The sequence below is a fragment of the Cryptomeria japonica genome, chromosome 10, assembly GCF_030272615.1.
Source record: "Cryptomeria japonica chromosome 10, Sugi_1.0, whole genome shotgun sequence".
Classification (NCBI taxonomy): Eukaryota; Viridiplantae; Streptophyta; class Pinopsida; order Cupressales; family Cupressaceae; genus Cryptomeria; species Cryptomeria japonica.
Genome location: NC_081414.1, coordinates 783,597,272 through 783,669,360, shown reverse-complemented (window position 1 = coordinate 783,669,360; position 72,089 = coordinate 783,597,272). Strand labels below are relative to the sequence as shown.

Genomic DNA, 72,089 nt, shown 5'->3' with positions numbered 1-72,089 from the left:
CAATATGTAATAAAATTATAGTCATTCGAAAGCTTTCTTCGAGGACTACCATACTACATTTTGGTTTGTCAAGATCGTTCCATTTGAGCATTCAACCAAAGGTTTGAAGGTCCAAAAATCTGCAACAAATTGTAGAAAGATTCAAAGAAGTGTAATAAAAGGGGTTCAAACGAAGGGGGTTCAAGTGAACCCCTCTTTTTAAGGGGGTTTGAATGAAGGGGGTTTCGAGCGAACCCCACCAATATAATGAAAAATCTACATAAACAAGAGTTAAAGGTGGTTCTCTCGAAAGAGGGGGTTCAACAAAAGTGGGGGGTTCGCTAGAACCCAAAGGGTAGTTCATTCGAACACCCCCACTTCACTTGAACCCCCTCCGAATTTTTTTTCCTGCCATCGCATTTTCCTTCGTGGATGAAAGTGGGAACCATTATTGTAAACTCACCTCTCTCTCTCTCTCTCTCTCTCTCTCTCTCTCTCTCTCTCTACCTATATATCTTTATCTCTATCTTTCCATATTTTCTTCCATCTCTCCCTCTATCTCTATCTTGTTATCTCTCCATATCTCTCTACACAATATCTCTCTCTTTCTCTACCTCTCTATATCTCACTTTCTACCTCTATCTTTCTCTTTTTATCTCTTGCTCTCTCATTATCTTTCTCTCTCTCTTTCTCTTTATATACTTATCTCTTCCATCTCTATCTATCCCCATCTCTTGCCTGTTTCTTTATCTCTCCTTATCTTTCTCTCAAATATCCCTCTCCCTCTTCATCTCTCCTCTCACTCTAACCCTTTATAAATAGACCAAAAATTTTCCCTAATTAAACTTCCACATGTCTTTGGTATACCCATTGCACACCAAGGTGTGATTGCTAGTATTAATATGTATAAATAATATAACTAATTTAATATATAAGTATATATTATAAATACAGGTATAATATATAATATATATTATTAATATTTTTTTAGTTTTTGTTGTACCATTCAAGTTCTACAAAATAAACAATGGAAAGAAGTTTTGATAGAAAAGGTATGCCCTTTTACTTTTCCACATGCATTTAACTCACATTTACCTATTGGGAAAAAAATCTTGTATTTTTAATATGAAGAGAGATGTTTGCCAAATAGAAAGAAAAAAAATGAGGGATGAACACAAAAATAGCAATAGCTAAAAAAACTTTTGATTGTATTGCATGTTTTTAAGTTGCTTTAGTTCAAATAGGAAATCTTTCGATGTAATTAAACATCTCTCAAACATTTATTTTTCATCCTTGAAAAAAAAAATATTCATACCTTCACAACTAACATAGCTATATTTAAAACAAGTTATGTAAAAGATGTGCAAATATATCAAGATGGAGGCAATTATTTTATTTGTATGTTTTTTAGTACGGTAAAAGCAGGTTTTGAAGGGACCTCGAAACCTTTTACAAAAGATCCTTAAGAAATTAGAGCATTAAGAAACAAGAAGGAACAAATAGCTAAAAAACCAGCATAGAAACGAGCAATATCCAGCAACATCTAGCCAAAACAGATAAAAGACAAAAAACAAACTACTTAATGTTTTTAAGGGCATTAGCCAGATTTCCGCTAACCCCATGTAATTCTTTAATATTATCTCTAAGTTTAGGGATTTCCTTAGAAGAGGCCACAATAGCTTTCTTCATGCTCACCCTTGTTCTCTTTGTCATGCCACCAGGAGCACTTTCCACAGTCCTTGTCTCAATAGAATCTTCATCAATATCAAGGTCCACAATGGGTTTGGGAGTGTTGGAGCCCTCAAGGACCTTAGAGATTACCTCTAAGTTCTTAGTAACAGCGGTAAGGATATCCAGAATCATTAACAAAAGGTTTTTCATAGCAGTTTTTCCTTCCTCCAGATTACCAATCTAAGCTTCCATCTTCTTTTCTTTTTCCTCCATATCCTTCTTCCACTGCTTCTGGTCCCTATCATCTTTCTTCCTTTTCTCTTCCCACTGCTTCCCATTTTTTTTCAGATTCTTGATTCCTTCATAAGCCCACCTGTCAAAACCCATTCTAGCCTTAGATAGGTTTTTGAGATTATACAGAATTAACCCTTCTCCAGCATACTCCTTATCCTTGCTCAGATTCTCCTTGTTCATCTCCTGCTCAAATTCCTTATTCTTCTCCTGCTCAATATCCATTTCTTTTTCCTCATTAATCTTATTATCCTACTCCTCCATTGGCTGGTTATTGATAGTGCATAAACTAACATTGTGGGTAGGACTATCTTGATCGGAAACATCCTCAGCTCCTCATTCCTCTTCCCCCACATCCTCTTCTTTCCATCTTTCCTCTCCTCCAGACTCATCAGTTTCCTTCTCACTACCATCTTTTCTGATATCCTCTGATACATTCTCTGTCTCCTTTTGATTATCCTTGTCCTCTTGAATTTTCAACCCAGTAGCATTTTTTCTCTTTTTGCTCTGAGTCGACTCTTCCTTGCTAGGCCCGCCTCTCTCCATCTTTCTCTTAGCTTTCCCTGAAGACACAGACAAACTCTTATTTTCCTGGATAGCAAGGATTTTGCAGTGCTCACAAATGAGCAAAATGAGGCCACAATAAAGCACCAGAGTCGAAGGGTTCTTGCTATGCTTATTAAGGGACTTCGATAGAGACCTGAAGAGGTAGTAGGGCAGGGAAATCCTCTTCTCATGGCTGAAATGATTTAACAGCACAAAATGGTATGTGTGGACCCTAGTAAAATGACCCTCCACAATAATGTATTCCATAATAGCATTCAACACACAGCCCCAAATTTTTTTAATATTGGAAGCATCATAATACCCCCCGTAGCTTTACCAATTTTTGCCCTCTCCTTCTCTTTGTGCGGAAAAAGATTAACATCGTTATTAGAAACTTTTAAGTCTCTAAAAAAATTAAGACCTGAGTGGGGAATATCTGTTACCATTGCTATGAGGTCTGCATCCAACTTAAACCTCAAACCATGAATTTTGAATGAACCGTTAATCCAGTTTTCAGTGACTTTGGTGATTGCTAGGTTAACTCTGCCTTTATCATAATTGACCAGCTTCTCCATGAAATTCATCATGAACCCTTTTTCCAGCTTAGTCCATACCTTTGGCATTTCCTTCCATCTGGAAATGTTATCTGGTTCCTCTCTCCTTAGATCCCCCCCCATTTTCAAGTTCGTTATCCCAAGTAGTCTTTTCTTCTGCAATTTCGAAGCTTCCTTCCAATTGACTCTCAAAATTTTGCAAATGCTAACCCACAAAGTGTGTGGGAGATTAATAGCTTTGATTAGGATTCTGCCATTCTATCGTGTCATCATTACCTTTCTATAAATATGATGATTACTCATTAAAACTTCATCATTAATTGTGCAATCCATCTTTCCCCATGAATATGTCCTTTCTTAAAAGATTTTTAATATTAAAATTAATATTTAATTTGTATGTTATTCCCTTAAAATACATTTTTTTTTCATGTATAATTCAAATTTTGTATTGATTCGAGAGGAGATTTATATTTTAAAGTATCATATCGTCACATTTGCATGTCGAGGGAAAATTTAGATTATCCCTTGCATACAAAAAACTAAAAATACAACCCCCTTCCCTGACTACGGTGTGGTATATAGATAGATACAAAAAACTAAAAATACAGTCCCCTTCCCCAACTACGCATGTGGTATATTGACAGATACAAAAAGCATCAAAAAAATACAGGGCAGATCCCGCCACCACTACCTTGCCTTTGTCGTTCTCTGCCACCATCATTGCTACATTCTAGTTCATAATCTTCGGGTCGACTTTGCAACCAGAAGGCCCCCTTGTAGCAGGACACAAACCATCCTCATCCTCCTCATACCTGCAGTTTGTCCTCGTTTACACCTTAGAGGAGCCAACTTTGCCTTTAATGCCCCCAACACTTAAAATACATTATTATTAATATTAATTTATTATTATTATATTTTATATTTTAATATTCTTTTTAAACCAAAAAAAACTATTAAGATTTAATTACTATTAGTATATTATATTGGCAATGAGTATTCTCCATACAAAAAGACCAAATTGTAAAAACACAAATTCATATAATATAGTTGTTTTTACAGATTTTTTTTTGTAAAACAACATTGAGAAGGCAGATTATGAGGGTTGGACCACTAGAAATCATGTAAAAATTCATTGTGATTTGCAAATTTTGTGTTTTTGATCAAGCAGTTATCTGTAAAAATAATAGATAGCTCCTATATTATATTTTATATTTATATTACATTTTTAGAAAAGTAAAAATCTATTAAGAATAAATTATTACTATTATATCCCCATGGTACCTTTATCTTTTCAATTATTATGCGAACCCAAAGGCATTGAACAAGTTAAAATATTCATATTACTAATATTATATGTCACAACATTACTAGGCCATTACAATTAGTACAAACAACTTTAGACCATAGTAGTACGAGTAGGTTATATAATACACCTCACAGGTATTCTTGAAGATAATCTCGAATGAAACAACATATCATAGAGATCAAGTTTGAAGGCGATTTGTTTTTTTTCTTTTAGTTTTATTAAGTAAAATAGTTTTTTGAACAACAACTCCTATATCCAAACTGCTATGTATAGATAAAATAGATTTTTGTTTTTAGTTATTTTTTGTTTTTTGTTTTATTCTTCTCATCGTCACTTTGAGAATTTCTGTCTATAAAAGATAGCCCATTAAATCTATTTTTATCAAGTTAATCAATTCTGTTTTTAATAACAATTTGCATATGTATTCAAGTTTTTCATAAGTAATTTATCTTTGCAGTCCTTCAGCAGAATATATGTTTTGTGAGTGTTTCTCAATTTTATCATAATCTTTCATTTGGTATCATAGTAGGTTGCCAGAGTTCTGATTGTGCAGGTTGTAGGTTAGAACAACAGTTATTTCCATATGGCTAATGGAAAAGATTTAGCATTTCAGCTTTCATTGTTTACAGGAGAAAACTATGATTATTGGAGTATCAAGATGAAGACCCTACTTTTATCCCATGATCTCTGGGGATTTGTGGAAGATACACAAAACCTGTTGATCAAAATACATTCAATACATGGACACCACAATAGAAAAATTAGTTGAAAGAAGATAGAAAGAAGGATAACAAAGCTCTTTTCACCATTCAATCTGCCTTGGATGTTTTAATTTTTCCTCAAATTGTCAGTCTAACAAAATCAAAGGATGCATGGGAGGCTCTACAAATTGCATACCAAGGTACAGATAAAATAAAATTGGTAAGACTTCAAAATTTTCAAAGAGAATTTGAAAATTTGAGGATGAAATAATCTAAGTCTATTCATGAATTTATTACAAGGACTCAAGGTATTGTCAATCAGCTTAGGACACAAGGTGAAACTATATCAGATCAGAAAATTGTAGATATTTTTTTGAAGTCTCTTCCTCCTAAATTTGATCCAGTAGTAATTTCTATTGAAGAAAGTAAATATCTAACTACTTTCAAAGTTGTAGAATTAATTGGTTCTTTGCAGTCTCATGAAGAGTGCATGCAACATTCTATGGAAACATTTGTGCAAGCTTTCCAATCCTCTACGAATATTAAGGAAAAACCCAAATCTCCTCCCTCGCATACTGTTAAATTTAAAGGTGAATCTTTTGGTAATAACAGAGGACGAGGAAATAATAGAGGAAGAGGACAAGGAAATAACAGAGGAAGAGGTAGAAGTTTTGTTGATAACAATATACAATGCAAATATTGTTAAAGATAAGGGCACTATGAATCTGAGTGCAAGAGAAGAAATATGACGTGAATAAGTTAAGAGCTAGTTATGCAGAGGAGTCTTCTGATGCAAAGAATTATACATTCTTTGCATGCAATTTGGCAAAAGAACCCCAAGAGGATGTATGGTTCTTGGATAGCGGTTGTTCAAATCACATGACAGGTAAATCTGATTTCTTTGTCAAATTAGATGATTCAATGAGGAGTAAAGTTAAATTTAGAGATGACAAGGAGGTTGATGTAATGGGCAAAAGTTCCCTTGTATTCAAGACTAAGCAACGAGACACTACACATATCCATAATACTTTCTTTGTGCCAAAATTACAGCATAGTCTTTTGAGTATAGGACAAATTCTAGAAAAGAACTATAAAGCTGTATTTGAAGATAGCTATTGCAAATTTTTTAATAAATCTAATAATCATCATCTTGTAGCAAAGACTTATATGACAGAGAATAGATTTTTTCCTCTCAAATTGGTTTCTAGTAAGTTGCATGCACTAAAATCAACCATAGATGATTCATGGCTATGGCATCAATGATATGGTCATCTGAATTTTCAAGGGCTAACTTTGCTGAATAAGAAGAATATGGTGAGAGGACTTCCTCCAATCAAGGCAAAACATGAAGTTTGTTTAGGGTGTGCACTTGGCAAGCATAATTGAGATAGTTTTCTAGTGGGAAAATCTTGGAGAGCCAAATCTCCTCTAGAGCTTGTGCGTGCTGACATCTGTGGTGACATGCAAGAACAATCATTGGGTAAGAATCTTTACTTTTTGACATTCATTGATGATTACTCTCGCCACACATGGGTTTATTTTTTGAAGCATAAATATGAAGCCTTTGCATACTTCAAGAATTTTAAAGCAATGGCTGAAAAACTGATGAGGAGGCAACAGACCGAAAGGATAACCTTGAACCAACCAACCTTCTAAGATTCACAAACTCAACCGAATCCCTACTTCCAAGGGATCCTTACACAACACCATGTCACTCAATGGTTCAAATGACACTAACAACACCTTGGAGGCCTCAAAGGCTTCAATATGTCCACTTGCAAATAACTAACACTTCTCAAGTTCTGTGTGACCACAGACACCCTTGCATACATGAGTGGGCTACTACTAGGCTTTAGGGGTTTGAAAGGCCCACTTGAACAATTTCATAAAAAAACCCTTGGAGGGGTGTTCTCACATTACCTTAACACAAATGAAATAGGATTTCATGGTTTAGACCCATCGGAAAACCAATTTTGACTCACTTGCCCACAAATAGAGCCGATTGCAATTATGCCTCCATTTGAAGGAATCGAGTGATAACTTTTGACACCCTAGGGAACTAGGAAAATAAATTATATTTGTAGATACCCTTTTGGGATTTCTCAACAATATCTTTGTTTCCGGTACTGGACCAACTTGCAGATATCCCAACCAATACTACACTAACAAACCTAATAGGGCTATTAGACCTATTTGACTGAATGCCTTACACAAACTGGTTTGGTTCTCCTAATGGGTGACCATCACAGACCATGAAATGTTGTGTAAACCTCCAAAGTACTCTTCTACCACATTCAAACCCCTTTCCAATGCTCTACCACTCAATTCTCACGCACTGCACTCATCAAACCGGTATGTCACATAGAGATGCTAGACATAGGGTTAGTTCTCCATCCTCTTTGCCTTGTTGTATCCTCTTAATGGCTTTTGGAACTGACATATGATGCAGTGTCCTATCATCTCCTATAACAATAGAGTGTTTAGTTAAGGATTGATAGGCTAAACCCATTATTATAATCAAACCCTAGAGGTTTAAGGGTTTTAGGCTATACAGTAGAGATTTGCTTGTAGAATGGGGTAGCGATCACTTCAAGACTTCACACCAAATTCAAAATAAAGGTAAAACAATCTAGTTTCAAGAACTATGCCATGAGCATTCTTACCAATCCACCTTCAATATGCAATCAACAAAAACTAGACAATTTTGCAAGTTTTCAACAGTTCTTGATGCTTCAATTTCCTTTCCAATTCAACCAACATACATACTTTGGTGGTTGGGGCCTTTAAAGGTATCTTCCAAACAACCACAACCTCCTCCAACTATTTTTCAAACTAATTTACCATTGGAGAATCACGGATTACAAAAAGTGCAACATTGTCATGACAACAAATTGACAATATGACAAATTTTGCATTATTCAACCAACTTAGACTCCTAACTATCATAGTCCCCCAAAATGATTACATTTTATTCTAAAACATAAAAAATGACTCAAATAGACTTGTGGTCACTTGATCCCTCAATTTAGACTACTGTGACCCTTATTGACTCAATTTACTCTACAAGACCCTAGATGACAATTTGACCCAAACATAGACAAACTTTTCACACTCATAGGACATTGAATTACAAAAAGTACCCATAGGGTCTTATTACATTCATGTTAGACTACTAGAAAATCATCTTGTTCTTGGTTCATTCCTTCATAGGTAGGTGCTTCTGCACCATACTCCCCAGATGAAATTTGTCTCAACTCCTCTTAGAGACCAACTGCTGCAAATCACCACCCTGCTTTTTGATATCTTCAACCAGCATCCATGTAGCTTCTGAGTCAGGAAGCTCTTGCCATTTAACTAAGTGCCCAAAATAGGTCTTGTGCCTTGTTTTCTTGGCTTCCCTCCTATCCAAAATTTACTCCATCTTAGGTGGATCCTTAGATGGTAAGTGTTTTATCCACTCCTCACTTTCCTGAATAGATTCACCTGCACCTTCTCCTGTAGTAGGAATCCTATATAATGTTAGATCTGACACATTAAATATAGGTGGAATAGAAATATCATTAGGGAGTTCAATTTTGTAAGCATTAGGACCATATTTATCCAAAATTTACAAGGTCCAATCCTTTTCATCGTCAACTTGCTATGGCTTCCCTTGGGAAACCTGTCCTTACTAAGATGAACCATGACCATGTCACCCACTTAGTACTGCACATCTCTCCTTCTCTGATCCACTCTAGCTTTAACTTTTTGACTGTCCAATTTTAAGCTATCTCTAACTTGTTGGTGCACCTCTTTCATAGCCTCTGCAAATTCATCAGCATGTCCACTCCTCTTGTCCAACCCCTGAACATCTCTTAATTCAAAAACACCTCCTGGATGACTACCATACACAATCTCAAAAGGACTTAGACCTGTACTTTTTTTTGTTGAATCATTATATGCATACTTTGCCTGAAGTATCACCACATCCCAACTACTTTCATGCTCCTTTGTCAAACGTCTAAGAATATTTCCCAATGATCTTATTCATAACCCCAGTTTCGCCATCAGTCTGGGGGTGATAGGTTGAGCTAAAAGACAAATTTGTACCCAATCTTTTCCACGAGATTGTCCAAAAATTCCCTAAAAACGTGTTGTCTTGGTCAGATACAATACTCAAAAGCAACCCATGGATTCTAAAAATCTCACTGAAAAACAATCCCGCAATATAGCTAGCATCATTTGTGATTTTACAAGGAATAAAGTGAGCCATCTTACTGAACCTATCTACCACAACAAACACACTGTCATGACATGTCTTTGTCTTGGGTAATCCCATCACAAAGTCCATACTCAAACTTTCCCATGGTCTACTTGGTATAGGAAAAGGTTGGTACATCCCTGCATTGGTTGAGACCCCATTTTCTCTCTGAGACACAGTACAACTCTCCAAAAACTTTTTGATATCAGTCTACATCTTTGGCAAAAATTAAAATCTCCTAACTAGGTCCAAAGTCTTATTAGGCCCAAAGTGACCTCCTAAATCACCACTATGTTTCTTCTTTACTACATTATCCCTTATTGAACACCTAGGGATACATAACTGACACCCCTTGAACAAAAGCCCATCCTGCAAGGTGTAGTCAGAAAAGTCTCCATGAAAAGCACTTGCAAACTCACTGCATACCTTAGATACCTCCTTGAAATATTGGTCCTATTCATACAATCCTTTGAGTGCTTTAACACCCATACTCTGCAACTGCACTTCTTGCACTATCAATACCCTCCTACTTAGATCATCTGCAACCTTATTGGCTACCCCTTTCTTACGCTTGATAATGAAGGTGTATGTCTAAATGCTTTCAACCCATTTCATATGCCTATGACTAAGATTCTCCTCTCCATTCAAAAAACTAAGAGCATGACTGTTAGTATACATAATAAATTCCTTAGGAAGCAAGTAATGCCTCCACTTTTTCAGAGCTTATACCATGACGTACAACTCTAAATCATATGAGGAATATTTACTTCCTCTTTGCTTCATTTATTTTTTCCCTCAGAAAGGCCACCGGTCTCCCCTCTTGGCTCAATACTACTCCTATAGCCAACCCACTTGCATCACATTCAATGGTGAATATCTTACTGAAATCGGGTAATACTATGACTGGCTACTTGGCAACTTTCTATTTTAAACACTCAAAACTCTTATCTGCTTCTTTGGTCCACACAAACTTCACCTTACCACCACCCTTGATGGTTTCTAACATAGGTGCACAAATATCACTATAATTTTTAATGAATTTCCTATAAAAAAGTTGCCAAACCATGAAAAATTCTTACCTCTCTGACTGTCTTAGGTGTAGGCCAGATCAAAATGGCCTCTACCTTGGAAGAATCCATCTTCAAGTCACCCTTAGAGATGACAAAGCCTAAGTACACCAATTCCTGCTTCATGAAGTCACACTTTTCTAAATCTATCATCAACTTCTGCTCCTACAACCACTTCAAGACTATCTCCAAGTGTTTCAAGTGCTCCTCCTTGCTCTTACTAAACACCAATATGTCATTAAGGTAGACTACCATAAACTTCCCTATAAACTCCTGCAACACTTCATTCATTAGTCTCATAAAGGTGCTAGGGGCATGTGAAAGACCAAAAGACATCACAAGCCACTCATACAACCCTTCATTGGTTTTAAATGCAATCTTCCATTCATCCCCCTCTCTTATCCTTATCTGATGGTACCCACTCTTTAGGTCAATCCTGGAGAAATAGGTAGCTCCCCCTAAATAATCCATTAGGTCCTATATCCAAGGAATAGGAAACCTATATTTGATGGTTATCCTAATGATAGCCCTTGAATCAGTGAAAAGCCTCCATTTCCCATCCTTGTTTAGGGCTAAAACAATAGGTATTGAACATGGGGTAAGGCTCTTTCTTACCAACCTTTTATCTAGGATCTGTTCAACTTGCCTAGCTATCTCTTCATTTTGATGTGGGGTCATTTTATATGTTGCCTTGTTAGGAAGTACTACTCCTAGTATGAGGTCAATCTGATGACTAATATCTCTGATAGGTGGCAAGGAATCAAGTATATATTCCGCAACCACTCCTTTGTATAAGTCTAGCAATTCCCTGACCTCCTTAGGTCCTACCTCACTCACACCCTTATTCCTTTCTTCCTTGGGCTTCACAATCAAAGAAAAACCTACTCCACCTTCCTCCTTTAGTGTATCAAGGAATTCTTTTTCTCCCTCCATCATCACACTAGATCTTACATGATGTGGATCTCCTTCTACCACTAACTATATCCTAAAGGTCACACCATCCTTTTGGAAAGACTAAGCATTCTTTTATCCATTATGATGAGCCTTTCTGTCAAACAGCCATGGTCTACCAAGAAAAAGATGGCAAGCATCCATTGGAAGGATGTCACATAAAATTTTATTCGTATACCCCACAATACTGTACTCTACCCATTCTTGTTCATTGATGAGTACGTGTTGCCCCTTGTTCAACCAACTGACCCTATATGGACAACTATGGGGTATTCTCTCCAAGTTCAACTTGTTTACTTCTTCCAAATATACAATGTTATCAATAGACCTTGAATCTATGACAACTTTACAAACCTTACCTTGAATCTTGCAGTTGACTCTAAACAAAGTCTTTATTTGGGGTGGCTCAGTCTTCACTGGTTCCTTTAGCAATGTCCTTTTGATCATCACGTTCTCTCCCATCTTTGATGTCAAATCACTTCAGGAGATGTCACACTCCTTGCATCTTCTTGAGTCAAAGTGGTTCTCCTCTCACCACCATGAGAAGTTGAGGCCTTCTCTGGACACTTGTAGGTCGGGTGCCCCATTTGATTGCAGTTATAGCATCTCACATTGGATCACTTGGATCCTCTCCCTGATCCATTTGTCCAACCTCTTCCATTAGGTCTTCTCCCATGGTAGCCTCCTCTGCTACTTGAGTCCCCAACTTTCTCTCCTTGCCTAGACTCACCACTAGACCTTTGGTTAGGACTTCTTCCTCCAAAACTGCCTCTACCTCTGAAACTTCTCCCTCCTTTACCTCTATTACCCTACTCAATTCTTCTCTTCAGTTTCTCTTCTTCCCTTAGGGCCAATTGAAAGCATTTGTTCACTATCTCTGGTGCCAAGGTGTCAATCTCATCTTGGATGTTCATTCTTAGGCCGTTCAAGTACTTGGCCACTTTCTCTGACTCCTCTTCTTGTCTCTTTGATCTGAGACCGATTTTATGAAACTCCTCCGTATATGCATTCACATCAAGATCTATCTGTCTGAGGTTCTACAATTTTCTATACATCTGCACTTCATAGTCAATGGGCATGAATTGTGCCTTGACCTTAGCTTTCATCCTTTCCCAGGAGGTTATCATGCTTTTTCCCTCCTTGATTCTCTCCCCGTGTACATAGTTCCACCATGTAAGAGCGGACCCCTTCAACCTTGCTTTTTCCAACTTAACCCTCTTATCTTCAGGTATTTCTTTGTACTCAAAATGACTAGTCAATGCCTCAATCTAGTCTATCACCTATTTTGCTTCCATACTTCCACTATATATAGGCAACCCATCAATGGTGTCCCTCTTGATTGACCTCAAGGCATCTACAAATTCCCTCTGATCTGTAGGTCTCTCCTCAACCCGTTTAGAGGATTCCCCATCTTCTTTATCCCCTTCTTCATCAGTGTCACTTCCATCTTCCTTATCCTTAGTCTTTTTCAATTCTTCAAGCTTGGACTCAAGCATCTCTTCAATCAACTTCTTCACCACATCTAGTGACATACTCTTAGGAGGCATTTTGTCAGCACCTATTTCAATCTCTTCCTATGACATACACTAAGACCACACCACCCAAGTGATCTTCAAAATCATGCTCTGATACCAATATGATGAGGAGGCAACAAACCAGAATGATAACCTTGAACCAACCAACCCTCTAAGATTCACAAACTCAACCAAATCCCTACTTCCGAGGGATCCTCACATAACACCAAGTCACTCAATGGTTCAAATGATACTAACAACACCTTGGAAGCATCAAAGGCTTCAATATGTCTCCTTGCAAATAACTAACACTTCTCAAGTTCTATGTGACCACACACACCCTTGCATACATGAGTGGGCTACTACTAGGCTTTAGGGTTTTGAAAAGCCCACTTGACCAATCCCATACAACAACCCTAAGAGGGGTTTTCTCACATTACCTTAACACAAATGAAATAGGATTTCATGGTTTAGACCCACGGAAACACCAATTTTGACTCACTTGCCCACAAACAGAACTGGTTGCAATTAGGCCTCCATTTGAATGAATCGGGTGATAACTTTTGACACCTTGAGGAACTAAGAAAACAAATTATATTTTTAGATACCCTTTTGGGAGTTCTCAACAATATCTTAGTATCCTGTATCGGATCAACTTGTAGATATCCCAACCAATACTGCACTAACAGACCTAATAGGGCTATTAGACCTATTTGACTGAATGCCTTCCACAAACTGGTTTGGTTTTCCTAATGGGTGACCATCACTGACCATGAAATGTTGTGTAAACCTCCAAAGTACTCTTTTATCACATTCAAACCCCTTTCTAGTGCTCTACTACTCAATTATCATGCACTGGACTCATCAAACCGGTCTGTCGGATAGAGATGCCAGACCTAGGGTTAGTTCTCCATCCACTTCGCCCTATTGTATCCTCTTTATGGCTTTTGGAACTGACATATGGTGTAGTGGCCTATCATCTCCTATAATGGCAAAGTGTTCAGTTAAGGATCGATAGGCCAAAACCCATTATTATAATCAAACCCTAGGGGTTTAAGGGTTTTAGGCTACCCAGTAGAGATTTGCTTATAGAATGGGGCAGCAATCACTTCAAGACTTCCCATCAAATGAAAAACAAAGGTAAAACAATCTAGTTTTAGGAACTATGCCATGAGAATTCTTACCAATCCACCTTCAATATTCAATCAACATATATTAGACGATTTTTTGAGTTTCCAACAGTTCTTGATGCTTCTATTTCCTTTCCAATTCGACCAACATACATCCTTCGGTGTTTGGGGCCTTTAATCACAACTTACAAAAAGTGCAACATTTTCATGATAACAAATTGACAATAGCACAACTTCTACATTATTCAACCAACTTAGACTCCTGACTATTATAGTCCCCCAAAATGATTACATTTGATTCTAAAACATCAAAAATGGCTCAAATAGACTTTTGGTCACTTGATCCCTCAATTTAGACCATTGTGACCCTTATTGACTCAATTTTCTCTAAAAGACCCTAGATGACAATTTGACCCAAACATGGACAAACTTGTCACACTCCTAGGACATTGAATTACAAAAAGGATCCATAGGATCTTATTACATTCATCTTAGACTACTAGAAAATCATCTGGTTCTTGGTTCATTCCTTCATAGGTAGGTGCTCCAGCACCAAAAACAGAGCGGGTATCTTATTAAAATACTTAGAACAGATAGAGGGGGAGATTTTACATCTAATGAGTTTATTGATTTTTGTATTAAGAATGGAATACAAAGACAACTTATTGCCACATATACACCTCAGCAGAATGGTATTGCTGAAAGAAAGAACCATACTATTATGGAAATGGCACGAAGCATGTTGCAGACCAAAAACATTCCAAATAGTTTTTGGGGAGAAGGAATTGACACTACAGTATATATTCTTAATCGTAGTCCGACACAAGCAGTTCAAAACCTCATTCCAAAGGAATCCTAGAGTGGTCACAAGCCTTTAGTGCCTCATCTTTGAGTCTTTGGATGCTTGGCATATGTGCATATTCCAGATCAAAAGCGGAAGAAGTTGGATGCCAAATCCCAACTTTGTATCTTTGTGGGCTACTCTACTGCTACTAAAGGCTACAAATTCTATAATCCTAAGATAAAGAAATGGATAGTTAGTTGGGATGTGATTTTTAATGAAGGGGGAGTATGGCAATGGAAAGATGATGTGTAGAAAAAATCCATCAATAATCATAGACATGGAAGATAATAGTGTTCCTCCTCCTCTCCCCACAAGCTTAAGTGGAAGTTCTAGCTCCAGTTCTAGTCCTCCAAGCTCACCTAGTTATTCAAGTAGCACAAACTTGGGTGAAGATTTACCTCCACCATCACCTCCAACATATGTTCCATGAAAGGTACGAAGTTTGGTTGATATTTATCAGAGGAGTACCAATATAAATCCAGTTGTTAATTTTGCTTTGTTTAGTACAATTAAAGCTAAACCCTCTGTGTATGAAGAAGTAGTGAAAGATCCCGTATGGGTTAATACTATAAATGATGAAATGAATTCCATTCATAAGAATAATACTTGGGAATTAGTTCCACTGCCCAAAGGTAAGAAAGTGATTGGTGTGAAATGGATATAAAAAGTCAAATATCATGCAGATGGTTCAGTACAACAACATAAGGCAAGACTAGTTGCCAAGGGGTTTGCTCAAACTCCTGGAGTGGATTATGTAGAAAGTTTTGCTCCAGTGGCTCGTCTTGATACAGTCAAGATTATATTGGCTATTGCAGCATAATATAAGTGGCCAATATTTCAGATGGATGTGAAATCAACATTCCTTAATGGTTACATAGATGAGGAAGTTTATGTGGAAAAACCTATGAGTTATGAAGTTCTAGAAAAATAACACTTAGTCTACAAGGTGAAGAAAGCCCGTTATGGGTTGAAGCAAGCTCCTCGTGCCTGGTATGCTAGAATTGATAGTTATTTCATGAAGAAAGGATTCAATAGAAACCACTGTGAGCCCACCTTGTATGCTCAATGTATTGGTAATGATATTCTCATAATTTGCCTCTAGGTTGATGATTTGTTTTATACAGGTAATAAAAAAGCTCTCATGGAGAAGTTTCAATCAGAAATGAAACGAGTTTGAAATGTCAGATATGGGACTTATGCACTATTTTCTTGGTGTGGAAGTACAACAAACATCAGAAGGTATATTTATTTCTTAGTCCAAATATGTAGCTGATTTATTGAAGAAGTTTAACATGGTGGCATGCAAAGCATTTGCAACTCCCATAGCCCTTGGTGAAAAAATAACCAACGAAGATGCTAGTTCAAAGGTTAGTAGGCTCATGTACCTCACAACCAGTAAACCTGATATTATGTATGTTGTGGGCCTCATCTCTCAATTCATGCAGGATCCACATGAGTCACATTTGCGGGCTACTAAAAGAATTGTGAGGTATGTGAGTGGTACACAAACTTTTGGCATTCAGTATTCTCCCACTGATAAATTTGAACTAGTTGGTTATATAGATTTAGATTGGGTAGGCTCAGTGGATGATAGGAAATCAGCATCTAGTTATGTGTTTTCATTTGGCTCTGGAGTTGTATCTTGGAGTAGGAAGAAACAGGCAACAATGGCTCTTTCTTCAATAGAAGCGGAATACATGGCAGCTTCATCGACAAGTTCTCAAGCAATATGGATAAAAAGGATATTGACAGATCAATATTTGGTTTTAGGTCATCCAACCACCATCTATTGTGATAACAGTAGCACTATTGCCATCACAAAGAATCCTTTTTTTCATGCCAGAACAAAACACATAGAGATTCATCATCATTACATTCATGACTTGGTTCAAGATGGACAAGTGGAGTTGCAGTTCTATCCTTCATCTGAACAAGTTGCTAATATTTTTACTAAAGCTCTTCCAACCAAAATTTTTATTGCCTTCAGAAATCAATTGGGACTCACCTCCATTGATCATTCAGGAGGAGATTGAAGATAAGCTCAAATGATACAACATATCATAAAGATCAAGTTTGAAGGGAATTTATTTTTTGCTTTTAGTTTTATTAAATAAAATAGTTTTTTGAACAACAACTCCTATATCCAAACTGCTACGTATAGATAAAACATATTTTTGTTTTTAGTCTTTTTAGTTTTTAGTTTTATTCTTCTCATCGTCACTTTGAGAAGTTATGTCTATAAAAGACAACCCGTTATGTATGTTTATTATCAAGTTAATCAATTCAGTTTTTAATAACAGTTTGCATACGTATTCAGGTTTTTCATAAGTAATTTATCATTGCAGTCTTTCAGCAGAATAAAAACTCACAAATACATCCTTTCTAATATCCTCCAGCTTTAAAAATGCCTCTGCCCTGTTAGAATAACAACTCACAAATATGCTCATGGATTCCTTGTTGTAAATTTCTATGCATTCAGAATAACATGTGATTGCTCCTTTCCAGTCGCCCTGTTGAAACCATTGGTTGTCGTTGGAGCACATATCAAGCAAATCTGCAACTGGGCTCTTCGCTTTTCTATGCAGCTCTTCAGAAAGATGAAGCCCTCTCAATGTTTTCTCTATTTCTCCTGCAGTGGTATCTATACTTGCATAGTTTTGCCACTGGTGAAGTAAAATAAAAAAATCTTTCTGACAGCAAACAACATATTGAAAACACAAGAAATGATTCAGGCAAATCAGAACTTAAAACTAAGCTAGCTTTGGTGTTAAGCAAAAGAGCATTCAACAAGCGCTAAAGAAAAGCGGACTGCTTGGACAACGGACAATCAGGAAACAAAAAGAAAGAAAGGAGCGGTGGGCATGGGACCCAAGTGCTTTTATTTATTTTTAATAAAGTATTTTCTCGTACATTAGGTACTGAATTTACATCATTAAATGATTTCACTTTATCTTGACAATTTATTAAATCTATGAATCCATGGTTTTAAACTATAGAATAAAACCTTGCCCTAACAACACTAACATATAATTATTAACTTTCTTACATTAATAAATTAATATAAGGAAATGGTTTCACTTTAAGTTGACTCTTTGTTGTTTTTAGAATAGTATTAAAACTAGCAGTTGCACGCTAGTGTGTGTGCAACGGGAAGCCGATAGGTAAAATGGTTTGGGGAACTGGTTTTGTTAATGAAGCAAAAACATGTGCAGTATTTTTTTAAAAGCGTGAATTTTCCAAATTTCCTTTATCTATGTTTTACCAAATTACCGCCAAAAAAATGCATCATAGCAGAAATGAAACTTTGTATAGAAAATATTAATATTTGAGTGACAAATTTGCACAAGGGTGAAGAGAAAGCAGCAAGTTATGCTCATTCATTGAATTCAGTTGTTAAACATAGTGGATTTCAGCAAAGGGGAACATTGAATGAAATGTAGCAATGATGGAAGAGAGTAACATAAGTAAGAAACCTTGAATGTTACAATGTCAATAAGTGTAAGCAGTCACTGTGGGAGTCTAGATCTTAACGACTCTTTAAAACATGATACGGTAACGGTGTCGTCATCTTGAACATGTTAATATTTGAGAAGATAGGGCTGTGAGATGTAAAATAGCAGGTTTGAAAGAATCAAATAATTTGAAAGCTGTTGAAAGCTGCAAGATGTGTAATGGCTGATGACGGATTGACCTGCAGTGCATGGGAATCAAGTAAGTACATTTGTCAGCAATAGAAAGTGTTACAGAGAACGAAATATGCAAGGTTTAAACCTAAATGAGAACAACTTACTTCTTGATGAGCAACAACATAAAGCCAATGTGATCAACTTGTTTTAAATTACAACGCCTGCTGAGTTTTAAAGCCTGCAAATTGTGGAATACGGTAAATTTTAAAGTTGTGTATCAAAGTGTTGGGCACATTTAAAAGTGAATTTTGTGTTTCAATGAATGAAGAGTTAAATATATTATTTATGTCATGTTTAGTAGTATGGAGTGAGGAAATGACCTGGTAAAGTAGAATAAATATACATTAAAATTGCAGTATAGAAAGAGTTTTAAAGCTTGTAACTTTGGAATTTTTCAAGTGTTACTTTTATTGAATAGTACAATGCTACAATTTATAAAATAATTTAATAAATACAAAAAAAATTTGGCATGTGAAAATGAGAGTAACAAGTAATACCTGACAAGAAAGGGGAACTGGCAATATATATTTTGCTTATCATGGTGAGGAAGGTCATGTATATCAAGCAAGTCAACCTTCATAGTTTTGTAAGAGACAATTTGTAACTATTGCAACTTGAATGAAGTGCAATCCTATAGAGAGAAGTATGTGAAAAAATTAGGCAAAGTGTCTCATATTCATAATTAGGCAGAAAACAATGATTTAATGTGAAAAAATTCTGTTTTCTGAATCACTAAATTAGAACAATGGGAAGTGGGCCTTGTATGACGAAGTCTAAACAAGTGAATAAAAATTCTAAGATGAGGATTGTTCTGAATCATTGAGCATACAAGCTGGAACTACGAGTGTTGTGTTGATGTCATTTAAAGAAATGAGTAGCACAAAGTAGAATGTCTAAAATTAAATATCATTAAAATTCTCAATGAGACATTATAACAAACTATGCAAAACGCTGCAAAACATTTTGACGTAAGTAAAATGTCGTAAAATAGAAAATTCGAATATAATAGAATCAAGAAGAGGCAAAGATTTGAAAACCGAGAAGAGTATAAAAGGAGATTGTTAATCAAGCATTTTGAAATATTTTAATATAGAAAAGCAATTTTCTTGCAATAAAATGGAACAGTGGGAAGTGGACATTGTATGACGAAGTCTAAACAAGTGAATAAAAATTCAAATATGAGAGTTGATCTAAATCATTGAAAATATAAGTTCGACCTGTGGAGTGTTGTGTGGATGCCATTTAAAAAAATGTGTAGCACAAAGTAGTATGTCCAAAATTAAATATCATTAAGATTGGCAATGATGCATTGTAGCAAAGTATGCATTTATAGAAATCAAACTTACAGAGAATGCTTCATTTATCTCATAATAGTCTATTTATTTCCCAGAGAGTGGTTTTCCAAATCCCCGGAGCAGTTTCAAAAAAGGAAGTTCCAGTGAAGATTATAAGTTACTGGAATAAAAAGTATATTCATTTAAAAGCGACTTTTATTAAATACAGTAACATTCTACTTGTATGCCTAGGCACAGCTACATCATGACCAAAACCAGAAGCAATTTCCTGAAGTGAAGATAAGCACCCATTGTGTATTTGAAAAAGAGGTTATCTATGAACAAAATATAATTAAATACTCTCGGTGCTCACCATCTCAAGTAGTTTGTTAGACTCTAATGTGGTAATAGAAATCATTTTTCCAAGCATACCGATTTATAAAATAATGAACTATTGAATTTATGAAACATATAATTCTAAGTGCCAACCAAGTTTTAATTGCTAATCAATGATAGGATCTCTTGTTTATTTATATCTTAAGGATTCTATCTAACCATACAGTATGCTGTCCTAAAATCATCTCTAAAGATGGAGGTATGTTCGTTACCATTTTAAATGATAGGTAGGTACATCACATTTGTAATGTGAATTTATATAGCCAGAGATGGAGCATTCTGAGAATATTTAAATAATTACAATGGAGATTGTTGAACAAATAATCCTTGAAACAAATAACATCTTATTAAAAAATTACAAGTAAAACTTATATGGGAGTTGGAATCCACTAAATGATGAACTCCACTAAAAAAAGAGAACACTAAAGTTAACACATGGGACTTAGGTTTGCACAGTACGATAATATCTTGACATAAGCAAAATGTCGTAAAATAGAAAATTTGAATATAATAGAATCGAGTAGAGGCAAAGATTTGAAAACCGAGAAGAGTATGTGGTGGTGGTCATTCACAAAAGAGAAAGGTTGAGAGTAATGTTATTTGTGAAACAAAATGACAATAATTAGTTATACTACTAATAAAGTGAGAAAGGAAGTAGTGAATTGAAATAGGGAACATCATTAGCAGAGCAGAATAGTTAAAAATGAGAAAGAAGAATGCAAAGAATCTTATTAATGCAAGGGAGAACGGCATACCAGTTGATTTTGGTCTCGGAGAGGGTGTTAAGCATCAATCTCGGGAATCTGTTGTACGAGATGAGCAGAACTTGTGACATCCACCTACAATTGTGTGTCAAAACATTCATTAGAAATCATGTATAAAGTGGAAATATAAACACGATTGAAATGTTGTACTGTTGATTAAACAGAAAAACAATTCTATTGTGAAATGCTTACATAAAGGCAGCCTCATATAACTAAAGAATGTCTGTTGACCACAACCCAAAAAGTGCCTTTACCATTATCTATAAAGTAACATCTCACTAATTATCCAACCTTTGCAAGTCTTATACAAAAGGAATATAACTTGAAATATGGGGAACAAAATGAACAGATATTGGTGAAATAAGAAAGCTGATTTAGTTTGGTTGGTCAAAGGTTTTGCTTGCATTGAAGGAAGCGACGTTAGAATGATTAATTTGGTAAAGTTGGAAAGCAGCTATAAAGTATAAATTGGGAAATGACCTGAAAATGTTTGTTTGTAATCGACATGGAGTGCAATCATGGGTATGTTGTTGTCTGGTAATATGTATCTCTACATCAAAAAGAAGAAATATGGTTAGTTTCTGAAATTCAACATATATACAATTCATGTGCCAAAAGAACTGAAGGGGCATGGCAAAGGGAAGTAATTGTCATACTTGGGTGAGCTGTTTATGTTGGAGCAGTGACTTTTGAATGGTACAGACACTTTTGTAATGAAAGTCACCAGAGGACAATACACAAGTGCTATAACAATGAGAATAATAAAAGCTGTTAGAAATGTTTGAGTTGTGTAAAGTTTAAAACTGATTAGAAATATATTCATGTTAGTGTTAAAAGTGGTAGAAAGTTAATTCTATGTCTATCTTTCTCTTGAGGGTTCAATCGAATGTATCCTATACTAACTTGTGCTTTGCAAAGTAGCATTTTGGTATGAAGTCACCTTCATATCTTTTTATGCTGGGCAGGAAAAGAATCTTTTATTATTCAAAAAGTACCAATGTACACTATGTAACGTAAAATCAAATAAAACAACGTATGAGAATCTTTTAATAATTACTTCATATCTTGATATGCGTCAGCGGGAAAAGAATCTTTTATCATTCAAAAAGTAGCAATGTACACTATGAAACATAAATTCTAATGAAATAACGTATGAGAAGCTTTTAATAATTAACAAGTTACAATAATGCATTTTCATTGCAAATAGAAAATTGGGCTATGGTTTTATATTATAAGCCGTTACCTGCCATGCTACAATCCTCAAAACTGGCATATGGAAATTGGAGGCTTTGAGATTGGCTCAAGTTGCCTGGTGTGTTGCAGGCCTTGGATCCTTCCTTTGAAATCACAGCTGGAAAGTATTTGTAAAACAGAAGTTTCATATGAGAGGGAAAGATGCAGTGATCCACAGGTTTTATGTTGTCTTCTATTTAACTGTGAAATTGTACAGTTAAATATTTCTGATACTGTGAGATGGAGCTTAATATTGGTGTACATTGAAAGAAATTTTTTGTAGCATATACAGAAACTTAGATAGTATTATTTCTTTCTTTTCTATCTATGCATATTAAGAAAAACAAAGAAAAAGAACAGACTAAGCATAGCATTGTTATGTCATACCTGGGTGAGTTGTTTATGTTGCAGGAGCGAGTTTTGAATGGAACAAATAGTTTTGTAACAAAAGTTATCAGAGGATAATACACAGATGCTCTAACAGTGAGATCAATAAAAGTTGTTAGAAATGTTTGAACAGTGTAAAGTTTAAAACTGATTAGAAATATATTTATTTTAGTGTTAAAAGAGTTAGAAAGTTGATGTTTTGCAAAGAAAAAGTACAGAGTAAGTATAGCATTTTTTTTTGTGTGTATAACTTTGTAACTGACCTGATTAGTGTCATAAATCTGGAATGCAGTGAAGTTTGAAAACACCCTAAATTTTTTTGTTTGTTGTCTGCAATTTTTGCAAGGGCAACATAGTGATAGATTTGAGATATTTAAATCTGTTTGCAATGAGGAGATAAAACATTAGAATAAAGAATGGGAGAAGTGGTCAATAGCTATAATGGTCAAATGTGAATTATTTTAAGAAACCAAAAGGAATATGACCTGAAATATGGGGAACAAAATGAATGGATATTGGTGAAATAGGAAAGGTGATTTAGTGTGGTCGGTCAAAGGTTTTGCCTGCATTGAAGAAAGGCATGTCAGAAGGTTTAATTTGGTAAAGTTGGAAAGCAGATATAAAGTATAAATTTAGATATGACCAGAAAATGTTTGGTTGTAATCGACATGGAGTGCAATCATGGGTATGTTGTTGTCTGTTAATATGTATCTCTACAACAAAAAGAAGAAATATGGTTAGTTTCTTAAATTCAACATATATACAATTCATGTGCTAAAAGAACTGAAGTGGCGTGACAAAGGGAAGTTAATGTCATACCTGGGTGAGTTGTTAATGTTGCAGTAGTGACTTTTGAATGGAATAGAGAGTTTTGTAACTAAAGTCACTAGAGGATAATACACAGGTGCTATAAGAATGAGAATAATAAAAGCTGTTAGAAATGTTTAAGCAGTGTAAAGTTTAAAACTGATTAGAAATATATTCATTTTAGTGTTAAAAGAGTTAGAAAGGTAATTGTATCTGTATCTTTCTCTTCAGGGTTGCATGGAATGCATCCGGTACTAACTTGTGCTTTGTAAAGTAGCATTTTGCCACCAAGTCACCTTCATATGTTGACATGCTCTAGCAGGGAAAGAATATTTAGTTACTCAAAAAGTGCCAATGTACAGTATGAAACATAATTTGTAATAAAATAACATATGTGAATCTTGTAATAATAACTTTGTATGTGGATATGCATTAGCAGGAAAAGAATCTTTTATCATTCAAAAAGTAGAAATGTACATTATGAAACATAAATTCTAATCAAATAACGTATGAGAAGGTTTTAATAATTAAGAAGTTACAATAATGCATTTGCATTGTAAATAGAAAATTGGGCTATGGTTTTCTATTATAAGGCGTTACCTACTATGGTCTAATCCTGAAAACTGGTATATGGAAATTGGAGGCTTTGAGATTGGCTCAGGTTGCCTGGTGTGTTGCAGGCCTTGCATCCTTCCTTTGAAATCACATGTGGAAAGTATTTGTAAAAAAAAAGTTTCAGATGAGAGGGAAAGATGCAGTCATCCACAAGTTTTATGTCGTCTTCTATTTAACTGTGAAATTGTACAGATACATATTTCTGATATTGTGAGATGGAGCTTAATAGTGTTATAGATTGAAACAAATGTTTCATAGCATATATAGAAACTTAGATACTATTATTTCTCTCTCTTCTATCTTTGCATATAAAAAAAAAAAAGGAAAAAAACAGACTAAGCATAGCATTGTTATGTCATACCTGGGTGAGTTGTTTATGTTGCAGCAGTCAGTTTTGAATGGAAGAAACATTTTTGTAACAAAAGCTATCAGAGGATAATACATAGATGCTCTAAGAACGAGATTAATAAAAGCTGCTAGAAATGTTTGAGTAGTGTAAAGTTTAAAACTGATTAGAAATATATTCATTTTAGTTTTAAAAGAGTTAGAAAGTTGATGTTTTGTAGGGAAAAAGAACAGAGTAAGCATAGCATTGTTTTTTTTGTGTATAACTTTGTATAATTGACATTGAGAAGACTTTTTAGCTACAACCAGTGCTAACTTGAAAAGTGAGAAGTGTGCAAGCATGGGTATGTGGTTCTTTGTTAATATGTATCTCTACAACAAAAAGAAGCAATAGAATTAGTTTCTTAAATTTAACATATATACAATTTATGTGCCAAAACAACTGAAGTGGCATGGTAAAGAGAAGTTTGTTTATTAATTGATTTTATTTGAAGATTTGTTAGAATATGCCTTGAAAGAATTACATGGCCACATAAAAAGAAGAGAATGTAAACTATATGTGTTGGGTAGGTATGCATACCTTCAATTTGCAGTAGGAAATCTAGACTGAATGGTTGATTGAGAAGGTTTGCACTGGAGAGGCAATGTACTGTAGCTGGCGTACAAGGAGGGAAGTTAGTTAAAAGTGATAGAGAGCAATGTTAGAGCAGTAAAAGGTGTCAATAAAGTATGCTTGAAGCCAAAAAAATGTAAATATCATACCTGGGAGAGTTGCTTGTGTTGTTGCAGTAACTTTTGAATTGAAGAGACACTTTTGTAACAAAACTTATCAGAGGTATAATATATAGTTCCTCTAACAATGAGATTGATAAAAGCTGTTACAAATGTTCGAGTTGTATAAAGTTTTAAACTGATTAGAAATATATTCATTTTAGTGTTAAAATACTTAGAAATTTAATTATGGGGTGAGGAACAGATGTTTTGCAGTCAAAAAGAACATACTAAGCATAGCATTGTTTTTATTGTGTATAACTTTGTATAATTGACATTGATTAGTATAAAAGTTTGTTAACAGAGTACATTCTAAGCAATAAAAGTGACATATCATACCTGAGATAGCTGTATATGTTGGAGGAGTGAGTGATGTGAATGCGCAATGCATTGCAGCTGTATTATACCTGATATATCTGTAGACAATTATTGAAGCGTGTATAGATAGGAAGACTTGTGTGTGGTGTTCAATGCAGCATGGAGGATGTCTTAGAATGAATGCAATCTAAAATGAACAGCGAGGGAAAAAGAGTTAGTATGAGGGACGATTAAGAAAGTGCATGTTGTGAAGAGGTATGACAATGTAAAATTGTAATTACCTTGTTGAAAGTAGTGGAATGTAAGAAAGATGGTTTTGGAGCAAAAGTTTTTAAGGTGAATAGATATCTGTTTGCGCAGAGAGTAGCTGCAAACAAGTTTCTTCTTTCTTTCTAATGGATGTATAAGGATTATTTTGCAGTTTGGAAAACCTTTCAAAAGAGAATGGTGGTTCGATCCGTATTCCATCAATTGTCTTCACTCTGGAAATAGCTGTGAATGTGAGGCCTTGCTTTTCAGTATTACCTATGTCAATGGTAGCTGTATCTAATGTAAGACCTTGGGATTTGTGAATAGTGATGGCCCAAGACATTGTTAAAGGCACTTGCGTACGCCTACCTCGCGTTATTGGCAAAATGGGTATATCTTTTGGATGTGCTATATCCCATGGAGGTCCATTATAATCATTGAATTGGACAACCACATATTTTGGCAAGTCTGGTGGTTTTGTATTGTTTTCATATACAATCTGTTTTATGAGACCAATAGCACCATTAACAAGGCCAACTTTGATCCACAAGTTAGCTATTAACATCACTTGCTGATCAATAGAAAGTAATACTTCCAATGGTAGCTGTTCATTGGTGTCATATTCAATATTTGTTTGCTTAGCAATTTTAGCTAAACTTAGAGCGACAGGCAAATTTAATTCTTTGAGCATTTTCCTATTATGCAAGCGTGCAGATTCATTTGTTGCAAACAAGTGGATTGAAGAGTTGAAATCTTTCTTTTGTTGAATAGTTAATGTTGCATTTGTCTGGCACATTAGAAACTGCCAATCATGTTGGAGTGCTTGAGTGTTTCTTAAGTTGTGAAGAAGTGCTTTGAATTGTTGTTGTCTTATAGATGCACCTTGCTGGCGGAAAATAGTGTCCAATGTTATGACAATAGTAAAAGAATGCCATAAACTGAGGGGTGTAGAGTGTGAAGCATATATAGGTTTATCCATAACAGGGGGAAGCTGAGCAAGATCACCAACAAGAATCATGGACACGCCACCAAAGTTGTCATGTTGTTTGTTAGGGAATGTTTGGCGTAAACGGTTATCTATCTTAAGTAGTAGTTTCGGGCCCAAAAAGCTCATTTCGTCTATCAGAATATATTTGATATGTTTCAATTGCTCTTGCAATGTCATTAATGATTGCCCTGTCAAAGGATGCATTTCTCTTATAGGTATGCACAACCCTGCATGGATTGTTGTCGCTTGTATATTAAATGCAGCAACTCCTGTTGGTGCTAAAACAAGCAATGGGTTTGCCGTCATAGGTGGAGATATGTTTAATTCTTTTCTAATACAATCTATTAAAAATGATTTACCAGTGCCAGCAGTGCCTTGAACAATCATTCGTAAAGGTGTTGTTGCAGATTGATTATTATGATGTTGTAGAATGATGTTGAGCGCAACTTTTTGCTGAGGTGATAGCTGGTTTTTTTTTGTGTCTTGGTTGGAGATTTGCATGCTAGTGTGTTGGGATTTTAGCTTGCTTGTAGATATGAACTGAAGGGCAATGGAGTCTAGTTGATCAACCACAACAGTTGCTCCCCAAAAGTGGCTAATATCGTAATCACGACGGCCTAGCATTTGCAGATCATTCTGGACAAAGTTATTTGAAGCTCCCATTTGTGAGCGCTGCTCCCACTCGTACAGATTTGTATCATCTTGATGTTGGGAACCATTATTGTCACTATCATCTTCATTTGGAAGGGTGCAATCATCTATAATTTGTTGATTTCCCAAACGGTTGTAATTTGTCTTTTTAAAGGTTTTCCAATTTTTTATAATTTGTTCCTTTGAAGCTCCTATTTCAGTTGGGATGTCACGGAATGGTTTGTATAGCAGCAATTCAGACAAACAAAAAATCTCAAACTGATTGGTATCTTCATTTGGAGGCTCTGTAAACTGAGGATATACAGTCACAATTGCTTTTTTATCCCTGATGTGCCATTTTGTTTTTTTGCGTTGAGAATTATAGGAAAACCCTTGTGCTGATTGTAGCAAATTTGTTGCATTTAATTCAAAAGGGCGCTGCATATAAGCATGGATATAAGTTGTGGAAAGGTCAGCTCCATTATCTGATTTTATGACACGGTGCAGTATTTTTCTGCCAACATTTAGAGAGACAAATTGGCGGCTACAACTTAGAAGAGGCAATTTCTGTAACATATGGCAAGTTTCTTGTGCACTGATATCACGGTCTACTACTATGCCCATCATAAATTTCTGATATGTTAATAAAATGCTATCTTCAGATTTACTTGTATTTAGTATTGTTTTCAGCATTTCAATATAGGATTGCGATTTGTTTTCTGATTTTGAAGCATACTTTGAAATGTATTGGAGGACAGCTTTTTTTGAAGTGACTGGTTGACAATCGATATTAGCTCTCCATAGTGAAAGCATCCAAGGATTATGAATATTTAAACGATCATCATTCCTTGCAGGTTTATAGCATGGGTTGTTGTCATTGTCAACTGTCAATGTAGACATCTCTTGTTGAACCCATGGAGCTTTGTAACGACATTCAAATGTGGGACCTTTTTTCTTGAGGCATGTTTGTTCTGTACATTTTGTGTGTCTCTGTAAAGTATTAAGCAATGCTTCATAATCCAATGCAGCATCCATGGTGAAGATTTTTTTTGTATCAGCTAGGCAAGGGTCATCCATTGCAGTGTAGTGCATTGCATTCATGCGGTCTGCTGCAATGTGAGGGTTCCAAGTAGAAACATATTGGTCGAAGAAAGTTTTTGCCATTTGCACCTCATTATCATCTGTCCAATTAATGGTCTCCATATTTGGTGCTCCAAGGAGCCATAAGAAGCCATGAATATGGCCTGAGCCTCGATGTTGCCATTCATACCTATACCAATGATCCTTTGCTTGGAACAACTTTTGAATAATTTCTTCATGAAATATTGTAAATCTGTTGTGAAGGTATAATGCTGTTATATGTGGATTGCAGATCACATGGTCTGTAAGTTGTTTTCTTGTAAACTGTGTGGTTTGGCCATCATTTTCAGAGAAAAGCCTATGCAAATCAGGCCATTTGGTATCAGCTGAACTTAATGTAAAGAACAGTGTTGGGGGCCCCAATTGGGAGATCATTGCAGTAAGCTCTTTTCTAGATTTACGCCAATATGCACGGGTGCCTCGAAGAGTTGCACCAAAGCGCAACAATTGGCTAGGCAGCTGATCATCAGGAGTGTTTTGCAATCGTCCATGGAGTGCTTCGATAGTGGTTGGGATAGACTCTCCCAAATTAGTTTTAATGAAGATAGCTACAGATTGTTGCGAACAATGTCTCATAATTAGATTGTAAATATAATACCGGAATCTAACATGCTGCCCAAATCTTTGATCAGCATATCTAAGTAAGTGGAGAGCATATTCATGTAAATAAACATGCTTGATACGTGGCTGTAGTGGAAGTGCAACTCCAAATGGGAAAAGGGTTGGGAATGCCATGCTTAACAAGCCTATTGTATTATATTCATTTATCGGAGACAAGTTTATTTCAGGCCAAGGGATATTATTATTAGTATCAACATCTAACTGCAAGGTTCTCTTAACTGTATCTAGTTCGCGGGGTGGAGGAGGCAGTTTTGGAACAAAAGATGATGACATATTTGCATCATATTCATTGCAATTGTCCAGAAGGTCTTCTGTTGGTGGAATACCTGTTACATCAGTATGCTCTTCTAAAGAGTGTAGCATATTTGATATATCTGTTGTAGTATTAGGAAGCAGGTTGACAACATCAAAGTCTATGACAACATCATTATAGTACTGGTCATGTTGTATTTTATAGCTCAATGCATCCATAACATGGAATTTATTCACATAACAATCATATTTTGTGCCTTGTATATTACTTCGATGGACAATAAGAACTTCAAGGTCTTTTAGTCTTTGTGGCAAAAGTTTTGCAATTTCTGAAATATCTTGGGGAAAACTTATTGTGTGACCAGAATATTTGTATTGGCCACCTTTTCCATGTCTGACTTGCAAAACAGGAGCAACCCTAGCTATAAGCATCTCTTCTACTTGTGTAAGTTTTTTTAACACAACAGGTTGCTCGCCTGGGTCTAAGTTATTTGCCAAGGAGAAACGATGAACACCATTTTCAGAAAAGCATCTTGAACAAATAATATGTTGTTGGTTCCCGCATAACAGCATTCCAATATATCTTTCCTTACAAATACTACATGTTTGAAGCATGGACAGCGAATCAATGTGATGGCGGAAGGCTTGCAATGCTTGAATGTACTGCACAGAAGAGAAACAATTTGTTGTGCATTGTTGTGTTGTTGTAGGCTGCAATATTGTCTGATGGTATAGAGGTTGCCTGTTTTGTGTTACATGTTTCTGTTGTAGCTTGCTACTATGCAATGAAGGTTGTTGTATTTGCTGTGATACAAAACTGGTCTGGCCAGATGAGAAAGGAAGGCTTTGATTCAAAATAGGCGAATCTGAATTGATCATCTGTGGGGTGTTGCATGGTGGAGGTGTAGGCAAGAGCATTTTGTGTTTCATTTGCTCCAGGCGACGCTTTTTAGAGATTTGTTCTCTATGTTGTGCATAATAGCGACAATTTTGTTCTCTTTTTTTCGCTTTCCTAAGATTGCATCCTTGTGGTGTGTTCTGCATTAATATTTAAGAGAATTTAAATGAACAGAGCATATAAGATGTTGAGTGTGCAAGAAACAACCGGTAAAGATAGTGTCTATGTTGTAATCTATATAGTTACATTTGAAACTTCTGTTTGATGCAATCTTTTAATTGCACATGTTAAATACTTTTGCACAAAGATTAAGCACATGACCATACAGATAACTATACATGCATTGAGACATGTATGCACATAAAAGAATATGCCTAGAGACAAGGTTCCTTACATATGTAGGTACATAACTTTCAAGAGACACAATGTTGTGTATGTTGATATCTATGCATCGTGAGTGGCTTCCTTTGTGTGAGCGTGTTTATAGGTGTGTGGTACTTTGCAGCTATGTCAAAATGTGTTTGTATGGTTTTTCTTTATAAATGTATATACCAATTTTCATGATATACACATACATGTGTACATATTTCTATACAGAAGCACAAGCACATACATACAATCATTTATGTAGTGGTGCATACATGCACATAAAAAAGATGTTGCAGATGGATTTACTTATGTATGCAGGCACATAACTTTCAAGATATATAAGATTGTTCATGTGTATATATATCTGTTCTGAATGCCTTCCTTTGTATGTACATGTATAGAGATGCATATATGGTTGTATGTATGTGAGTATGCAGCTATGGAGGACCATATGTATGCATGTACGTGTATGGAAATATATGTAAATGCACATAGAAATCTATATGTATCTTTGTATATCGTGATACATAAATGGAGATATTTATCTTTATGGATGGCAGTAAAATATTGGAGAGAACATATAAGGCAACAAACATTTACATAAATTGAATGAATACAAAGAAGAATATGAAAGCTGTTGGAAGCTCAAAACTTGCATTTTAATTTACAGTTCAACATTAATGAGATGCATAAGTGTGTCTGGACCAAGTATCAAAACGTATCTAAAAGGATTCAAAATATTACAATAAAAGAAAGAGACAGGTCAACAAAATGCTTTGAATATATAATAACAATAAACATAAAAGAACATTGTACAAGATATTGAGTGTGCAAGAAACAACCGGTAAAGATAGTGTCTATGTTGTAATCTATATAGTTACATTTGAAACTTCTGTTTGATGCAATCTTTGAATTGTACATGTTAAATATTTTTGCACAAAGTTGAAGCACATGACCATACAGATAAGTATACATGCATTGAGACATGTATGCACATAAAAGAATATGGCTAGAGACAAGGTTACTTACATATGTAGGTACATAACTTTCAAGAGACACAATGTTGTGTATGTTCATATCTATGCACCGTGAGTGGCTTCCTTTGTGTGAGCATGTTTATAGGTGTGTGGTACTTTGCAGCTATGTCACAATGTGCTTGTATGGTTTTTCTTTATAAATGTATATACCAATTTTCATGATATACACATACATGTGTACGTATTTCTATACAGAAGCACAAGCACATACATACAATCATTTATGCAGTGGTGCATACATGCACATAAAAAAGATGTTGCAGATGGATTTACTTATGTATGCAGGCACATAACTTTCAAGATATATAAGATTGTTCATGTGTATATATATCTGTTGTGAATGCCTTCCTTTGTATGTACATGTATAGAGATGCATATATGGTTGTATGTATGTGAGTATGCAGCTGTGGAGGACCATATGTATGCATGTATGTGTATGGAAATATATGTAAATGCACATAGAAATCTATATGTATCTTTGTATATCGTGATACATAAATGGAGATATTTATCTTTATGCATGGCGGTAAATATTGGAGAGAACATATAAGGCAACAAACATTTACATAAATTGAATGAATACAAAGAAGAATATGAAAGTTGTTGGAAGGTCAAAACTTGCATTTTAATTTATAGTTCAACATTAATGAGAAGCATAAGTGTGTCTGGACCAAGTATCAAAACGTATCTAAAAGGATTCAAAATATTACAATAAAAGAAAGAGACAGGTCAACAAAATGCTTTGAATATATAATAACAATAAACATAAAACAACATTGTACAAGATATTGACATTGCAGATTATAATTTGAAATGGGCAGGGAAAGCGTGGTGAAATAGTACAATATAGAAATCATGATTTTGAGATCAGGAAATGTGTTAAAACAACATAGGTTGGAGCTATTGGTTCTTGTTTTAATGTTTGCGTCAATGTGTAATCTGTATGGTTTGTTTCTTATCATATTTGTACAGCATAGTATAAATATAGTTATAAAAAATAAGTGTTTTTGGAAAACATGGTTGTTCAATAATTACATAACATAAAAAGGTACAAAAGGATCTAAGATAATAAGCTGGAAAGAAGGGAAACTGCATTTGATTTTTTTTTGTATGATTGGAAGCATGACAGAACAAAAGCAATGTCAAAAACCAAAAGTCCTAGGCAGCCCAAAAAACACTTTAGATAGTGTTGATATAGACAACGACTGATAATTTAGTTCTGTTTGTCAATGACCACTAAAAACTAGGAACAAGCTATATATTGTATGAAGATCAAAAGGCACGTGGAAAGCATCACTATCCAATTGGTTTGGAACTATGCAGTTGTAGTCATCTGAGCAATCTCTGCAAGAAAAAGAGCATTTTCAGCCTGGTAATCAATTCTGGCAACTTTGGTTATCGTTGCTTTGAGCTTGGGTTCTGAATTGTACATGTTTGTTGTAATAGAGAGTGTGAAAACAAAGGAAGACAAAAGGACATGCTTGATAATGGACTAAGGCGTTTTTTGTGTAGTCAAATCGTACTGTAGCATGTAAAGCTCCTTGGCAGATATTTGTAGTATATTTGTGCCAACCTCATCAAAGGCAGTAGCCCAAAGAGCCCCTGTATGATCTTGGAGCTTCATCTGCAATAAGTATTTGTAATTGCATTCTGGCACAGCAGTTTGACATCTTGAACAAAACCATTGATTATCACTTTGCTGGGTGCATTTCTTTTTACATTCTTTTCCATTAAATTTCAAAGGGCAGGCTGGATAGCAAAAAGAATCAGTTTTAATGATTCTCACAACAGCCCTAATAGTACTTTCAACTGTTTCAGAGAGAACACTTGTACGCTCTAAAACAGCTGTGATTGTCATCCTACTGTATTGTGAGTTAAGCTGGCCAGCAACACATGATAGCGGTAAAAGGGCATCTGAAATCTTTCCTCTTGACATAAGTGTCTCTGTTTCAGGTATAGAAGGGTTTATATTTAGGGTTGTTGCTGTGGTTGTGTTGACCACCTTTCCATTGAAATAACCAACACGAGCATTTCTGACTGCAAGGACAACAGCTGTTTGGGTTGTGTGCATGCTCTTCAAATCTTCACCTAGCCCTTGCCATGTTTCTCCCCATAAGTTAACATCGATAGTAAAAGTTGAGGCATCATTTATTTTTACAATTCTCTTTGTTACTTCGCTTCCATCCTTCCTGCGAATTAATGAGGGTTCTCCAATAGCAACTACAATACCAATAACATCAACTAAAGTGTTGTTGGTGCAGTATGTAATTTCATTGATTGGTGTGAATTGAGAATTATTTGCTTCACATTCAACAACATCATCACAACGCTTCAATATTGAATTGTTGTCCAAAGTTATCTCAAGATGGCTGTTAAGCTTATTCCATTTAGTGTTAGCTTCTTTAACGCAACCTTTTGACACAGTATAATATGTTCCTGGTTCAACCCTATGATAATGCATTTCTGCTACATCGCCAAAGCAAGTTATCCTAATTTCAGTACCTTCACTATCTATCATGTCAAAGCTAAATACTTGGCCAGTGGACTTTGGTGTACTGTATTGATGCATCTTCCTCTTGTTTGTCACACGCCCCTTTATTGTCCATTTATTTTGGAAGGGGTTCAAGGCTTTAATCGGGTTGATATTAACAGAAGATTCATGCTGCACAGGTGGGAGGTGAATTCCAAATTTAAGGGATCGTTTAGTTGTGGCAGGTGTGTCTCGACCCAACATTTGTTGTTCTTGCTCTTTAAACAGATATCTAGGTTTCCCAAGCAATGGAGAATTGGTAAATTTGACAGCAAGGCTGAATATTATTATAGTCCTGTAAAATGAGCAAAATAAGAGGTTGAATAATCTGGATAGTGTGGAAAGGGGGATTTGAAAAGGCAAGAAGAAACCAACATAACATATAGAGGGCCATACCTTGAGTTCCAAACATTTCTACAAGCATAGGCTGTCAATGATAGGATAGTGCCAATCTTTAATGTCTCTGAAAGCAGCAAACCACTATACTTAGGTGGGAGGATCGCCAATTGCATGTGTGTGGCATCAGACAAAACAACCTTATATCGGGCATTGTCATTTTCATCGTCTATCAATTTTTCAAAAGACAAAAGCTGAAGCAGTGGAGAGGGGACATCATCCCCAGCGTTGATGCAGAGCAGTGCATGTGGGGTCAATTGTAGATGTTGTTCCACTTCCTACAAGGATAATAGAAGACAACCAAATAGATACACAAGGTCATGTACATTCATACGCATTGGCATGGGCACGACAGCCCTTTTTTTGTTTAAGCTTCCAATTTGTATTACTAGCTATGTGTGTTTTTGTTTACAGGTGTTTTTTTGTGTGCATGGACAGATTATAGATTGATGTATTGAAGCATACAAATGCACAAGGACAATGTAGAGAACATCTGTTTCAATCTATTTATATATATAAATACGTAAACAGATGCAAAAAAATAGTTCAAGCAGCGACACATGTTGGTATATGCACTTGCATTGATGGATGAGAAGTCTACGGAAAACTAAAGAACAAATAGAGATATAATCTTTGTAAATAAGATGAATAAGAGAAAACAAATGTATAAACAAGCTCACCGAAGTTTCTGTAGAAGGTTGTTGCGAGGCAGCAGGAGAGGCCATCGGAGATGACATGGTGGCCACTGTGTTTGAGAGATGAGGAATGGGGTTTTGAACGGTGAAATAGTGAGTCTATGTCACAACAATTAAAACAAGCGAATATATTTTAACGGTAAGCACAACTCATATTGTACTTGGGATCAAGAGAAAATCTTCAGTCCAACGAGATCGCAATGAAATTTCAAAGTTACAATCAACAATGTATATGTATAGTTTGAAGACAAGCACTTATCAAGAATACTTGGAATAGCTTTGTCTGCTTTCAAAGAGTTTTAGTGAAAGGAAAAATAGAAAACGCTCTAATCAGTGATAAAACAAGTGCTGCATAGATACAATAAATGCCTTTTAGACTCCAGTAAATTTCTAATTACTTATATATGCACAAATGTTCAATATTTAGGTTTAGTTGACTACATCTGTGTTGGTTATTTTGTGATGTATTTATGATACATTAGTATAGCATATTTGTCTTAAGTGTGTTTTTTGATTCGGTGAATTCTCTAAATATGCGTGAAAAAAACAATTATATTCCGACGTGATAAGCTACATTAGATGAAATTAATGAAATAGAATGAATTTTGTATTTGGTTTTGCGAGCTATTTAAGGCTGTACATTAAATGTGAACAAAGTTAAATTTATTTCATAGCTTCCTAAATGTACGATGTTCAGAGTATTTAGTTGGAGGGCCAGTTTTGTAGCAGTCGATGGGTATAATTAATTCACAAATCTTAAGACATGCTATGCTGTCCGAATTTAAAATTAAATGGTCAATAAATGCGTCTTTTGATATTCTGTATTTTTTTTTCACTGGAAGAGATATGGTTCAACACTACAGAGGTCTAAGTGGCAAATCCTAAAACTCTTAATTCCTTGTCCATTCTTCTTCTATAGAAATATTCCTTCATGCTTTAACTTAAGCAGATTTTCACAATTTAAAACCTGCAATCTTCGGAGTTATGGCCATTTCTAAGAAGGAAAAGAAAATGGAAGTTTACGAGAACTTGGAGAAGATTGAGCAATTGGAGAAGGAACTTATGGTAAGGTATACAAAGTGAAGGACATTAACACAGGTCAGTTTTTTGCGCTTAAGAAGCTCAAGATCGAGAATAATGATGAGGGAGTTTCTGTCAGCACACTAAGGGAGATATCACTCTTAAGGGCACTTTCTAATAGCTGTTACATTGTAAGGTAAGAAATGTATACAGCACCTCAATGTAAACTGTCAATTTGCCAAAAAAGACTACACAAATATTTCAAAAAAAATTGTGTATGAGCTTTGGGGCGTAACCGACTTGAATAATCCTAAACCTTTTTTACCTAGGACCTAGGACTTCTTACATCTCGTTTCAATTCAGAAAACTAAATATCCATAAAATTGCTAAATTTAATAAGATATTTGCATATTAAATCTTCTAATGGCTTTCTTTCAGTTCTTATTATCAAAATAAAATTTATGTAATATTTGAGCTACAAAGAAAATGCTGAAAAATGTATAAGATGATGTTTTATGTCACAGGGCAAGCCACATCCCAAGCTTTCATATGAGATCCAGTTTCGTACGAGGGAATTTATTTTCTTTTAACTTATATGTTGTTTAAATTTTGTACCCATATTTCAACATTATGACAAAGCTTGGATGTACCTCATTTTGCAATCTTATAAAAAATAGGCAACTCCTAAATCTTATCTCTGGGTCTCATTAAACATCTTTTATACTTGGAGACATGTAATTTCTGCACTATAAGATACTAATATTCATTGTTTATGAATTTGATTCAGAAAAAATAAATGTCGTCAGAAAAAAAAACTCACAGAGTCAAATCAAGAAACTATATATGCTAATCTATAATATTATTTAATATCATTTTATTAAACTAAATATCTACTGTAATACTTGTAATCCAGCTAAATATTTACATGTTAACCTTATTGCAGTTGCAATGACTACAAATCCATTTTTCAAAGGATATAATCCCAGAAAAAATCTGAAAAAAATTCAAATCTGAGAAAATAAAATAAATCAAAGCCTAAAAAACCTCATATTTAATAATGCTAAAATGAAATAACATTGTTTTGTGCTATTTCCTAAATATCATCATAAATTGTTCCTTCAAAACAAAAACATTGGCAAAAAATTCCTCATTTAATTCTTAGATTAAACAGATATTCCAAGTTCTGAATATTGCACTTCGAGTAAGTGAACAGAACACTCAAATTCAGGCTATAAATCTTACCAGTAAATAAGTGGGCTTAAGAGTCAAAGTTAGACGCTTGAACTACTTTCTGTATTTGGTCACTTAAAACATGTTAAAATATATGCCAAAAGGCCAACTAACGACAAGGGCATTTCTGAGCAATTATTAGGCGCGATGCACTTAAGGGTTTGTAGGCACTAGATCTAGAAATCTGTAGCCCACCATGTGCAGCTGCCATACCAATCTTGAAGTATACTAATTCTTTTCAATCCTAAAACTGTAAGTTTGTGGTTTCTTCTTCTAATTTTCTTTTTCTATTTTAAATGGTCAACATATTTTATTGTCCGGGTGGCACAAACAATACTTGTGGAGCCAACTTATGGAAATATGGGGATATGGTTGTCGTTTGTAGCAACAACGAAAGGGTGCAAGCTCTCACTCACAATGCCCTCCTCCACGAGCCTCGAACGGAGAGTAATAGTGTTGGCCTTTGGGTTTGAACTTGTGCTTACGGACTCTGATAAGGGCATGGGCGGCACCATCAACAAGGCAGGTCACATTCTAGAAAGCACCCATGATGCCTTCACGTTTCAACAATTCAAGAATACTGCCAATATTAGGGTGGGTTTGATAATTTCTGCTTCTAACTATTGTCTGAAAGTTTAATTAAAAGTTCCTTTATCTTAGGGTTTTGTTCATCTTATATATCTTCTTTCGAAAGGTTTTTTCTGTGTGACTAATGACCTGTTTTGCCATTAACACTTAGCCTTCCTAAATCTTTTTGCAGCAATGGAAATTGCGGTTTACAGAAGAGAAGATAACTGCACAATGCCATTTTGCTTGCTATGGTTAAAACCCATGTCGTATCACTGGGTGAAATTGCAGCAAACCTAAAGAAAACCCAAAAACATCGGTTTAATTCGTTCTAAAATTCGGACGGAAAAACACTTAGGGTTTTGTTCCTTGTTCGTTCTGCAAATCTTTGACATTCGAGAGTTTATAGTCGTTCAAACACAACGTGAACTCAGCAAACCTAAAGAAAACCGAAAAACATCGGTTTAATTCGCTCTAAAATTCGGACGGAAAAAGGCTTAGGGTTTTGTTCCTTGTTCGTTCTGCAAATCTTTAACATTCGAGAGTTTACAGTCGTTCAAACACAACGTGAACTCACCTGCAAACTTGAAACAAATCTTCAGAGCTTCTGTCCTTTTCTCTTTTGATTCAGCAAACGTAAACAGGGCAAAGAAATCACCACCGTCTTGCAAAAACCGAAACAGGCAGCAAACATTACATGAGAAAACTCAAGAAAACAACAGGGAAAAAAACCAGGCTTAGATCCCACAAAAAAAACCATTTCACTCACCTGCAAACTGCAAAGAAGTGTCCAACAGAAGATTAGGAACACAGTAGTGGAGAAGGTAAAGCAACAGCTGGTTTAACGCAACGCTAGTTTCCAAAAAACCCTTCGAGTTTGCAACATGCGAAGTAATGTTTCCAACTGGCAGTCATAAATGGTAATTATAAATGTGTGTCCGGTCAAATAAATGTGATTGCCAAGCAAGTGACAAATTTCCGACAAGTGAATTATAAACCGCCTTTTTTCCCGATGTCTTTTCCGGATGGCTGACACTTTCCCGGCAAGGAAACCCCCATACAAAAAGCCTATCGGCTTAATTAATCTTGATAATGTTCATATTTAACAATGCACTAGGGGAAAAAGTGAGACTAAGTATGGAAAACTCTACTCCCACTCTCATACACACTCATGGAATACGAAAGAGCCTACGGAGGTAACGCATGTTGGCTACTTCTTATGAGAAAGAGAAAGTCATGGATTACCTCTTAGGCTAACAATAATAATCAAAATACTATATTACAGTTGTATGTGTGTAGGGGAAAAGGTGAGACTAAGTATGGAAACCCTACTCCCACTCTCATACACACTCATGGAATACGAAAGAGCCTAGGGAGGTAACGCATGTCGGCTACTTCTTATGAGAAAGAGAAAGTCGTGGATTACCTCTTAGGTTTTCTATTCCTTTGCTGTAAATGAGAGAGAGGAATGATGCACAATGCAATTTAACCTAGAAAGCAAATAAGCAAGCAAATCCTAATTTCAGAATGCAGATCAAAGAGCAATTGATACACTGCTGAAAAATACATATTAGAAGTAAAAATCAGAGGTGCACCTATGTCTAAAATTTGAGCAAAAATGTCCAGGACCAAGGTGCCATGCCACTGTCCTGATTCTGCAATTCTGGAGCTGCAACTAATACGACGGATCCTGAGATCTACAAAGTGTTATTCTGCCAAGTCCTGCTGATAGAGAGCAGGACCATGGCACCATGCCACTATTCTAGGAAGGACCAGAGCACCATGCCCTTGTCCTTGGGGTTTCTACCAAGATCTGCAACCTAGAACTATTTCTATGTGCTCTTTCGATCCCAAAACTTCCAGCGATGCTCAGATCCGAACCTTTACCTAAAACTGAAAAAGAGGGTTTGGGGTATCTATATAGGGTTTTACCTTAGTCAAACCCCCGTTCTATTGATTTCCACCTCCATGAATAGCCGATAATATACTGAAAATGTGTGTGCAAGAACCTTGTGTGTGTGCAAGATCCTAAGAATGAAAGTAAACAACATAGAGCAACCCTAAAGAGTAAACCCTAATTACTTATAATTGACAAAGTAAATGATCTAAATCTAGAATGCAAAGTGATCTAAAGCGTGAATATGAATCAAAATGAATCTTATGCAAATATATGAAAATAACATGAAACCATACCCAACTCCAAGGGAGAGGTACAAGTCAATCTTCAGTCGATGATCTCCTATTGTTCTTCTATATCTTCAAAATCCCCCAATTGATAAAATGATGCTTGATGAATGTTTGATGGATGAATGTTGAATTTTGTTGAAGACTTCAAAGATCTACTCTTTCTTTGCAAAGAAGGCTCTAAGTCTCCAAAAACCTGTTCTTAGATTCTTAGAAGAAGACCCCTTCAAATGAAGAAAGAGAGCTCTTAAGTATGAAACCCTAGATCTTAATTTCATGTTTAGGCTGACCTAGGATTTGAATTTCTAGCTGATATTTTGGGGTTAAGCATTATTATATCATAGGATTGTGCTCCTGAAATTTCGGGAAAAAGCTGCAAACCATGTGCATTCCCGCCATGGTTCGACCAACTTTTCACCAAATTTTTGGGGTTGTTAGATATGTTGATATTAGAGCGCATCCCAAAGTTACAGATGATTTTTAGATGTTTTGATATACGAAATCAGGCCTAAACGGTCAAAATAATACATGATTAGGTTTATGATTAAATGATTCATTGGAGGAGTAAAATGAAAAGGGGCATGCTTAGGGTAAAGGGCCCAAATTTGTGATGTGTAAAGTGATGAAACATGACCTTAGATTTAATTAAATTAATTAATTAAATTCTTAAGGAGGAATTAGAAATGTAAGATGCAAGACACACTAAGGAGAGTGTTAACCTAAGTGTGAAATTGTACCACCCTAGAAAGGGTGTACAATTTACGACACTACAGTATGAAATCTAATAGTAAATTAAAAATATCTAATTAAAATACATAAACAAACTTTGAGTTGTAGTACCTCAAGTGGACCCCATTTGATAGAGTACTCTTTAAAGAATCGATAGGAATTAGATAACTATTTCATAAAATGCATTATCATTCATAATCAATATAAAAGCATACCTTTTCTAACAAAATTATATTAAAAAAAGAGAAATTAATAGCATTAACAACATTAAACTTTTCATTTTCTATTTAGACTCCTATGTAGTCTCCAATAGGATGACTCAATATATAACTAACAAGAACCCATTCCTCATACATAGGAATAGATTTATTAGCAAATAAATAAAATACAAAACATCTAAGAGTCCTAATAAGAATGAAACTCATAACCAACTTAAGATATAAATGTTGACTTCCAATATCATAACAGATTATTGATAAATACTTCGCTAGGTACTTGGTCATGTCATTGAAGATATTCACAAATGAGTGACACTCTTCAACAACTCATATTAATTGGGCTTCCTTTGAATGGTTCAAAGACAGTTCTTCCTTTAGCTATAGGAAGCTACATAGTATTGGTTGTAGGAATAACTTCACTCTTCTTGAACATAAAGCTATAGAACAAGTTACCATGCAAAACATTGTAAATAATAACTACCATCCAATCTCATCACATTCCAAATAATTATAAATATATATTTTTGATGTATAGCAGAGAAATAGACTCCAAAAGATTACACACAACTCACCTTGGTATGGTTTAAAATTTCAACATGGGAGATCTTTCTCCCAACTCACCTATACAAGAAACCATGTAGAAATGTTCCCTCTCAAGTATATCTCCTTGGTGTTCTAAGACTTCAAAGGACATGAATTCATTGTAAGGTTGGTTCCCAACCAACTCACATTTGTCACCCTTCTCAAACTCCAAGTTCTCTTTTACAATGCACTATGCCTCAATGGGGAATAAACACCAACTTTGGGTCAAGGCTTCATAACATGGTAATTGACATTGGATACATCCTACTTCAAGTAAATGTGACATGAATAGACCATCTATACCCTCCAAATCTTTTGATTATTCTAACTACTATACTATCCAAACAATTACTCCTAGACTCTAGTAGCCCTCACATTTGACATATCGGGTCATAAATTTTGATGTAAACTAGAGCTCCACAAGACAAAAGCATTTTAGGATACCCATTTGGAAGTTACAAAACATATCAAAAATTAAGGAGTGGTGTCTTTGAAACACATCAGACAAAAATGGATTGGTGCTCTACTCTTTAGGCCTAATTAGCCCTCTTTTCCAAAGGAACCCTATGAAGGATTGATTCCCAACTTCTAAAATATACTCCACTGACTTACACAAGTAGAAAATAATTTCAACCAACAACTTTTTGCAGGCTAAGTGCTCACAACCTCTCGCAATCAAAAAACCCTTGCTTTGTTCTTCTTAAGGCTAGTTAAACGAGGGTTCGATGAAACCACATGGTCCAGGCCTCTACCATGCAGAAAAAAAAATATAAAACACTTCACAATAGGTCCACCCAAGCTCTCCAAGCCCTCGCCCATCCTTGACCATCACATTTTAGGAAAACTCTTAGTCTGAATCATCACTTTCAACCAAAATCCATGGAAGACACAACCAGGACATCACTCCCCTTAGGCCACAAACACCATTTGGCAAACTTTTTAAGTTAAAAAACATCAAATTACATGCCTTGGGGTCTCATTCCACCAATTATGAGGAATTCCTACCAGTGGAATGAGACTCCAATAATAATCTTTGTGTTGAGACCCTCAAATATCAAGATCACTGCACTGCTTCAAGTAAATCGCCTCTAAAATGCTCCAATATTTATGAAAACACTCCCAATAAAAACCAAAACAAATTTAAATCATGCATATAACAATTTTAAATGGTTTTAGACAATAACAGTACTGTATGGACATGTACAGAAGACTGCAACAGTAGATTACCAATGATTTGCAAAGAAATGTAAAAATGAATTATTGTTTCAATATTCAAAATTCATAGCCAACCCTTTTCTCAACCATAAAAGGTCTATTTAAATCCTTTTACATATTTTCCAACTATTTTAACTAAATTTGAAACTCTCATGACCAATGGGATTCCATTCTTTACAATTTGGATAATTTTGCATTTTGAAACATGACAACTTTTTCCAATAATGATAGTTTTTGACAAAACATATTAAATGATCCTAAAAAGTCCTCCTATGACTCAAGACCATTACAAACCATTCTAAAATGGTCCATAGGACCTTATTACATCACATGTAAACTCAAAACACCAAAAGTTGACATGAGACTTCTGCTACACCAAATGACTAACACGGTGCCTCTGCACCATACATCCAGCCTGAAAAGTTCCCAAGCCCCTTGGGGACTATACTACACCAAAATAGATTGGATCAATCCATCTGCTTGTGCTCCAAATTCTCTCCAATCAGGTGATCTCTTGCAATGACTAAGGTATTGAATATTAGCATCACTCTTTGGACTAGTGACCGTATTGCAACCTATACATTGCTCCAACCTTGCAAACTGTCTTGAGGTATGCTTGCTGGCCTTTCTTTCATCTGAACCTGATGTATAACTTTCCTTTAGACCTACACACTGGCCTTTGTCAACCATGTCTTTGACTATATCCCTCCTTCACTCTTATTGTATACCCAAACTCACTCCTTTGGCTTGCACCTTTTCCTCTTACTTTTGTCATCAGATTCTTTGTCCCATTAGTCTCTATCTTATGAGACTAAGTAATCTCTATCTTAATAACATTTTATTGTCCTCTAACCTCTTTTTCCACCAAGGGACAAAGAACCGTCCCTACTAGAATTTCCCCATGCTTTTCTAAGAAACCTTGCATTCCATCTATCAATCCATATGTGACCTTCTTTGTATCAGACTTTCACATCAACCAATCTTCTTTTTTTCCTATCCTTGTATCATTATGCAAACTCATTGTATTTATACCTTCTTTTGTAGTGGCTACACACTCTTCATTTTGTCTTCCTCAAACTTGACAAATTCCTTCTTACCCAGCATGAATACCTTGGTTTCCTTAGTCTACCCTTTAACAGTCTTTTGCAATGGTGTTAGTGTAAAAGTGGTTCCATCCTTTTCAATAGAGTAAGCATTTTGTCTACCATCATAAATTGCAAGCCTATCAAACTGCCATGTCCTTCCAAGCAACAAATGGCAACAATCCATGGGCAACACATCACAAAGAATCTTGTCTCTATACTCACCAATATTAAACTCAACCAAAGCTTTTTTATTCACAAAAATAACCAAGACACTCTATATGGTGTTTCATGAGGAATTCTCTCTAGCTTCAGTTTGTCTACCATTTAATTAGACACCATATTATCAATAAAACCTATATCTACCACTACCTTACATACCTCACCTTTGCACTTGCATGTGGTTTTGAAATGAGTCCTCCTTTATGTAATATCCTTCTCCTTGGATGCCTTGAGTATTGTTCTTCTCACCATTAATGATTCTCCCACTTTTGGAGCACCATATTGCATTGGAGAGTTTACACTCTCATCTCCATCTTCTTTCACCAAATGCACTCTCTTTTCACTTCTCCTTCACCTCCACTTGAAATAGAACCTTGTTTTTTAGGGAACTTGAATCCTGGATGACCAAATTCATTTCAATGGTAACACCTACCTGAAAATGTGTTTGAACCTCTGCAACCACCAAATCTGCCAGAGCTAAAACCTTTGAATTCACCTCTTGAATCTATACCTTGGTCCTTTCTTTTGTTTTTCTCTTCTTGGTCTTCAAAAGACTGTTTTGATCCTCTTCCTCTATTCATGTTGCTTCTTCCTCTAATGGACTTGTCTTGCCTTATTTTTATCTTCTCTTCCACTCTAATGGCCAACTAAAAATATTCCTCAACTATCCTTGGATTTCTCACAACTAGTTCATCTTGAATGTTAAATCTAAGTCCACCAAGGTATTTAGAAAGTTTTTCAACCTCATCATCCATCCTATCGAATCTTACACTCAACTTATAAAATTCATCAGTATAAGTATTAACATCTAACTCTCTTTGTTTCATACCTTGGAGTTTATTATACAATTTAACTTCATAGTCTTTAGGAATAAGTTTACCATTATGTTTAGTAACCATCCTATCCCAAGAAACTATCTTTGCTTTACCTTTCTTTATCCTCTCATCTTGTTCATAGTACCACAATAATAATGTGTATCCCTTGAGTTTGTCTCTGCTACCTTCACCTTGTACTCATTAGGAACATCCTCACATTCAAAGTGATTATCAATTGCTACAATCCAATCTAGAAGCTCTTCACCATTCAAATCCCCTCCATACATAGGTAAATCAACTTTCAAATTATGTTTATCACCTTTGAATTCTCTTGGTAGTCTGATTGTCCTTTGTTCCTCAGAGTCTAATTGCTCTTCCTCTCCTTCATTCTCTCCTTCACCTTCTTCTTCCTTAGATTCACTTTCATCATCTAATACCACACCACTTCTTTGATTAGACTCAAGGGAAACAAGCCTTGATAACGCAGTGTTATGGGACTCCAACAACTTTACATGTCTCTCTTTTAACTCCTGCAACTCTCTAGCAGTGCCACTATTCTTAGAAGGCATCTTGACTTTACAACTTCCAACCTTCCTCCATGCAAACCCAAAAAAATCTCCCTCAAAAGATATAATACCTATGATCTGATACAAATTGATGTAAATCAGAGCAATAGATTCCAAAAGATCACACACCACTTACGATGGTATGGTTTAAAATTTCAACATGGGAGATCTTTCTCCCAACTCACCTATACAAGCAACCATGTAAGAAAGTTCCCTCTCAAGGATAGGTCCTTGGTGTTCCAATACTTGAAAGGACATGAACTCATTAGAGGTTGGTTCCCAACCAACTCACTTTTTTCACCCTTCTCAAACTCCAAGTTCTCTTTCACAATGCACTATGCCTCAACGAGCTATAAACACCAACTTTGGGTCAAGGATTCACAACATTGTAACTAACATTGGAGACATCTTAGGGAAAGTAAATGTGACATGAATAGACCATCTATACCCTCCAAATCTTTTAATTATTCCGACTACTATACTATCCAAACAATCAGTCCTAGACTCTAGTAGCCCTCGCATTTGATAGATCAGATCATAATTTGTGATCTAGAATGGATCTCCACAAGACAAAAGTAGTTTAGTACACCCATTTGGAAGTTACAAAACATATCAAAAATGAAGGGGTGGTTGTTTTGAAATACATTAGACAAAAATGGATTGGTGCTCTACTCTTTAGGCCTAATTAGCCTTCTTTTCCACAACAACCCTATGAAGGATTGATTCCCAAGTTCTAAACTATACTCCAATGACTTACACAAGTAGAAAATAATCTTAAATAATAACTTTTTGTAGGAGAAGTACTCACAACCTCTTCCAATCACAAAACCCTTGCTTTGTTCTTCTTAAGGCTAGTTAAATGAGGGTTTGAAACCACACACTCCAAGTGTCTACCATGCCAACCAACACCTCAAAAACTTCACAATAGGTCTACCCATGCTCTCCAATCCCTCACCCATCCTTTACCATCGTATTTTAGGCAAACGCTTAGACTGAACAATCACTTTCAACCAAAATTCAAGGGAGACACAACCAAGATATCACCCACCTTGGGCCACAAACACCATTTGGTCACCTTTGCAAGTTCAAAAAAAAAAGTACACGCCCTGCAGTTTCATTCCACACATTATGAGGAATTCCTATCATTGGAATGAGACTCCAATCATAATCTTTGTGTTCATACCCTAAAAAAATTAGGATCATTGTACCGCTTTCAATAAATCGCCTCTAAAATGCTCCAATCTTTATGAAAATACTCCAAATATAAACCAAAACAAAGCTAATTCATGCCTCTAACAACTGCAAATGGTTTTAGACCATATCAGTATTGTACGAACACATACAATCCAGACTGCAACAAAGATTACTTGTGGATTTGTAGAGAAAAGAAAATGAATTATTGTTTCAATATTCAAAATCCATAGCCAACCATTTTCTCAACCATACAAGGTCTATTTAAAGCCTTTTACATATTTTCCAACTGTTTTAACCAACTTTTGAACTCCCATAACCGTTAGGATTCCATTTTTATAATTTGCATAATTTTGCATTTTGAAACATGTCAACTTCTTCCAATAATGGCAGTTTTTCACAAAACATACTAAATGATCCTAAAAAGTCCTCCTATGATTCAAGACCATTACACGCCATTCTCAAATGGTCCATAGGACCTTATTACATCATATGTAAACTCAAAACACCAAAACTTGACATGAGACTTCATCTACACTAAATGACTAACATGGTGCCCCTGCACCAATTTTATGTTCATATCCATTTAAATAGACATACTAATATGCTCATATAAGGTCTTGGTAATGTAAGGAGTCAAGATAAATCTAAAGTTTGAAACATATAATATATAAGAACTTAATTAGAGTCTAATGGAAACCTTATGAAGATAGACAAAATACAGGCCTATCAAATAGTAAAAATATTAACTTCTTTTAACAAAAACTAGAAATGAAGATGTTTGTTCAATATATGGAAAATATGAAGAGATATTTTGTAAGTGTTTAAAGAATATCCTAAATTATTATGAGATGTAAACCCCTTTTAAAAATATGAGGAAGATAATATATAATGAAAAATACTATCCAAATACTTAATTGCAAACTTATGCAAGGATATGTGATAAGTTTTTGAGATACTTTGATTTTTTGCAATAATAGTAAATTATTAAAACAAATTGTTGTGATCCTTAAAATTTTATAAGTCAAGCACATGAATTATTGAAAAAGGGTTAGAAAAAATGAATTGTTGTTGACCTACATATCTATTAAAAAAATAACAAGAATTTTTTTTTTCAAAATATGAAAATATACAATAATGATTTAAAAATATTAAACAGATTTCTTAAAGTATAAGAAAGAATGTGATAACAAGAACATTAAGGGATAATGATATATAATTTAGAGAATAACAACCAAACACTTTTCTTCCAACTTAAACTTGAAGACAAGATGCTTTCTTGAGATAATTTAATTTTATGCAATGCTTAGAAACTCTCAAAATAATGAATTAAGAGTCATAGAAGATCATAAGTTGATCAGAGAATAAATTACAATATGTATATGTGAACACCAAGTGTACTTGGGGTTGTCTATATGAAAAAGAAATAATAAAGAATCTTTGGAAGAATAGAAATGCGTTTGAATAATGTGTAATAAGCCTTGGTCTAATGTAATTAAATGATGGAAAGAGGAGCCATAAATACTTATGTAGTTAATGGTAAACTTATTTTGGTTTGTTGAAATAGAGGGATACTAATGTGAGATCCTTTGAACCATATATACCTATGAGACACCACGAGTGTGGGATAATGAATATCAGATCATGTAAAGATCCTATAAGGTCTAATTGATGAATAAGAAGCTATGAATCAAATATTATACTCAATAAAGGCAATAAATATTTATATTTTTAAGATGCACATTATTTGAATTAATACAAATGAGCCTAGAAAATGTTTAAAATTTATTTAAAACAAATAGAATGTAAAATTGGTGCAATCACCGGTTAGGAGGGACCTCAAAGAGATCAATCTAGATCGGTCAGTAAGATTAAACACAACGGAAATGCAAGGATATGATGGAGGCAATCCATAACAGAATGAATTATATCATGAAAATTGATTACAACCAATCAGTAACATCAAGGTTAAATAAAACCGGCTCACAGGCCTGCTAAAATTTGCTCAATTAAAGGGCAGGTCACAACCGAGACCTCAAATCTAAAGATCTAGCTTCTATGTTCTATCTAATTCCTTTCTGATTGCATTCTAATGTTCAATTATAATTATTTATATGATTAAAGGGATTTGGTCAGCCCAAAAAGGGATCAAATACCGAAGAACAAGACCTAATGTGTAAAACAACAAGGTCGGCCTCCACCAAAGAAATTCCTCTGAAAAATCAAAAGGATCAAGTGTAGAACTCTGGGGAGGTCGGCCACATGCCAAGGAACATTGGAATCAACGCTTAGGGCTCCACAAACTACAGAAGGGATCTGGTAGATCACCAATGCAAATAGGTCCAGGAAACCGGTACCAGAAAACTGTCTCAGAAACTGGTAGTGATAACTTGCTGGAAAATGATCCAAATGCTCTGCAGTTTGGGAATAAGGAAAATGATCAAGTCTTCTAGCAAAAACAAACTCCACAGGATCCGGTGAGCGAATCCCGGAAAATGTAGAATGAAATGTTGAAATTGCAAAATAGAAAGGAAATATTTTGGTTGATGCAAGATTGCCAAGAACCGAAGATGTTCTTGATCAAAACTAGACCATGAAAATAGTGTACACAACAAAGATAGAAAGTAAGGTTAAAACTAACTAAAAGCAAAAATTGGCTCACTATAAATACTACTATATTTAGTAATTTAAACATAAAACATAAACTACTAGTATTTAAAATAATTTTAAATAAAGAGTGAAATTTGAACTATATTTATTTTTCAAGTGAATGTATTAGAAGATATTGTATAGAGGAGAACATACGCTAAAATAATCCTAATAGATTTTGGAAGGCAATAATACATCTATTCGCAAATTTTTAATGTGGAAAGTAGCTAATGATTAGCTTAAAGTTTTTTAAAATAATCAAAGTATAAATATTGATACAAGTGAGCATAAAACATGTTTAAAATGGGCAATGGGTAAAAGAGTGATAAGTTCCAAAAATATAAGATTAGGATTCAAAATCATAATATTTAAGGAGAAGCCAAAACAATTTAAATTATATATTTATTCTACATAATGTTAAGCCACCAATTTAAATAGACTTGTAGTCTCAAAAAAATATTGTAAGACTAACGAGAATGCCATGCAAAAATAATTACCACCATGGTGGTTATCAAAATTGACATTGACAATATTGTGACCCTTTTTTATTGAATTAGAAGTTTTGCAAAAGTAGGTGAAACCCAAAAACTTAAAGAAATGGAAAATTACATAAAATTAAACTAAGACATAGAGGTAATACAAGGGTGCCCTAAGGGTATGGAAACTTTGAGGGTTGGCAACCAATCCATCTCTTTGCTGCAGTAAAGGTATTAAAAGTAAAACATGTCAATTTGAATCATGTTGAGAGATACAAGAAGGGTGACCTAGTCATATGACAAGTTGCGGGTTAGAAACCAATCCATCTCTTGGATGCACTACAAGGAACCTTTTGGAGTATTGTTGTAGCATAAAACTAAAAATATTAAATTAGAGCAACATGATGCAAAAACGGACAACCATATGTATGTTGCTAGAGGACATATTATCTAAGGTCAACCTTTGAAAATGTTATGTAAATAATTGAAAACAATACACTTCACACATATAAGTGCTTTCATGTTATGTGATGTAAAACTAGGTTTCAAAATATTCTAGCATGCTCCACTTTTAAATGTAAATGAAGTTGCATTTAAAAAAATATATAAAACATTTGGTAAGTTGGCACTTTGTACAATGTAAATGACCAACCATTAGCCAAAGTTCAAATCTGAGTTATGAAAATTAATGGGGTAATCCACAATCATGAGGTTGACCCCAAAAATGTCGAATTGACCCAAGATACATAAGCATTCATATCTAGTGAATAATGTAATGTATAGGTATAGGTGGTTAAATAGGCATAATTAATGCATAATTTGGGTGAATATATCAAAATATGCTTACAAATAGATATGGTGGGGAGAAAATGTGCGTGACTAAATAAGTAAAGAGCATATGGCAAGGGGTCCAAATTTGCACAAGATTTTGTCAATTGTCATTATGTAAATGTGCTATAGCATTTTCTAAAAATGATCATACGAATAAATGGAAAATGACACATAAAATATAAATTTTACTATAATAATCATATTAATAAATCTATCATAAAATTCCTTCTAACTTTTACGAGTTGAAAAAATAATATAAATGAAAATAAATACATCTCAATAAAAAAAATGTAAAAACAAAATCCTTTTCTCAAACCAATAAAAACTGTCACTGGAAAGCATCCAACAAGTCAAATTTTCATATTGCTAATATTTTGAATCTCTCATAACATTACTAGGCCACAGTGAATACTATAGTATCAACAGCTCCATAAAAACTATATGTTTATTGTAGAGTACACCTCACGGGGATTCCAGGTCCTGACGGTTGGGATACATGCATCAAACTTTGACACCACCAAAGCTTTAACGACATCCTAGTTACTAGAAATGCGACTGGAGACTTTTGTTTCGCGTTTCAACGGCCGAAATAGGTTTCCCGTTGCAGATGACCGCTGCGAAGCCGTAATTTTCATTTTTCCACCAATTGCCCTTAAAATTTAAACAAAAACTTGAACATTTTTAATTTTTCCCCAATTTCAAGGTGGAGTTTACATTAGTTTATAAATGCCAATAAAGTCCAAGGTGGAGTTTATAACTGCCAATAAAGCTAATAATTGTCATATTGTAAATGTGCTATAGCATTTTCTAAAAATGATCATACAAATAAATGGAAAATGACACATAAAATATAAATTTTACTATAATAATCATATTAATAAATCTATCATAAAATTCCTTCTAACTTTTACGAGTTGAAAAAATAATATAAATGAAAATAAATACATCTCAATAAAAAAAATGTAAAAACAAAATCCTTTTCTCAGACCAATAAAAACTGTCACTGGAAAGCATCCAACAAGTCAAATTTTCATATTGCTAATATTTTGAATTTCTCATTACATTACTAGGCCACAGTGAATACTATAGTATCAACAACTCCATAAAAACTATATGTTTATTGTAGAGTACACCTCACGGGGATTCCAGGTCCTGACGGTTGGGATACATGCATCAAACTTTGACACCACGAAAGCTTTAACGACATCCTAGTTACCAAAAACGCGACTGGAGACTTTCGTTTCGTGTTTCCACGGCCGAAACAGGTTTCCCGTTGCGAACGACCGTTGCGAAGCCGTGATTTTCATTTTTCCACCAGTTGCCCTTAAAATTTAAACAAAAACTTAAACATTTTTAATTTTTCCCCAGTTTCGAGGTGGAGTTTACATTAGTTTATAAATGTCAATAAAGCCCAAGCTGGAGTTTATAACTGCCAATAAAGCCCGAGCTGGAGTTTACATTAATTTACAAATTTTGTATGCCTAGTTAAATATCACACAAATTTATTTTTTTTCTGGTGGTTTTATTATATTTATTGTGTGAAGTGTTTTATTCAAATTATTTTAAAATGAAAGAATGAAATCAAATATTTTTTTAAGAATGTTTAAATTTTTTATAGAGATATATGTTTTATAATTTTTATTTTTAAAATTAATTTTATTATATTTTACAAATATATATATATATATATTCCGTTTTTTATACACAACCTTTTAAAATTCCGTTTCTCATCACGTTACCATTGCCATTGCATTTCGCATTTCTCGTTTCTGATAACATAGAACAACATCTTCTTTGTGTTTTCCAATTATCGCTATGCTGTTTTCCAATTATCGCTGTGAAAAAGTAAATCCCTATCTTTTCCATGTGCTTCCTGTAGAAGCATCTGAAACATTTTGAGGGAGGCATCTGAACCTGGTTCAGCATGCCACAATGCCTCTACCACATCCATGGTTGTAGGAAGCGAGTCTGACAGCACACTTAAAACAGTATTCACTTCAATGGTAGCCAAAGCAAATTTGTAGAGATAATGGAATGAGGCGCGTATGAGTTGCTTCACTTCATCCTTGGCGTCAATTTCCTCCAGCATCAGAGCGAATCCTATCATGGACTCCAACTTTGTGGATGAAATATTTGTTGGGGACTGCAAGTAATTGCAGATTGTATGACTGAGTTCTTGCAAAGATGGATCAAGAGACCGTTCCAACACACACCGCTTACACTCACAGCGAAACCCCAATGGTGTGAAATCGCGCTCGCGTACCACCAGTGGATAAAGGCTTCTGGTGTAAGGAACAGTTATTTCCTCTTCTGCAGCAAGTCCTCTCACAGCTATAATGAACATGGCTTTTCCAACCACCATACGTTTAGCATTTGGAAAACACGAATGGTTGATGAAAGATGGTCAACTTGCTTTGGATAGTTGAAATAGAGGAATAGTGATGTGAGATCCATTGAAGCATATATACTTATGTGATATCATAATGAATATCAAATTATGTACAGACCTTATATAAGGTTTAATCGATGAATAAGAATTTATGAATCAAATATTATATTCAATAAAAGCAATAAATATTTCTATTTCTAAGATGTACATTATTAGAAAGGTTTGAATTAATACAAATGGGTCTAAGAAGATTTTTTAAATTTATTTTAAACAAATAAATGTAAAATAGACCATGAAAATAGTGTACATAACAACAAAAATAGATAGAAAGTAAGGTTAAAACTAACTAAAAACAAACATTAATTCAATAAAAATACTATTATCTTGAGTAATTTTAACACACAAATCTCTAATTGAAAAGTAGCTATGATTCGCTTTAAATTTTTTAAAAGAATCAAAGTATAAATATTGATCCACGTAAACATAAAACATGCTTAAAACGGGCAAAGGGTAAAAGAATAATAAGTTCCAGAAATATAAGATTAGGATTTAAATTTATAAGATTTTAGGAGAAGCCAAAACACTTTAAATTATGTATTTGTTATACATCATGTTAACCCACCAATTTCAATAAACTTATGGTCTCAAAAATATTGTAATTGTAATGAGAGTGTCATGCAAAAATAATTTACCACCGTGGTGGTTATCTAAATTGACATTCCAATTTTTAATACATTGCAACAATATCCTAACCCTCTTTTATTGAATTAGAAATTTTGGAAAAGTAGGTGAAACCCAAGAACTTAAAGAAAGAGAAAATTACAAAAAATAAAATTAGGACATAGAGGTAATAGTAGGGTGACCTAAGGGTATGACAGCTTTGAGGTTTGGCAACCAATCCATCTCTCTGATGCAGTAAAAGGTTGATAGATACTAGAAAGGTGACCTAGTCGTATGACAAGTTGAGGGTTAGAAACCAATCCATCTCTTGAATGCACTATATGAAACTTTTTGGAGTATTGTGTTAGCATAAAACAAAAAATATTAAATTAAAGCAACATGATACAAAAATTGGCAGCTACATGTATGTTGCTAGAGGACATGTTAGCTAAGGTCGGCCTTTGAAAATGTTATGTAAATAATTGAAAATAATACATTTCACACATATAAGTACTTTGGTGTGTTGTGATGTAAAACTAGGTTTCAAAATATTCTTGCATGCTCCACTTTTAAATGTAAATGAAATTCCAGTTTTTAAAAATATAAAAGATTTGGTAAGTTGGCACTTTGTATGAAATAAGTGACTAAACATTGGCCAAATTTTGATTTTGAGTTATGAAATGGGGCAATCCATGATCATGAGGTTGACCTTGAATATGTGGAATTGATCTAGGATACATAAACAATCATATCTAATGAATAAAATGGTGTATATGTATAGGTGGACGAATAGGCATAACTAATGCATAATTTGGGTGACTATATCAAAATATGCTTACAAATGAATGTTGTCAGCAGTAAATGCAGGTGACTAAATAAATGAGAATGGGAAAGGAGCCCAAATTTGCACAAGATTTTGCCAATTGTCATTATATAAATATACTATGACATTTTCTAAAAATAATAATATGATTAAAGAGAAAATAAAATTGACATATAGAATATAAATTTTACTATAATTATATCTATAAATCTGTGAAAAAGTTTCTTCTTATTTTTACCAGTTGAAAAAACAATATATAAAAAAAAACCTTCCCAAAAAGAACATTTAAAAATATAATCTTTTTCTCACACCAATAAAAATCAAACATCTCTCGAAAACTTACTTTATTCCTTCTGAAATTATTATTAGGTTTGCACCTTTACAAGTAAAGTACTTCATTACTCTAAACCTGGATTTATAAGAAATTAAACAGAAAAAAAAAACGAGTGTAAAGACTGTAACTGGAAAGCATAATATTTTAAATATCTCATAACATTACTAGGCCATAGCAAATATTATAGCATCAACAGCTCCATACATACTATATGTTTATTGTAGAGTACACCTCACATGGATTCCAGGTCCTGACGGTTGGGATACATGCATCAAACTTTGACACCAAGAAAGCTTTAAGGACATTATCTTTCTGTTTTCCAATTATCGCTATGCTGTGTTCCATTGCTTTCTGAACAAGTAAATCCCTCTGTTTTCCATGCGCTTCCTCTAGAAGCATCTGAAACATCTTTAGGGAGGCGTCGCAACCTGGTTCAGCATGCCGCAATGCCTCTGCCACTTCCATTATTGTAGGAAGCGACTGTGACAACACACGAAAATCAGTATATACTTTGGCAACAGAAAAAACAAATTTGTAGAGACAATAGAATGAAGCGCGTATGAGTTGCTTCACTTCATCCTGGGCCTCAATATTCTCCAACTGCAGAGCGAATCCCTCCATGGACTGCAAGTTTCTGGATGAGATATTCGTTGGCTTTGTCAGGGACTGTAAGTAATTGTTGATAGTATGACTCAGTTTTCGGAAAGATGGACCAAGAGACCGCTCCAAAACACACCGCTTACACACACAGTGAAACCCCAATGGTGTCAAACCGCGCTCGCGTTCCACTAGTGGATAAAGGCTTCTGGTGTAAGGAACAGTTATTTCCTCATCTGCAGCAATTCTTCTCACAGCTATAATGAACATTGCTTTTCCAACCACCATACGTTTAGCATTTGGAAAACACGAATGGTTGATGAAAGATGGTAGCCCCCAAAACCCACATTGCTCTATTACGCTCTTCTCATTCCAAAACCCATTGTTGCAGTTGACACCATGTTTGTCCTTCACTGGGTTTTTTCCATCCCTGCTGATATGTGTGAGTAGACCGTTCAGCTCCATAGCTTTCCTTAGCTTAAACGTGTTGATCCGGAAATTCACTGGGTTTTCCCCAAATTTGTTTTAATCACCGTTATTTACCCTGAACAACTCCATGTCTGGAACCTGTGTCTCCTTCAGCCAAGATGAATCAGTAAGGTGTTGCAATTGCCGCAAAATCCTGGGATATGACATTGCGGAAGCAGCTGCTCGTTCCACTGTGTCTTGATGAAGACGTTCAAGCTCGCTGGCAGGGCTCTCTTCGATAGTCAAGGCCACTGGCCTACTATAGATGCCACTAGTTGCAATCACATTCTCCACAAGCAGAGTATCTCCGACCTCAACATCCTTGGTAGCAAACAAACCTCGACCATGCAGAGGCGACTTCTGAATAATCACTGGCCCAATATAATTGCTCACCTCTGGAATATCCTGCTGTCTGAAACCATTTAGAATATAGGCAGAGAGATCAAACATACCTTGCTGGTTTTCTTCATTCATCTTCTTCGATTTGTAATAGTGAGACTTTATTTCCTTGGCATCTGGGGATTGCTCTAGTGCTAGTCGAAAGCACGAACAGGCCAAGTTGTACTCTCTGAGTCCGTGCAAAGCCCTGCCCTTTCGAAAGAGGGATTTGAGATGACTGGAATGAAGTTGCAGGGCTTTCTCGCAGTCTTCTACGGCTTTCCCGTACTCCTCCAGCTTTAAAAACGCCTCTGCCCTGTTAGAGTAACAACTCAAAAATTCATCCATGGCTTCCTTGTTGCAAAGTTCCTGTTTATTCTTAAGAGCGAAGTCTATGCATTCAGAATAACATGAGATTGCTCCTTTCCAGTCGCCCTTTTGGAACCGTTGGTTGCCTTTCGCTCGCAAATCAAGTAGATCTGCAAGTGGACTCTTCGCTTCTCCATGCAGCTTTTGAGAAAGCTGAAACCATCGCAACCTTTTCTGCATTTCTCCTGCACTTATGTCCATTCTTGCGTAGATTTGCTCACTGCTGAAGGAAAAGCAAAAGTCTTACTCACGGGGAACAAGATGATTCAGGTAAACTGGAACTTCAAACTAAGCAAGCTACAACATCCGACAAATGGTAAACAAAAGTGGAGTGCCGGCATGGAGAACAGTTGGAAAAAAGAAAGCAATGAAGAAGCGGTGGGAATGGTACCTAAGTGGTTTTATATGTTTCTAATAGATTACTTTACTCGTACACAACTGAATTTACGTCCTTTAATGGTTTCACTTTATGTCGACATAGATTCATTAAATCTATGAATCCGAGGTCGTAATCATGCAATAAAACGTAACCCCAACAAGACTAATAATTAATAATTATTAAGTCTCTTACATTATTAATTGGTTCACTTTAGGTGCTTTCTTTTTTATTGGTAAGGTGGGAAAAGGGTTCCATTGAGAATTACATCATCAAAATAGAGAAATAAAGAAAGTAATAAATGAAAAAAAAAATTAAATAGTAAAATAGAATAAAATTAAAGTTAAAGAACAAATAAAGTGGAGACGTAGCTTTTTGATTGGGTAGATTCATCAAGTATTTCACTCATCATTTACCACATGGTTTAATCTTTCTTTTGGCTTTTCTAGGAAAAAATTAATATTGTTTTTCTTCATCTCTTGGATCTTCTTTAGTTCCTTTTTAAATTTAAGTCGCTTCTTTCCAATTAACACTTCTTCTTACTTAGGTCCTCTTGTAGATAAGCCATGGAAACTATAGAACATTCCATGAGATCTTTAGCAATAGAAGCCAACTTAATCAGTGTATCTTCAAGACGAGGAATTCTACAATTCAAAGGACTAATTTTTTTCTTCAGATTCCCTATTTTTCCTTTCAGGAATCTTCATTGCCCTCCACTTCATTGTGCTCTACACTTTTTATACTATGTAAAGTTTATAAACATGGGATAGAGTTTGACACCATCAACATGTAGCTGATTTCAAGCGCCTTCTTCTCAAGGGATAATAGTAGGAATTAGAGATGCCTTCAAGGGACAAGACCAGAAGGCTATGGCAAGTTGGACCTGACTCTTTTCTTTTATTATCTTTAGTGGAATACAAAATAACTTACAAGGTGCCAATTTGCAAATATCTTTTGACCTTCTCTAATCTAGAAGTTTTATCATGATTAGTAGCAGCTGCAATTCAAATGGACCTTTTTTATTTCATTAGATAGATATCCTATTTCTCCTCATCGCATTCCTCTCTTATATCCTTCCTTTTTTTGTTTTCCCTTTTTCTTTTTCCTATTTTTCTTAATGTTTAGAGTTTTCACCTTTATTTAGTTCCTTACTCTTGTCTCCTAAAGGGGCTAGGAGACCAAAAGCCTCTTTAAATTAAGATTGGCTTCTTTAAAAAGAATCCTCAACTTCTTCACAATGCTCTTACCTTTCTTGTCCTTCTTAAATTCGGTGTTTTTAGAATATAGACTTTAATAATAAATTCTTGCAAGATTGTAAGATTATTTAAGTACCTATTTTTCAATCTAGTCCATGTCAATAAAATTAGTGATCATAATCCTTATAAGAAATATGTTTTTTTTCAAGTGTAATCTTTTCTTTTATGTTCACTCGTAATTTAAGTCCTTTCAAAAGTTTCAAGAATCTGCCAGCTATATTTTTTAATCATAACTTCTTGTTTTTTTAAATTTTGTTGAGTTTATTTAGAGACAAAAAGTATGTAGCTTGAAACCCTAGCTGTAAGATTTTCTAGAACATGTTGGAAGGAACATAGATTAAAACCCTAGCCATCAAGCAGAATATTTCAAAAAAGTTGAGATTAAAACAAGAAGCATAGAAGGTGAGTGGTAATGTGAACCAATACAAAGGGCATATTTCTTAGTTAAAAGATTCAAGTGGAAACATATATAATAATAAATTTAATGTACAACTATTTAATTATATATTTTTCAAAATTAATTTTTTTTTAAAATATTGTTACGTTTATTTGATATGGACAACTTACTTTAGATGATCAATGTTTGAGACTAATCTTTAAGCATTGAAGGCGGTAGAAATCATCTTGCTTGTTTAATTTACCTAATGAGTGGCTTTGAGGCAATCTTTTCAAAAAAAATTATTTTTGGGGGGGCTGTTTGAAGCCTCTTTCATCCTTTATCTTATTGTCTAATTTTAAATGGTATTCTTAAAGTACTTTAACCCCAATAGAAGCACAATTTTACAAACTATTCTAGTCAAATGATATTTTATATTTTTTGTCATATAAAACTTCAAATCTAGATATGAGTAATTCTATACAAATTCAACTAAATGGAGATAATCTTTCCACCTAATGATTGATATACAACATATATTCATTACATATCATCAAACACCTAGTTGAACTTTTAGTTGGTACATCAATATGTAGATTGTAAGCATAACTAAAATTTAATTTGGTTACAAAGGGGAACATCAATATGGTCCAAAATCATGATGTAAATAATTTATGCCAAACATAGATAATCATATCTACAATATCACATAACTTACCTCTTCTTTGACCAATTTAGATGTTACAATAATATCATCCTCACTAACATTCCTAGCAATGAAATAGGTAACTTTAGTTAGCTTGTCTACTACTACTAGAATGGTATTATATTTATGATAATTTCTAGACAAACCTAAACTGAAATCCATGCTAACAACCAACTATTTGTGTTCAAGAATGTCATGTGGATACAATAGACCACTATACTACCCATGTTTTTCTTTTACCTTTTAGCACTCCAAATATCAAACCCCAAATTGAGTCACAATAGCCTTCATTTCAAGCCAAAAATAGAGTTATTGCAAACTATGAAACTTGTTAGCCACTCCTAGATGAGTAGAATATGGCATTTTGTGCATCTCAAATATAATTATATGCCTCAAATTTTTATTTTCTAGAATATAAATGCATCCTTTGTATCTCAATCGAATATTAATATAAAAAATAAATCTTATTTCTTCAAATTTTTGTAAGACATAAAATATATGATAAAATGAATCCAATTTTATTGAACTTAGCTATTTTTTAATTTATTTTTTACTTTCCTATCTAAATATGTAAACCAAACAATGACAATCTATTTTTAATTAAAATGTTTTTCCCAAAAGGCAATGACTCCATAAATTGAGAGCATGCAAGATAGCGACCAACTCTAAATCATGGTTACATAGTTTTTCCCATGGTCCTAATTTTTTTGTGGCTCATAAGTCACAACTTACGGATTTTATGTCAAAGTTGTCCAAATCTATCTAATGAGGCATCTATCCATACAATTAACTACCTATTGCTCAAATATAAAATCAAGAGATCTACCACTCTTATTCACTCAATCTTTCCTACTCTATTTGGATCACTGTAAGTGGAAGCATAGTTGATTTGAAGCTAATAGTTCTCCATTGAGACCTTTTTTGCTCAAACAACAATATTTACTAAATGACAATCTATTTGAATACATGTAATGCATAATTGTATATAAAAATTAGATCATTTTTTTCCCTAATTAAGCTTCTACACCTCTTCGATGTACCCATTACAGACTAAAATTCAATTTCTAAGAACACATAAGATTGAATCGCAACAAAACTATGAAGACATTATTTATTTTTTATTTTTTTTAAAAACTACCTTGCACAAAATTCCACCGTCAATGTGGTAAAGTTTTTCATCAAATACCACATTATCTAGGTATTAACAGGTTTTCCGTATGGCACATGAGAGGAGCATTTAATTGTGAGGACACAGGACTGCAGACTTTTTCACTTTTTAATTTATTTATTCAACAATACAATTTTAAGGACGAATAAATCTATATTAAACAGGACAAGAAGTACGTAGATTGAAGCCTGAGAGATCGACCCAATACATTTTGTCCTCGTTGAGGGGCCCATTGGTACCGCCCGCAAACGATACAAGATTTCTAGGGATATGATCTGCTTTTTGTCATCGTCAATTCTCGTTATTGGTGTTTACGTCTTTTTCTCAATTGTGGTGCAGTATTGATCTCATTCGATCGCCGTCGGTTGTCTATTTCGGAGTTCCCAACGTTATGAAAAAATCAAGACAAGGAGAAGCATATGATCCTAACATTGTTTCTTTGGGTCCACACTATCAAAGAAATGCATAAAAAAATTTCTGATATCATTTAGATGTGTAGTAGAAGAGATGATTTAATAGTTGAGCATTCTAATTTTATGTTCCTTAAAATTCTAGGTAAAAATTTCAAATCATTCTCAATTTTTTACAAGAGTTTATTTGGCAAGTCCCTTACTTAAAACTAAGGTTTTAGGACCACATCATCAAATGTGATATCATATCAACATACTTTTTGCCAAGGTGTCCAAAACAACCCCCCAAAAAGTGAAATTGATACTTATGCGCTGATGTGGCATCACATAATTTGTCACTTTTTAGTGTTTAGGAATACATTTCATTCAATTATGGATGGTCATGATCACAATTACAACTTTAAAGTCACAACTATTGGTGCTATGTTGTCACAAATATTGGGCATTAAATCAACAAATATTATCACAGCCACTAGAATGTGCTCAACTACTGGGTCCTCTCCCCTAATTACATATTGTTTTCTCATAAACATCTTAAAATGCAAAATTCGATCTTTTGTCACCTGTTGCTGAGTGTTGTGATTTGGAATTTGATCTATCATGAATGGTAGGCTATCATCCTAATCTTCTAGTGGATGTCAAAGACATTAATTATGCCATTGTTATGTAATATTAGAAATATTATATATCTTTCTTTTTGAAATTGCAAAATAGTGACAGCCAGAATTAAAAAACAATGAAATAAGTTTTTTTTTAAATTGTTTTGATTATATTTTAGAATTCAAATTATCCATTTGTTTAAGTTTCACATGGGTGAAATAGTGGGAACTCAATGTGAATTTAATGGAATCGAGCTCTTTATCATTGTAGACTTCTAGAGAAGTTTGCAATAAAATGTGCAATGAACTCTTAATGGAGGGCAAGTGTTGTCCCTTATTTAGCAAGGTAAGGCTAAATTTCTTTGTCCAAATTTATGAAAGAATAAAAAAGAAATTCAAATAACAAAAGGAGTTGGGGGAGAAGAGGAGATGTAGGAGAAGAGTAAAAGATATTTTGGAAAAGATTTGAGGCGTTGAAAGGATACATGATGTGAATCATATCTTAAGCAAGTATGGTTTACAACTCATATCGTTTTTACGATGTTATGATTTTCATAAATGTCATACTTCAATTTTTTTTTTAGTATAATAAGTAGACACTAAGGTTATGTATCTAAAATTTATTCTCATCCTTGTAAATTTTTTAATAATGGCAATACCTTTTCAACTAAAACAGCTATATTTTAAAAAAAAATGTAAAAGATGTGCAAAGATATGAATACAAGGCAATTATTGTATTTGTATGTTATTCTCCTTAAAATAGATTGTAATTAATATTAAATTATTATTATTATATTTTATATTATAATATTCTTTCTAAACCAAAAAAACTATTAAGACTTAATTGTTATTAGTATATTATATTGGCAATGGCGACTCTCCATACAAAACAACACAATTGTGAAAACATAAATTCGCATAACACATTTGTTTTTGCTGTTTTTTGGCTCGACAAGGCAGATTAAGAAGATTGGACCACTAGAAATCATGTAGAAATCTATTATGATTTGTAAATTTTATGTTTTTGATCAAAAAGATATTTTATATGAAAAAAAACAAAAACTCCTATTATATTTTGCATTTAATTAAAAATCTATTAAAAAAAATTATTATTATATCCCCATGCCACCATTGCATAACATCTTTAACTTAATAACTTAGTCCAAAACTGCAACTACTAGGCGAACCCGAAGGCATCGAACAAGTTAAAATATTCATATTGCAACATTACTAGGCCATTACAATTAGTACAACCAAGTTCAGACCATACTAATACGAGTATAGGTTATAGAATACACCTCACGGGCATTCCAAGGCCTGACGGATTGGAAAACTGCATCAAACTTTGACAGCACCAAAGCTTTAAGGACATGTTCTTTCTGTTTCCCAATTATCGCTATGCTGTTTTCCATTGCCTTTTTAAAAGGCAAATCCCTCTGTTTTCCTCGAGCTCCCTCTAGAAGCATCTGATACATCTTCAGGGAGTAACCACAACCTGGTTCAGCATGCCACAATGCCTCTGCCACATCCATCACTGTAGGAAGCGACCGTGACAGCACACAAAAACCAGTATAAACTTTAGCAGCAGCGAAAAGATATTTGTAGAGACAATAGAATGAGGAGCGTATGAGTTTCTTCTCTTCATCCCGGGCATCAATTTTCTCCAAGTCCAGAGCGAATCCTACCAAGGACTGCATGTCTCTCGGGGAAATATATATTGTGTTTATCAGAGACCTGCAGTAATTGTGGATCTTCTGACTCAGTTTTCTGCAAGATGGACCAAGAGACCGTTCCAACACACACCGCTTACACTCACAATGAAACCCTAATGGTGTGAAATCACGCTCGCGGTCCACCAGTGGATAAAGGCTTCTGAAGTAAGGCACAGTTATTTCCTCCTCTGCAGCAATTCCTCTCACGGCTATAATGAACATTGCTTTTCCAACCACAATATATTTAGCATTTGGAAAACATGAATGATTGATGAAAGACGGAAGCCCCCAAAGCCCGCATTGCTCTATTACGCTCTTCTCATTCCCTGGGTCTTCTTCATACGTGCTAATATATGTGACTAGACCGTTCAACTCCATAGATTTCCTGAGATCAAACGTATTAATCTGGAAATTCACTGGGTTTTCCCCAAATTTGTTCCAACTACCATTATTTACCTTGAACAACTCCATGTCCGGAACCTCTGCATCCTCTAGCCAAGATGAATCAGTAAGATGCTGCAATTGCCGCAAAATCCTCGGACATGACATTGCGCGAGCAGCTGCTCGCTCCACTGTGTCTTGATGAAGACCCTCAAGCATGCTCGGAGGGTTCTCTTCCATAAGAAAGTCCATGGACCTGCGATATATTCCACTCACTGCAATCGCATTCTCCACAAGCAGAGTATCTCCGACCTCAACATCCTTGGTAGCAAACAAACCTCGACCATGGACAGGTGACTTCTTAATAATGACTGGACCAATATAATTACTCACCTCTGGAATATATTGCTGTCTGAAACCATTTAGAAAATATGCAGAGAGATCAAACTTACCTTGCTGGTTTTCTTCATTCATCTTCTTCGATTTGTCGTACTGAGACTTGATTTCCTTGGCATCTGGGGATTGCTCTAGTGCCAGTCCAAAGCACGCACAGGCTAAGTTGTACTCTCCGAGTCCGTGCAAAGCCCTGCCCTTGCGAAGGAGGGATTTGAGATGAGTGGAATGAAGTTGCAGGGCTTTCTCGCAGTCTTCTACGGCTTTCCCGTACTCCTCCAGCTTTAAAAATGCCTCTGCCCTGTTAGAATAACAACTCACAAATACATCCATGGCTTCCTTGTTGTAAATTTCTATGCATTCAGAATAACATGTGATTGCTCCTTTTTTGTCGCCATGTTGAAACCGTTGGTTGCCGTTGGAGCGCAGATCAAGCAAATCTGCAACTGGGCTCTTCGCTTCTCCATGCAGCTCTTCAGAAAGCTGAAGCCCTCTCAATCTTTTCTGTATTTCTCCTGCACTGTTCTCCATACTTGCTTAGTTTTTTTCACTAAAGAAGGAAAAGCAAAATCTTACTGATGGGGAACAACACGTTGGAAACGCAAGAAATGATTCAGGCAAACCGGAACTTAAAAATAAGTAAGCTTCGGTGTCAAGCAAAGAGCATTCGACAATGGCTAAAGAAAAGCGGACTGCTTGGACAACGGACGGTCGTAAAAGAGAAAGCAAGAAAGGAGCGGTTGGAATGGAACCCAAGTGTTTTAATTTATTTTTAATAAAGTATTTTACTCGTACATTATTGAATTTACATCATTAAATGGTTTAACTTTATCTCGACATAGATTTATGGAATCTATGAATCCAAGGTTCTAAACTATAAAACAAAACCTGGCGCTAACAACACTCATATTTAATTATTAACTTTCTTACAGAGATAAATTTAGATCATGAAATGGTTTCACTTTAAGTGGGTGCTTTGTTGTTTTTATGATAGTACTAGTAATCGCATTTTGGTGTGTAATGGGTATCCCGAAAAGATGTGGAAGGTCAATTAGGGAAAACTTTTGTGTATTTTGTATACATTTGTTCAATGAATAATTTCAATTGGTAGGCCATTTAAAAATTGATGTTGTTTGTGCAAGCAAGGTCTCAATCAAGAAGTGATAGCTTAAAATGAACTATACATCTAGTTACAGAGATTCAAACACGAGTTAAAAAAAAGAGAGAGAGATAATGAGATATAGATAGAGAGGGAGAGGAAGAGATGGGAAGATAGAGCTAGAGGGAGCAAGAGAGAGATAAAAGAGGTAATAGAGAGAGAAGAAGAGAGAGGGAGGAGAGATAGAGATAGAGATAGAGAGGGATAAACAAGGAATGTGTGTGAAAGTGTGAGAGATATTGAGATAGGGATGGGGAGGAGTAACAAGGAGTATGTGAACAATATAGAGAGATAAGTAGATAGAGGATATAGAAATAGATATAGAGAGGAGAGAGAGGGAGAGGTATAGATAGGGAGATATAAGGATATAAAGAGGTAGTGATAGAGATAAGCATTTTGTGTGTGTGTGTGTGTGAGAGAGAGAGAGAGAGAGAGAGAGAGAGAGAGAGATGCACAAAGGGGTAAGGAGATAGAGGTAGGGGAGAGAGATGGAGAGAGAGACAGAGAGGAAGAAGAAGAGGGTAAACAAAGAGATAGAGAGAGATGGAAAGATAAATTAAATGTATTATATAGATTAAAAGAAAAATTCAAAATATAAATTTTCTAGAATAAATTTAAATTTAAATAAAATTAATAATTATAAATTAAATTAACTCTAGTAACTTTCAATTATTATTTGTAATTTTGTATAAAAGACAAATAATTAAAAATAAATTTCAAACTTAAATATAAAATAAAAATAAAAATAGACTAAACTAAATGCAAAGTCAAAATATACGAAAATCCAAATATTAGTAAAAATAATAATTAATTTTTTTTATAGTAAATAGTAAATATTTTAAATTGAAATATAATTAAATAAAAATAAAACTAATTTTTTAAATTTATTAGATCTAAAATATTAATGAAACATGAACCTAAAAAATATAATTAATAGATTAGAAACATCATTAACATAAATATAATCACAATCCAAATATTAACCTTAAGATTTATCATATCTTAAATGATGCATGATGTAGTTAGTTAGGGCATGTTCTCACATTTCTTAGATAAGGTGTTTAGATATTGTATTGCGTCTAATAACTTAACTATAATTATGGTTTTTTCTTTTTAAAATGGTTTTGTGTGCACCTTGGGCTAGAATTAAACCATAATTAAGGATTATAAGGGTTATGGTTAGGATTGTTATAAATTTGACATTAATGATAAATGTTTCAAGCTCTTTTAAGTACAATTCCATTTCTATGTGGGATTAAGTATTATTGTATCTAAAATCATTAATCAAATCACCACAATTTTTTTTAAGCTTACAATTAACTTTAAAATTATAATAAATTTTAATTTTTAAAATTCATAAACATTTATTATCTAATACAATTACAGTAAATTAAATTTCTATTAAAAAATAAATCAACAATGACTAATTCTAATTTTAGAATAAGTTAAAGACTAAAATATAAATTTAAAACTAATTTTCAATTCTAATTTATTCTTTTTTGCATGCAAATAATTTCATATTAGAAATTTTAAATGATTAGTAAATTGAATAAAATTAACTATATCAAATACCAAATAGATATATTTTCACTTTAAAAACATTCTATTTTATTTGAAAAATCACTTTTAACAAGAAACTGTATTTTATCAAATGAAATTGTTTTTAAACAAAAATCTAATGTAAATAATTTTTTGTGGGATTTATGTTGCTTTTCCATCTAATGGCTGCAAAGTTTCAATCATCTTGCAAGCCTCTAAGATTATATGAACCGTGGATCGTTCAATTGAGCTTGTAAATCTCATATAGGGAATGCCTTCAACATAATTAAAATTAATCTTGATAATGCTCATATTTAATAATTAGTTTAATTAATCGATAACATTTATAATTAATTTTATTTTTTTGTAGAATAATAAAATATGATTAAATGTTAATATATGACATATGTTTATATTGAGGTTTTTTTTAGTCTTATTAATTCATACATATTTATTTTATTATTAGTATACATTTTCATATATATGTTTATTTGTAAGACCTAATATTTTCTACGTTGGATTAATCCTAAAATGTGTGAAAGAGTTATCCTACACAACATTGATCAAACACAAAATTAGCATCACCAGCTCTCATAATTGTTTCCTTATAGCTATTGGAGCCAACATCATTAATTTTTGTGCAAGAAGTTAATATGCCTTAGTAATTGAAGGCATTCATCTAAATATGAATTAATATCAAGTAGAACCACTAAGTATTACTCATACTACAAGGAATGCTTCTAGAACGCTTTGGATTTTAATGATTATAAAAATAAATACTACATTAAAATTTGCAACTAGGTGATTGCATGCTCGTGTATGGTCAAACAACACTTGCCCAAGGTTGTCGAGTTGGTCATTAAAGGGGTTGGCCAAGAAGAATGTGAGCTCTCACAATTTAACAATTTACCTAAGTTTTAAAAACCAACAATTCTTACATATGAAAAGATAGTAGGGATAACAACTAACTAGACTAAATCACACTAAGTTCAAGTAGATCTTGACTATATACTAGAGATCGTAATTCTATTGTCTGTGATTAATTTTTCAAGTATGGGATCAACCCAAACAATTTTCCAAGTGTGAAGAGTTTAGTGATAATTAGTAGATCAATGTCTTTTACTTTTTATAGTATGTCAACTCATTTTACATGTCATTAGTATTCATATTTTAATAATTTTTTAATATTTTAGTTACTCCATATCTCATTCACATCTAGTTTATTCTTATAATATTTTTTTTGAAATTATGGTGAACGAGATCCTAAGATTAATGAATGCAACTTAAATATCTCAATCTATCTCATAACATTGGAAGATGAAGAGGCCTATCTATTGTCCCTAAGGAAGAGCTAGTTATTGGGATTCTATTCATTTGTTACAAAAGACTGAGATAGTGAGGTGTGTGTAAGTAAATTAGCTTGGCAATTATAAAATACTCAAATCTAGTAGAAATGCACTAGATACAAAATGAGAAATAGAAATAGTAAGGTGAGCTTGGAATAAATACATAGAGAGAAACCTAGAACTAAACTTTATAGTTGACTGCGCTTGATAGAAGAAATGAGTGCCCTAGTTTGAAGGTTATAGAAGCTTTATAAGGAAACCAAATATTTACTATTTTCTAACATCTATATCCTAAAAAGCTAAGTCAATGTAGGGTATGTGCAGGATCATGGTGTGCCAAAACAGGGCCTTAAGTGGCAAAGAAATTTCAAAAAATCAGAGTTATGCAAGTTGACATGAAAATTTGAATAAGCTGTGAACATTATTTTAAAAATATGTAAGAAGAGAATATATAGAAAATTGAATGTAGTTTCTAAGATACTAGTTGTTTTTTGGAAAAAAAATCCTATTTGATGAAAATTTCAAATTTCAATGCAGTGGTACTAAAATTTCAGGAAAAAAATAAGAAGTAGATGTATGGCTGACCACCCTAATCACAATCAAATCATAATATTTTTTTATAATATTTATAATATAAGTATTAGACACATTTTCAGATGTGACACATATTTTTTAAAAAAAATTTATAAAGTAAATAATTATTTATGATTTTTTTACTATAGCTTTTTGGAAATTCAGAAATTGCTACGTCTGACCACCTTAACTTGGTCAAAACCTTATGAAATTTAATTTTTTTAAATTTTTCCCTATAGTAGATGAAGCATAGGATGTGGTGCATGTTTCGGATTCAAAACATGTTATATCGTTTGAAAGTTATGAGTGTTTTTTAATCTTTCTATCAATCAGGACTATTGTGGGAATTCAATTAGAAAATAAATAATAATTATTTATTAAAGTCAAAATAAGACAAGCCTTATATTGTTGGAAAGCTGGGAATGTTCTTAAAAAACCCTTTTCATTTTATCAATTTTGGCTACAAAAAAAGTCGTCAGCCACCAGTATAAAGTCTGGAAAATCAAGGAATACTGAAAAACACGTTTTTTCAGTTGACTTTCCAGGCCTGTCACTTCCAAGCCCAATACCAAAGCATTCCCAAGCCAAAAATTGAATAGCGGATATTCGATTTTAATAAGTAAATTCTCTAACTAAATTTGCACATAATTAATCTAATGTTTATTAATATATTAATTTACAAATAAATTAGTATATGATATTAGAGAGAGAGAGGGAGGGAGGGGGGAGAGAGAGAGAGAGAGAGAGAGAGAGAGAGAGAGAGAGAGAGAGAGAGAGAGAGAGAGATGGAGAGATGGAGAGATTAGGGGAGAGGGATAAAGAGAAATTAGGAGAGAGAGTGAGAGAGAGAGAGAGAGAGGGGGGGAAGGGAGAGAGAGATAGAGAGAGAGGAAGAGAGGGGAGGGGAGAGAGATAAAGAGATTAGCTGAGAGAGAGAGATGGAGAGATTAGGGGAGAGGGATAGGGAGAGAGAGAGAGAGAGAGAGAGAGAATGAGAGGGAGAGAGAGATTAGGGGAGAGAAAGAGAGATTAGGGGAGAGAGATAGAGATTTAGGGAGAGGGGGAGAGAGAGAGAGATTAAGACACCAAATTGTGTTGTTATGGGTCATATGGTGTCCTGTGACCCATTAGGACACAATATGACCCATAACGACCAAATATGGTGTCTTAAGGGGTCATATGGTGTCCTAAGGGGTTGTAGGAAACCATATAACCCCTATGGACATAATAGGACCTTTTATGACACCATATGGTGTCGTTAGGGGTTATATTGTATCCTAAGGGGTCATAGGATGTAATATGACCCCTTAGGACACCATAGGACCCATAACGACCCAATATGGTGTCATAACAGGTCATATGGTGTCCTAAGGGGTCATAAGGGTTCATGGGACACCATATGACCCCTAAGGACAACATACGACCCCTTATGTCACCATATGGTGTTGTTAGGGGTCATATGGTGTCCATAGAAGTCATATTGTGTCTTAAGGGGTCATATAATGTCTTAAAGGGGTCATATGACACAATATGATCCATTAGGACACAATATGACCCATAACGACCCAATATGGTTTCTTAAGGGGTCATATGGTATCTTAAGGGGTCGTAGGACACCATATGACTCCTATGGACACCATAAGACCCCTTATGACACCATATGGTGTCTTTAGGGGTCATATTGTGTCCATAGGGGTCTTAGGCAATAATATGACCCCTTAGGACACCATAGGACCCATAACAACCCAATATGGGGTCATAACGGGTCGTATGGTGTCCTAAGGGGTCATAAGGGTTCATGGGACACCATTTGACCCCTAAGGACAACATACCACTGCTTATGACACCATATAGTGTCGTTAGGGGTCATATGGTGTCCATAGGGGTCATATGGTGTCCTAGGACACCATATGACCCCTTAAGACACCAAATTGTGTTGTTATGGGTCATATGGTGTCCTAAGGGGTCATAAGAAACAATATGACCCCTTAGGACAACATATGACCCAAAGCGACCCAATATAGTGTCATAAGGGGTCATATTGTGTCCTAAGGGGTCATATGATGTCTTAAAGGGGTCATATGACACAATATGACCCATTAGGACACAATATGATCCATAACAACCAAATATGGTGTCTTAAGGGGTCATATGGTATCCTAAGGGGTCGTAGGACACCATATGACTGCTATGGACACCATAGGACCCCTTATGACACCATATGGTGTCGTTAGGAGTCATATGGTGTCCTAAGGGGTCGTAGGACATAATATGACCCCTTAGGACACCATAGGACCCAAAGAAACCCAATATGGTGTCATAACAGGTCGTATCATGTCCTAAGGGGTCATAAGGGTTCATGGGACACCATATGACCCCTAAGAACAACATACAACCCCTTATGACACGATATGGTGTCGTTAGGGGTTATATGGTGTTCTGGGACACTATATGACCCCTTAAGACACTAAATTGTGTCGTTATGGGTCATATGGTGTCCTAAGGGGTCGTAGTACATAATATAACCCCTTAGGACACCGTATGACCTAAAGCGACCCAATATGGTGTCATAAGGGGTTGTAGGACACAATATGACCCCTTACGACACCATATGACCCAAAGCAACCCAATATGGTGTCATAAGGGGTCATATTGTCTCCTAAAGGGTCATATGATGTCTTAGAGGGGTCATATGAGACAATATGACCCATAATGACCAAATATGGTGTCTTAAGGGGTCATACGGTGTCCTAAGGGGTCATAGGACACCATATGACCGCTATGGACACCATATAGTGTCGTTAGGGGTCATATGGTGTCCTAAGGGGTCGTAGGACATAATATGACCCCTTAGGACACCACAGGACCCAAAGCAACCCAATATGGTATCATAACGGGTCGTATCGTGTCCTAAGTGGTCATACGGGTTCATGGGACACCATATGACCCCTAAGGACAACATAAGACCTCTTATGACACCATATGGTGTCATTAGGAGTCATATGGTGTCCATAGGGGTCATATGGTGTCCTAAGGGATCATATGACCCCTTAAGACACCAAATTGTGTCTTTATGGGTCATATGGTGTCCTAAGAGGTTGTAGGACACAATATTACCCATTAGGACACCATATGACCCAAAGCAACCCAATATGGTGTCATAAAGGGTCATATTGTGTCCTAAGGGGCCATATGATGTCTTAAAGGGGTCATATGACACAATATGACCCACTAGGACACAATATGACCCATAACGACCCAATATGGTGTCTTAAGGGATCATATGGTTTCCTAAGGGGTCGTAG

General features: G+C 34.8%; 5 protein-coding genes and 1 long non-coding RNA gene across 8 annotated transcripts; all 6 read right to left on the bottom strand.

Moving 5' to 3' along the window:
- Positions 1 to 22,163: 22,163 nt before the first annotated feature.
- On the bottom strand, positions 22,164 to 25,436 carry LOC131076730 (uncharacterized). 3 transcript variants are annotated; one of them, XR_009359202.1, is made up of 9 exons: positions 25,064 to 25,436; positions 24,882 to 24,956; positions 23,601 to 23,656; positions 23,354 to 23,441; positions 23,178 to 23,247; positions 23,020 to 23,097; positions 22,798 to 22,913; positions 22,535 to 22,624; positions 22,164 to 22,265 (listed from the first exon to the last, which is right to left on the bottom strand). It is a non-coding gene; the product is annotated as an uncharacterized LOC131076730 (long non-coding RNA). The 3 variants fall into 3 exon arrangements; XR_009359203.1 differs by having other exon boundaries at positions 24,882 to 24,950; XR_009359201.1 differs by having other exon boundaries at positions 24,882 to 25,436.
- Positions 25,437 to 25,721: 285 nt separating this feature from the next.
- On the bottom strand, positions 25,722 to 30,314 carry LOC131069561 (uncharacterized). Its single transcript, XM_059212831.1, has one exon. It carries the CDS (start codon positions 30,312 to 30,314, stop codon positions 25,722 to 25,724), a length of 4,593 nt encoding a protein of 1,530 aa, XP_059068814.1.
- A 2,752-nt stretch (positions 30,315 to 33,066) lies between these two features.
- LOC131859245 (replication protein A 70 kDa DNA-binding subunit A-like) lies at positions 33,067 to 35,225 on the bottom strand. Its single transcript, XM_059212830.1, has 3 exons — positions 35,181 to 35,225; positions 34,501 to 34,778; positions 33,067 to 34,399 (listed from the first exon to the last, which is right to left on the bottom strand). Exons 1-3 carry the CDS (start codon positions 35,223 to 35,225, stop codon positions 33,067 to 33,069), a joined length of 1,656 nt encoding a protein of 551 aa, XP_059068813.1.
- Positions 35,226 to 55,185: 19,960 nt separating this feature from the next.
- On the bottom strand, positions 55,186 to 56,040 carry LOC131859244 (uncharacterized). Its single transcript, XM_059212829.1, has one exon. It carries the CDS (start codon positions 56,038 to 56,040, stop codon positions 55,186 to 55,188), a length of 855 nt encoding a protein of 284 aa, XP_059068812.1.
- A 60-nt stretch (positions 56,041 to 56,100) lies between these two features.
- LOC131859243 (uncharacterized) lies at positions 56,101 to 56,991 on the bottom strand. Its single transcript, XM_059212828.1, has one exon. The coding sequence runs from the start codon at positions 56,989 to 56,991 to the stop codon at positions 56,101 to 56,103; it is 891 nt and encodes a 296-aa protein (XP_059068811.1).
- Positions 56,992 to 62,940: 5,949 nt separating this feature from the next.
- On the bottom strand, positions 62,941 to 64,698 carry LOC131034908 (uncharacterized). The gene has a single exon (XM_057966519.2). It carries the CDS (start codon positions 64,696 to 64,698, stop codon positions 62,941 to 62,943), a length of 1,758 nt encoding a protein of 585 aa, XP_057822502.2.
- Between the last annotated feature and the right edge of the window lie 7,391 nt (positions 64,699 to 72,089).

Excerpts from the sequence above, each read along its gene's own strand:
- LOC131069561 (XM_059212831.1), bottom strand. The coding sequence starts at position 30,314 with ATGCAGAACACACCACAAGGATGCAATCTTAGGAAAGCGAAAAAAAGA.
- LOC131859245 (XM_059212830.1), bottom strand. The coding sequence starts at position 35,225 with ATGGCCTCTCCTGCTGCCTCGCAACAACCTTCTACAGAAACTTCG. Across the intron at positions 34,779-35,180 it reads AACCTTCTACAGAAACTTCG|GAAGTGGAACAACATCTACA; the intron begins GTGAGCTTGTTT and ends TTATCCTTGTAG. Across the intron at positions 34,400-34,500 it reads AGAAATGTTTGGAACTCAAG|GACTATAATAATATTCAGCC; the intron begins GTATGGCCCTCT and ends CTCATTTTACAG.
- LOC131859244 (XM_059212829.1), bottom strand. The coding sequence starts at position 56,040 with ATGGAGCTGAACGGTCTACTCACACATATCAGCAGGGATGGAAAAAAC.
- LOC131859243 (XM_059212828.1), bottom strand. The coding sequence starts at position 56,991 with ATGGACATAAGTGCAGGAGAAATGCAGAAAAGGTTGCGATGGTTTCAG.
- LOC131034908 (XM_057966519.2), bottom strand. The coding sequence starts at position 64,698 with ATGGAGAACAGTGCAGGAGAAATACAGAAAAGATTGAGAGGGCTTCAG.